The 72,089-nt window shown below is 41.9% G+C and overlaps 1 pseudogene; it reads left to right on the forward strand.

Annotated features, from left to right (window-relative positions):
• The first annotated feature begins 32,192 nt into the window (after window positions 1–32,192).
• LOC126254350 (U2 spliceosomal RNA) lies at window positions 32,193–32,247 on the forward strand (annotated as a pseudogene).
• The last annotated feature ends 39,842 nt before the right edge of the window (window positions 32,248–72,089 follow it).

The raw sequence follows: 72,089 nt of genomic DNA on the forward strand, positions 1-72,089 counted from the left end.
ACCGAGACGTGTTACCAATGGCACCCCATACCATCACGCCAGTATTGCGATGACGAATACACGCTTCCAATGTGCGTTCACCGCGATGTCGCCAAACACGGATGCGACCATCATGATGCTCTAAACAGAGCCTGGATTCATCCGAAAAAATGACGTTTTGCCATTCGTGCACCCAGGTTCGTCGTTGAGTACATCTTCGCAGGCGTTCCTGTCTGTGACGCAGCGTCAATGGTAACCGCAGCCATGTTCTCCGAGCTGATAGTCCATGCTGCTGCAAACGTCGTCGAACTGATCGTGCAAATGGTGGTTGTCTTGCAAACGTCCCCATCTGTTGACTCAGGGATCGAGACGTGGCTGTACGATCCGTAACTGCCATGCGGATAAGATGCCAGTCATCTCGACTGCTAGTGATACAAGTCCGTTGGGATCCAGCACGGCGTTCCATATTACCCTCCTGAACCCACCGATTCCATATTCTGCTAACAGTCATTGGATCTCGACCAACGCGAGCAGCAATGTCGCGATACGATAAACTGCAATCGCGATAGGCTACAATCCGACCTTTATGAAAGTCAGAAACGTGATGGTACGCATTTCTCCTCCTTACACGAGGCATCACAACATCGTTTCACCAGGCAACGCCGGTCAACTGCTGTTTGTGTATGAGAAATGGTTGGAAACTTTCCTCATGTCAGCACGTTGTAGGTGTCGCCACCGGCGCCAACCTTGTGTGAGTGCTCTGAAAAGCTAATAATTTGCATTTCACAGCATCTTCTTCCTGTCGGTTAAATTTTGCGTCTGTAGCACGTCATCTTCGTGGTGTGGCAATTTTAATGACCAGTAGTGTACTTTAAAGAGAACGGTGCGTGATCGCTATCCACCTCCGTCGTCATTACCTGACCCTGCCATTGTTTCGAAGGAAGAGTGTATAAAAAAATGTTCAAATGTGTGTGAAATCTTATGGGACTTAACTGCTAAGGTCATCAGTCCCTAAGCTTACACACTACTTAACCTAAATTATCCTAAGAATGGTATAAGATTCCCTTATATCTATTTATAAATTCGGAGACGACTGTGAAACGTAGGAAGTTATTACGAAATAGCATTCGATGCAGTAAGACACGCAGCCATGTAGCAGGTGGCTTCAGGATGGCTATGTTTCTCCTTCGCCCTGACTCACAGCGCAGCTGACGCTACTAGCCTTGACAACGGTCTCAAGTAACATACAGTCGGTATGCAAATTCATAGTCCCTATTAATCTAAATAAACCATAGTAATTATCATCCGATTTTGTTCAAATTTGGTACGAAATCTTTTGTTATTAAGGAAGGGATCCTGTCAAAATTTCAGATTTTTATCTATTCTAGCTTCAGAGATTGAGAAAATTACTTAAATATCCTAAAACCGACACTTATGTTTCAAATCTCAGTTAGGAACAATAATCAAATGTCTTTTATTGTCATTTGAAGTCATAACAAAGCTCACAGTATATAAAATAACTTAATAGAATTTTTTTTCAATACTTTAATTACTCTACGTTATGTAGTACAAAAAATCGTTGAAATTTATTATTTGCTTATTATTTTTGTTGTGTGAGTGTATGGGGCTGAATCAGACAGTGTACGCTGGACATACGTTAAAACTTAATGTCATTTTAGGTAAAATCTTATAAAACTGAACAATGGGAAAATTGTGTTGCAACCACGATGGTGACGACGCTTTTGTAAGAGAGCAGCCAGAATAAAAATCTGAAGTGGATAAAGTTTCTATTTTAATTTAAAGCATATTTTGCATCTCATTCTATTTTATTAAACAATATATTAGAAATCGAAATTGCAATGACGTAAAGTACTTTCTGATTAGCGGTTGGCTAAGGCGTTTTCCCGCTAGAATGATAGAGGTAGGTGAACTGATCGATGAAAGTGACTGAGAGGGAGAGCAAAGGAGAGGAAAGAACGACCGAATGACACCTCGCCCAACCGCTGCTGGAAGTTGTTTCCAATGTCAACGGATTTCAAGTATCGTATAATGCATGTTAATGAGTTGTTTCCACATTTTTGTCGACCCCCTGTATCCTTTGTAAGAACGTTTGTACGACTCCATCTACGCTTGCGACAGACAGCTTCATTAGAGAAGAGAGCTGTTAATGGTCGGAGAACACACGATGTACGAACGCCTGAGCTTGAACCACGGATTCTTTCTATACCGGATGAAGCTCTATCAACTAGCACAAAAACAGTCTCAGGATGAGGGGGTGTTAATCGCATGACGATTTGGAACACTCTGCATGAAAATCTTCAACAAGTGCAAGGATTAAATGCGGCATGTTAGGTCAATGTGCTGTGCTCCTGCTGTTCTCAGTATATACTTTTCTCACTGATGCTGTTTTAACAATCACTTCTGCGCTTACGAAAACTCTTATGAAGTGCGACAGACGTCAATAGAGGTGTAGCCTAACCAAGTGGAGTCATCATTCATGATCATCTCGTTGGCCCCTACGTCTTTCTGCAAAGTCTTATTGAACAAATGTATCTATAGTCTCTCGAACATGTGCTCACGTCAAATGACTATCAAAACTACACTATGGTTGTTGGATAATGCTAGAAGTAAATTAGCCCTGTGACATGCAGCCCAATGTTGGGAATCTCAACATATGAATAACCTTTTTCAACAAATTTACTCCATTTATGTATCTGACCAAAATACGAGGGCTATCCACAAAGTACATTACGTTTTGGAATTAAAAATAAATAAAGTATTGGAATTTTTTTTTCTTATATACAGATGAAAGCCACACTTCAATACTACTTTTCTACATAGTTGCCATTTAAATTAAGGCACTTATCGTAGCGATGGACGAGCTTGGAAATTCCTTCGTCGTAAAATTCGGCCGCCTGCGCCTTCAACCACGTGGTTACCTCTTCTTGAAGCTGTGCGTCGTCATCAAAACGCTGCATAGCCAACCACATCTTCATTGTTGGGAATAAGAGGAAGGCCCCCCGTGCCAGGTTGGGACTGTACCGAGGATGAGGAAACACCTCCCACTTCAAAGATTCGAGAAGTTCACGAGTGGCATTTGCCGTGTGGGCCCGGGCGTTGACGTGAATCAGCAAGATCTTTGAGCCCAACTTTCCCCTGCGCTTGTTTTGCATTGCTCTTCTGAGGTTGTGTAGAGTTTGGCAATACCTTTGAGAGTTTATTGTAGTGCCTCTTTCCAGGAAATCCTCAAAAATCATATTTCTACCGGGTTACTGATTAACCACGTGGTTGAAGGCGCAGGCGGCCGAATTTTACGACGAAGGAATTTCCAAGCTCGTCCATCGCTACGATAAGTGCCTTAATTTAAATGGCAACTATGTAGAAAAGTAGTATTTAAGTGTGGCTTTCATCTTTATATAATATAAAAATTTTCCAATACTTTATTTATTTTTAATTCCAAAACGTAATGTACTTTGTGGATAGCCCTCGTAATTACATGAAATTCATTCATTAACTGACTCATTTTTAAGAGTCATATTCAGATATAAATGATGAGTGGTCCTCGTAACTTGAAAGAAAGGTAGAATATTTTAAGTTTCCTTTATTTGAACAAACCAAAAAATACACATTGAACATTTCAACAACACTGAGGTTGTGGTGAAGAATATAAACAAGAGTTACTCAACAAAAGCAAAATGAACTTAACTTGTTGAAGAATGGTTTTTAAAGTAAGGAAAAAGGCCTGGGAAACTCTGACAGTTTCCCCGCTGCTTATTCACGAAACAACAATATGCTCTTCCTAATCAACAATGCATCTGCATTATAAAATTAAAGTTGGTATGCAAGTCTATCAACTGAATCATGAGCAGAGCTGAGCAAGGAATAGACATCAAGGATACCCTACACTGGCAGAGCTAAGCTATACTCTATCATATCGAGCGTTTGTGCTGCGTCGTCATGGCTGCATATGCTGGTGTGGTGACTCTGCTCACGTGTTGCGAGACATTTCTATTTGTAAAGACACATCTTGTGGTTGGTTGTGGAAGTATGACTAATCGTATCTCACGCTGAAATAAGTACCGTAAGATCCCTGTTCAAATTTATTTTAATGAGGACGACAGTACGCGCCCGTTCGAATGCAAACTGATCGTTAAACTTCCAACAACCACTTTTTTTTTTTTTTTTTTTTTTTTTTTTTTTTTGTCATCAGTCTACTGACTGGTTTGATGCGGCCCGCCACGAATTCCTTTCCTGTGCTAACCTCTTGATCTCAGAGTAGCACTTGCAACCTAAGTCCTCAATTATTTGCTTGACGTATTCAAATCTCTGTCTTCCTCTACAGTTTTTGCCCTTTACAGCCCCCTCTAGTACCATGGAAGTCATTCCCTCATGTCTTAGCAGATGTCCTATCATCCTGTTCCTTCTCCCTATCAGTGTTTTCCACATATTCCTTTCCTCTCCGATTCTGCATAGAACCTCCTCATTCCTTACCTTATCAGCCCACCTAATTTTCAACATTCGTCTATAGCACTACATCTCAAATGCTTCGATTCTCTTCTGTTCCGGTTTTCCCACAGTCCATGTTTCACTACCAAACAATGCTGTACTCCAGACGTACATCCTCAGAAATGTCTTCCTCAAATTAAGGCTGGTATTTGATATTAGTAGACTTCTCTTGGCGAGAAATGCCTTTTTTGCCATAGCGAGTCTGCTTTTGATGTCCTCCTTGCTCCGTCCGTCATTGGTTATTTTACTGCCTAGGTAGCAGAATTCCTTAACTTCATTGACTTCGTGACCATCAATCCTGATGTTAAGTTTCTCGCTGTTCTCATTTCTACTGCTTCTCATTACCTTCGTCTTTCTCCGATTTACTCTCAAACCATACTGTGTACTCAATAGACTGTTCATTCAGTTCAGCAGATCATTTAATTCTTCTTCACTTTCACTCAGTATAGCAATGTCATCAGCGAATCGTATCATTGATATCCTTTCACCTTGTATTTTAATTCCACTCCTGAACCTTTCTTTTATTTCCATAATTGCTTCCTCGATGTACAGATTGAAGAGTAGGGGCGGAAGGCTACAGCCTTGTCTTACACCCTTCTTAATACGAGCACTTCGTTCTTGATCGTCCACTCTTATTATTCCTTCTTGGTTGTTCTACATATTGTATATGACCCGTCTCTACCTATAGCTTACCCCTACATTTTTCAGAATCTCGAACAGCTTGCACCATTTTATATTGTCGAACGCTTTTTCCAGGTCGACAAATCCTATGAAAGTGTCTTGATTTTTCTTTAGCCTTGCTTCCATTATTAGCCGTAACGTCAGAATTGCCTCTCTCGTCCCTTTACTTTTCCTAAAGCCAAACTGATCGTCACCTAGCGCATTCTCAATTTTCTTCTCCATTCTTCTGTATATTATTCTTGTAAGCAGCTTCGATGCATGAGCTGTTAAGCTGATTGTGCGATAAGTCTCGCACTTGTCAGCTCTTGCCGTCTTCGGAATTGTGTGGATGATGCTTTTCCGAAAGTCAGATGGTATGTCGCCAGACTCATATATTCTACACACCAACGTAAATAGTCGTTTTGTTGCCACTTCCCTCAATGATTTTAGAAATTCTGATGGAATGTTATCTATCCCTTCTGCCTTATTTGACCATAAGTCCTCCAAAGCTTTTTTAAATTCCGATTCTAATACTGGATCCCCTATCTCTTCTAAATCGACTCCTGTTTCTTCTTCTATCACATCAGACAAATGTTTACCCTCATAGAGGCTTTCAATGTATTCTTTCCACCTATCTGCTCTCTCCTCTGCATTTAACAGTGGAATTCCCGTTGCACTCTTAATGTTACCACCGTTGCTTTTAATGTCACCAAAGGTTGTTTTGACTTTCCTTTGACTTTCCTTTCCGACAATCATATCTTTTTCGATGTCTTCACATTTTTCCTGCAGCCATTTCGTCTTAGCTTCTCTGCACTTCCTATTTATTTCATTCCTTAGCGACTTGTATCTCTGTATTCCTGATTTTCCCGGAACATGTTTGTACTTCCTCCTTTTATCAATCAACTGAAGTATTTCTTCTGTTACCCATGGTTTCCTCGGAGCTACCTTCTTTGTACCTATGTTTTCCTTCCCAACTTCTGTGATGGCCCTTTCAACTGTACTGCCTACTGCGCTATTCCTTATTGCTGTATCTATAGCGTTAGAGAACTTCAAACGTATCTCGTCATTCCTTAGTACTTCCGTATCCCACTTCTTTGCGTATTGATTCTTCCTTACTAATGTCTTGACCTTCAGCCTACTCTTCATCACTACTATATTGTCATCTGAGTCTATATCTGCTCCTGGGTACGCCTTACAGTCCAGTATCTGATTTCGGAACTTCTGTCTGACCATGATGTGATCTAATTGAAATCTTCCCGTATCTCCCTGCCTTTTCCAAGTATACCTCCTCCTCTTGTGATTCTTGAACAGGTTATTCGCTATTACTAGCTGAAACTTGTTACAGAACTCAATTAGTCTTTCTCCTCATTCATTCCTTGTCCCAAGCCCATATTCCCCTGTAACCTTTTCTTCTACTCCTTCCCCTACAACTGCATTCCAGTCGCCCATGACTATTAGATTATCGCCCCCCTTTACATACTGCATTACCCTTTCAATATCCTCATACACTTTCTCTATCTTTCATCTTCAGCTTGCGACGTCGGCATGTATACCTGAACTATCGTTGTCGGTGTTGGTCTGCTGTCGATTCTGATTAGAACAACCTGGTCACTGAACTGTTCACAGTAACACACCCTCTGCCCTAACTTCCTATTCATAACGAATCCTACACCTGTTATACCATTTTCTGCTGCTGTTGATATTACCCGATACTCATCTGACCAGAAATCCTTGTCTTCCTTCCACTTCACTTCACTGAGCCCTACTATATCTAGATTGAGCCTTTGCATTTCCCTTTTCCGATTTTCTAGTTTCCCTACCACGTTCAAGCTTCTGACATTCCACGCCCCGACTCGTAGAACGTTATCCTTTCGTTGATTATTCAATCTTTTTCTCATGGTAACCTCCCGCTTGGCAGTCCACTCCCTGAGATCCGAATGGGGGACTATTCCGGAATCTTTTGCCAATGGAGAGATCATCATGACACTTCTTCAATTACAGGCCACATGTCCTGTGGATACACGTTACGTGTCTTTAATGCAGTGGTTTCCATTGCCTTCTTCATCCTCATGTCGTTGATCATTGCTGATTCTTCCGCCTTTAGGGGCAATTTCCCACCCCTAGGACAAGGGAGTGCCCTGAACCTCTATCCGCTCCTCCGCCCTCTTTGACAAGGCAGAATGAGGCTGACTTCTTATGCCGGAAGTCTTCGGCCGCCAATGCTGATTATTTATCAAAATTTAGGCAGTGGCGGGGATCGAACCCGGGACCGAAGACGTTTTGATTATGAATCAAATACGCTACCCCTAGACCATGGGTACAACCACATTAAATGTTAATAAATATTTTGTCTTTGTGAATAAAGTCGGAACGAGCGAATTCACTAAAATATGTGATCCTCAGTGATTCTCTCCTCGAACTGTAATTAGTGTGAAACTCTCCAACGTTGATGGAAAAATGCTAAGTAATCTTCACTTTCAGAAATCTATACCAGGCTTTCGTCAAATCTCGTATCCAAAGACAAAATTTGATCTGAAAAAGCGGGAGATTAAACGTTAATGTGTTTACTTGGCTGAATACTAAGGCGGGAGGTCGTTTGGCAGTTGTGTAGGACCAGAATAACCTTGTCCAGGACCACACTCCAACGAATTTCCCTGCAATTCCCGCAATGCACGCTGCACTGTTATAAAAGATAAACATCTCGCATATTTCAGTGCACAAAAACACCTTTTCTCGCTTTGTCACCATATTGTCCATGCACTGTACTGATATTACCAACTGGTGGACACAACGCATACTCTAGGACTTTATGGTTCTGTTCATTTATCAGTCATCTGTAGAATTAATGCTTTAGAAAAGGTATAACTTTGGAAACAAATAAATATTTATAGTAGATCTTTACTCTGAAGCTTCCTATTATTGCTTTTTTGGTTGCGTGAATTCTCTAGACACATTAGAGATACGTTTTCCCAACGCCAAAATGTCGACCGTGTCGGACGTTGGCCGCATTAGCAAGGCGGCGCGAGAGGTTCTCTGGCTCCACGCGACCGCTAATGGTGTTGTCACGTAAGCCAGCAGATAAGAACACGGCCGCACCTACGCACTTAATGGACTCTGTTCCACCAGCCGGGCTCCGTTCTGCGATCTGCAGCAGGAAGGGCACCTGCTGTGCAAACCACACACACTCCAGGGCAGTAGCAAGGGCTGCGCTACCTGCGCAATAGGGCAGAAGTTTGCACCTGCACCATGCCACTATTCCGTCTCCGATAGGCTGCTTCAGAGAGCAGCATGTCATCGCGGTTAATATTCTAATTTGCCGAGTCTGCTGTCTCTACGTATTTACTGATTATCTGCTGCGGTTTTTGAGGTAGTATATTGCAGAGTTAATTATTCTGCATTCTGCCACCGTAGCGCATATGGCTAGATGTGAACCTGGGTTCAGTTCCCGCTACTACTTGGTGGAACAACTGAAGCAGGACCCACTCAGCTTCGTGCTGCGCCAGAGAAACTGCTTGAATGAGAAGGTAGCACCTGAAAGGTCTGGAAGACCGACAATGATCTGTAGAGCTGTGTGCTGTTACGACGACCCTCCATACCACGTCCTCCTGTCATCGGCATCACATGGTTCTCTGGGCCTAATCGTGGAGCTTAGTTCAGTCTTAGTTTTTTGACGACTTTGGGAGTTTTCATTACAGTCATTGTGATGGCGCAACGACACACTAAATACGAGGCAGTTACAAAACATATTTTCCTTTATTTGCTAGTTTCTTAAATCAACAAGTAGTGCCAGCCTGTTAATGACAAAAGGAAATATTTGTATAACTGATTTTGTTTTCTCTGTGAATAGTTGTAATTTTATTTTTTATTACTTTTGTGATATACTTTCGCAACAGCTTAAAGAATATGCAAAGAGCAGAAAGTTTAGTATAAAGTGATAGATGTAGAAAGCACTATTTGCTGATGGAATAGTCGAACAGTTTGTTGCTGATAGGGAGAGTTAGGATATTTTAAATGTAGTTAGGTGCAGTTGTGTCCTCTGGAGGAAAACATGTGGCTTGATATGTGTGTGGCAGTAATATATTAACATGATGGAGAAAAATACATGAGGACATAGACTGTTAATCATAAAAAGAAAGGGAGTGGAAAGGGGAGAGGGTGAGAGTGGGTTGAGAGTGGAGGTGATAGTGGGTGGTGAGTGAGGGATGTGAGTGGTCGGGTGAGTGGGGGGTAGAGTGGAGACAGAGTGGGGGCAGAGTGGGTGGAATGATGGGATTGGGGGAGTGGGTGAGTGCAGGGAGTATGGAGAAGGGAGAGTGGAGGGCAAGAGAGGGGGCTATGTGGAGCGTGAGAGTGGGGGGAGAGTCAGGTGCAAGTGGAGGGAGAGTGTGGGGGAGAGTGGGGGAGCGAGTGGGGGAGTGGTGAAGAGTTGGGTGAGAGTAAAGGACAAGTGGGGGGAGAACATGGAGCAGAGTGTGGGGATAGTTGGGGGAGTTTGTGAGAGTGAGGGGAGTAGGGGAGTGTTGGGAGAGTGGGGGAGTGGGGAATAGTGAGAGCAGTGGGGAAGAGTGGGGGGAGGGAGAAGAGTGTGGAGGGCAGATTGGGGGGCGGACAGGGGGCAGATTGGAGGGGGGAGAGTTGGGGGATTGGGGTGGGAGTGGAGGGATAGGTGGACAGAGTGGGGGAGTGTGGGGAAGGGGAGAGAGGGCAGAGTGGTGGGAGAGGGGGGAGAGTGTGGTGAGTGGGGAGGGGGGAGGGGGGAGAGGGGGGAGTGGAAGAGAGAGAGGGGGACCCAGTTTGCTACTAAAGTCATAACACATTCTTCAGCATGCCTCTACAAATGTAAGTCAGCCCATAACTGTTTTGTGAAGTGCCAATCTTAATATCTATTTTGAACCTTTTGTGTTTTCTCGGTTAAAAATACTTTTAGAAAAGTTGCCGTCTTTCATAATTTTTCTTGAAAAATCTATCATAATGAAACAATGTTTATAAAAAATATTAGAAAATTTGCGAAACGTAATTATAAATTTACTTTACCAATTTCGTTTGAACTAAATTTCATTTTATTTTGCTTCTTCCTGAGACCATTTCATTTTTGAAAACGATTAGTCACGGCACAGAATCTAACTACCTGCACAATTTTGCAATAATTACAGTGTTTTTTTGTGTGATTAGTAATGTACGAATGTTCGTATGAGTACTTTCCTATTGTTACCTCAAAGTTCTATTACTTAAAGGCAGTGCTGTAGGATACTAAACCACACCAACGTCTCCTTTCCAGTCGACGTATAAATTATATATTTGTCAAACTTCGGTTTCAAAATTGTGCACACAACATAAAGTACTCCTTAAAAATTTTGTGTTGTAACACGGCTTTGGATGTCCAATGTGCTTAAGGTTGTTATTGGGAAGGGTCGTAAATCCCAAAGACCACATTGCAATAGAACGATTAAATACCGCTTGTGCAGGTGAAAAGATAATCTTTTTGTTGCAGTCTCAGTTTTAATGAATGGTCGATATTACATTTTAAACATCCATTTTTTCGATAAAGCGCGTACTAGTCACGAGCAAGTGCAGCCGTTAAATAATGTGGCAGCGGTACAATGATAGCTCCTGACTAGGCAATTCTCTTCCGTCTAGTACATAGCAACATCAGAGCGGCACAATTCATGGAAATAGCTCAGTTTGTTTAATACCTCGTCAATCAAAAAAAGTTTCGTGACTGGATTAATAAGAACTAGAGAAAGGTAAAGATGGTGGTTTTAATGCTTCAAGTGTTCCACGTAGTCGCTCCCCACTTGAGTACAACGCACAGAGTGTTCATACGAACATGTGAAACAGTCATATAAATCCGTCTTTAGGTGTTGTTGAACTTGCGTATCACATTCGCAACGTCTTCATACTTGCCATTCTGCACTTCGTCGTATTGTGGTATGTTCGCATTGATGACACCATCTTTCGTTATCCATTATGATTTTTACCAGAAAATAATTGTCCAAGGTCTCAACTTCTATTTGCGGTACATGGAAATGAGCGTATGGCGTCAGTATCTGGGAGTTCCCAGACGGGAAGTTCGACCACCAAGTGCAAGTCTTATTGAGTGCGACGCCACATTGGGCGACTTGCTCGTCAATAATGTGGATGAAATGATTGTGAGGACAGCACAACACCCAGACCCTGAGGGGAGAAAATTTCCCACCCCAACCGGGAATCGAACGTGGGCCCCATGCGGGGCAATCCAAAGCGCTGACCGTTCAGCTATCGGGGCGGACTGTATTTGCGGTAAACAACCATCGTCGTTTTGTTTGTCGGGGCTTAAAGCTGTATGTGAAAATTTGTACACACTTTTCCCTTCTTAAGAATGTCTTGAACATGTAATGTAGAGAAGCTGAATTCCTTGCTACACCGTGATTTTTGACACAAAAATTTTGACACACTATGGTCGAACGTCCACTACTTAACGCCGTCTGTTCATAACTGAATGGTCGAATGTATATTTGTGTTTATAGTTGCTAGTTCAAGATACGCTGACGTTGCTTACATGTCAGAATAAAATCAGTCACGGAACACTTTGGACGGACTATTTTATTGCTATTTGTAATGTTACAATTATTATTGCTTCTGACGTAAGTACTACAGAAAGAAAGTACTGCGAAATACTGTTCAGATTTAAGGGAGAAAGGCTCTAAATTGATTACGTTAAATAAATAAATAAATAAAAATGTTACTTAGAAAAATAAATATTTTGCAAAAAAGTATGAAAAGCGTTTATCCGTTTTACCGAGAACTGGAAGTGGACTGCAAATGGTGAGAACCGATATGTATATACCAAGAAAAAGACGGAACATTATACTACAAGTTGGCTAGTAGGGTAAACTGTGTAACCTGACTGAAAGTTAGCTGTAGTATTGAAACAGTATTTATATGGCTGAATTAAATCTTGCAGTTGTATCGTGTAACAACTAGAAATGTTACTTTACTTGGGGCATTACGGACTCAATAAATTCAAAGAAGAACTTTGTTTTCACCAGGCTATTAGTTCAACTTACTTGTCTCAACTGCAGACAGTTGAGTATGCGTGGTTTGTGGATAGTTAACCGCAGTCGAGTCCATTATTCATGGTAAGTTAATTTTAGATTGTACATACGGGTATAATGTGTCCACATTCGCTATGTTCTTGTGAATCAGCATAGGCTCAGATCTATCTAGCAATGCTTATTAAAGTATTCATTTATACTCATAGCCAACTGGAAATTTGTTGTTTCTTAAATAAAATCGTCTTGTTAGGACTATCGTCCAGTTCTTCATAGGAATGAGTGATGTCGATATGAGAAACTGGAGTTTTTCGTGAGTCACGTTCTGTCAGATGCTGTTAGAGAATTTTCTTATTTCAATATTCTGTTATACGTTTTGGCTGTACATGTAATGGTAAACACGTTAGATGGCGTGGCTCATAGTAGAGTAACATATCTCAACAGAATCAGTGGCTAACAATATACGTTTCCCAAATATTAACCGTCAGTACGATTCACGCAAATTCACATGAGGTAACACACACCTGACGTTCCAAGTCCAACAACAGTGTTAAGGAAAATACTGTTTAATTTGATTACAGTGGACAACAAAACAAAGTTATTAGCTTGAAACTTTATTACTCCGTGGATTAGCTTAATTACATCTGCATTTACTTAGACGTTTCATCAGTATATTAGACTAGCGTGTGGGTGCAAAAAGTAAAGGTAAATACAGACTACTCTAACATTGTTTCCACGTCATGTCATGCAGCGTGGGACAACGTCAGACATGAATGGATGTACGCATTGGCCTGACGTATAGCAACATGAAAAAAATTACTGCGTGTGCATCGCATTTCCCGACAGTTTGTTTTGAACCTTTAACCACGAATGTACTCCGTGTTTTTGACATGCTAGAAGAAGAAGAAGAAGAAATGGCTACTCTGTGTATTGCATCCATTTGCTCGTCTAGAGAATGTGTGTATCCTATCAACATGGAGCGAGACGAATTAGGGGAGTTCCACAATTGAATGCCTCAACTAATAGAAGATGAAGAACGGTCTGAATGGTATCACAGCATGACAAATACTGAATTCTACCATCTCCTGAGCTAGAGAAACTCTCCATTCAACTCAGGGAAACCATTCCGGCTAAGATACGACTTGCAGTTTGCTTGAGGTAAGTGCTAACACATTATTTTATCATATATCAGGGAGGGAAAAAATTATCACAGTGGCAATTTGGAATTTTTATTGATTTCCTTTTCACAAAGTGCATTTGTTATACATCAGAAAAGTAATTACAAATTAGAAAAGTTTTCTTGCCGTTTTTCTTGCCAAGTCTAGGAGAACGTTGAGTCCGTTGAAAAGTCAAAGGTGTGTTCAGGTGGCGTTGAGAAGGATTTATGGATTGAGGGTGGATTTGTATTAAGAGTATTGTGGTAACCAGGATTCACCTGAAATGAGCTCCCACGTGCAGCTTGCAACGTTGCGCCCAAAACAATGATGCTCACTTCCATCTTTACTCTCATTTGCTCATCAGGACGCAATTTTTCCATATTTTTCGCCATGCTGAGGAAGAAAGTTCGCATTCATAGTTCACTTTGTTACTTGATGCAGCGGTTACACTTTGAAGAAGTGCTTGGGTGTGCAAGCGTTGTTTGTCTTGCATAATTGTAACCATTTCTTGTACGGATGTCAACAAACGTTTTATTCCAACATGAGGCCTTACGGGCTTCGCCGAAGATGAAGTAAAAGTTGTTGGAGAATCTGACACATTGGCCGTGGGATTGTCGATGGCCTCTGCCATTGTAGGCATTGCACTTTTGAATATGTCGTTTCTTGGTGGCTTGGATTGGGAACTTTCTGGTGAGACCACTTGTGAGTCTGTTTCATCAATCGGACATAAGCCAATCTCTTCCCGTGTTGCATCATAATCTTCATTATTGGGGCTGTCTTCCGCATTTCCTCAAGTTTTTCTTGTTACGAGAGTGGGATTCAAGAAAGCCAATTCATCTTCAATTTCCATTTGCTAAAATTCGTTGCTGCCTGACCTGATTTTGTGTCTCTACGGTGTTTAGCCCGGATGTACGCATTCCGTAGTTCATTCCAATTATTTATTAGTTATTCATTTACTCTCCTTTGGCGCCCAAAGACAGTAAAAGGCCGCCTAGTTGCCGAAGGACAACGTAAAGTTTAATACTTCTATAATTGGGCTTTTTTTCAATGTTCACAGGTACTTGGCAACTGGAAATCTTTACCTAACATTGGGTTTTTCTTTTCGGATTGGATTTTCAACTATTGGAGAAATAGTTAGAGAGTGTTGCGGGATAAACTGGAAAACTCTAAAACCGATGTACATGCCAGAACCAAACAAAGACGAATGGAAACACATCGCCAAGGATTAGATGAAAAGTGGAATAATCTAAACTGCATAGGAACTTTGGACGGGAAGCACGTTCAAATCCGATGTCCAGCCGGTGCTGGTTCATTGCACTGTGACGAAAAACGTACATAATCCATTGTTTTATTGGCTTTGGTAGATGCAAATTACAAACTCACGCTTGTTGACGTTGCAGCGTATGGCAAAAGTAGGGATGGAGGAACTTTAGAGCGATCTGAGATGGGGAAAGGATTTGAAAGCAATAAATACCTCGTCCCACAAGACAAAGAGCTACTACCAGCAATGGAGAAGTATCCTTATATATTTGTTGCAGATGAAGCCTTCCCTCTTAAATGTATTTGAGGCGTCCACACAATTAAGAAGACATTAAAAAATGACGAAGAGATGCTATACACCTACCGCCATTCAAGAGCTCGACGGAATGCAGAAAATGCGTTCGGAATTATAGCTGGGCGCTGGAGAATATTCCTAAAGACTATTGAAATAAACCAGAAACTGCCGATATAATAGTTTTAGCTTTCACCTGTCTACACAACATGTATAACAAAACGCACTTTGTGAAAAGAAAAATCAATAAAAATTCCAAAATGCCACTATGATGATTTTTTTCCCTCCCAGATATATAATAAAATAATGTGTTAGCACTTATCTCGACCAATATTTCCCCTTTCGAGGAACAAATCCGAATGGAAAGTGAACACATTCATGGTGTCGCCAACACGAACCCATTCGTAGAAATTTCGTGAGAGAAGCGGCCTTCACGGGAGGTAAATTCAAAAAGTACTTAGTTTCTGATTATGGTTCAGCAAATTGTCCTTGGCAATGGCAGTCCATTCGAATGGGTAGAGTTGCTCCGTGACATGTCCAGTATTATTTATTTAATAGGCTCATTCGTTATAACCGACTGTTTTAAGTTTAGTATAACCTAGTTTCAATTTTCGGTGTTATTTTAGTTATAAATTCATGTAGCCTACCTTACGTAATAAATATCTGTCATATTCATATCTGGTTTTATTTGATATTGATTAATACTTTCTCCTATCAATATCAAATATAATGCCTATTGAACTATTATAAATTGTAAAAAAAAACAAACGAATAGAATATAAGGAAAAAGTAACTGTTTTCACTAACCTGGAATGCCGAGCTTTTCTCCTATTTCGTTCCAAGTCGTCTTTCCTTGAATTCTGGTAACGATATTCCCGTTTTGTTAGGTCATACAGCACCGGATTTTACCGAACGTATTCAATCAACATTTCCTCCATCTTCAAATATGGAAACGGTACAAGAGAAACCACTTGAGTCTTCTGACGCCCTCCCACTACTGACGAAGAATCTAGATCTTTTGATATTCTCCCAGGCGTTATAAGACGTGTTGGTCAGATTGCATCATCCAACGCATTCCCACGTCACCTCAGTTCAATATAAACATATGCGCACAAAACCCTGAATTGCATTTTTATATCACGCGCCCCACGTCACGTTAGAGTAGTCTGTATTCACCTTAAGTCTTTGATGTTTAGGTTTTAAATACTCTGATATTCTTTCTCATATATTTTGATTTAGTTGTGTTACACAATACTGACATTCTATAACATAAATAAAAACACGTTATATTTACAGTTTTGCTTAGATTTTACGTAATGTCTTTGTACATGGCAGAATTAATTTTTGTTTGTGGGTTGTGCATCTATGCTAATGAGGTTTCCATTCAGTTTTTTGAACTAGCATCTCGAATATAGCCTATAGTTATGTGTTGTTCCTTCTTGCTCAAATTGTACTTTACATTGATTCTGATTACTGATTTCGATAACAATTCTTTCTATGCATTTAGGGAATAAAATAACTGCTGGCATTAGATGAGCGTTTTGAAAATATAGGAGATCCGTGGTTGTTTTGGCCAGAATAATTTTATGTAATTCCTTTGCATCGGGTTGCATAATTCACCCAAACGGTGTGTACCGCATCATGAAATTACCCTAGTCGTCATAACAGTCAGCAATGTTCCGGTTACAAACCAAGTAGCTAAAACATAGTACTTGTTTCAAAACTGTGATACTCATTGGTTTGAGTTTGCGACGAATCTTGTCGAAGAAAGCCATTACTTTAGTTTTAATTTTCAAAATATCACAAGTTTTTTGTTTCTTTGCACAACCAAAATTATGAATTCTGATTGGAATTTTATCGTGCTTTACTTGCAGTATTAAAACAATGTCTCTAAAAGAAAATCTGTTTGTTGAAAGAACAGAACTGGCAAACACTTGAAGATAGACAAAAACTATTTTGACAACGTCTACCAACAAAATTTCAAGAACTGGCTCTAAATTGTGACTATAGGAACACACAGCAACTCCCTACATATCGCTCCTACAGGGATCACAAGGATAGATTAGATTAATTACAACTAAGATAGAGACATTTAGATAGTCGTTCTTCCAATTCTCCTTACGTCAATGAACTGACGAAAAATCCTAACAACTGGTAAATGGCATTTACGCTCTGCCATGCCTTTCACAGTGGTTCGAAGAGTACCGATGCAGATGTAGAATTTATGTCATTTTATGCCTTTGTCTACAGAATACTGTTTAGAACAATGCTATTAGTTTTGGTACTGGTAATTGCAAGCTATAGTCGACACTCTTGTGTTTATATTATACTAAAAAGATGTTTGGAATGCATTTATTACCATCTTTAATTTTTTCCAGTTGATATTTTATTGTTCACACCCTGAAGTCCTCTTTTTTTAGGCAATATGAATTCCCAGATGAAGTGTTGCCTATTCTCTAATACTTGTCGTATAACAGACTGCCTGTCCCATAGACTACCTGTCCTATCCTTGTAAGTATAAGTATGTAAATGAGTTATTTTTTAGTTGTTGTTCTTAAATTGTAATACCAAGATATGTCCAATATTTTTGTAAAAGAGATGAAGAGATTAATCAAACTATTACTATTACTAATACTACTACTGCTGCTACTAGTGGTGTTACTGCTACGGCTATTACTGCTAGATATATTTTCCGTAGTTCATATATACTTTCAAAGTATACACTATTCTTCCATAAAGAAAATTTATGAAACTATAACCACGTCTACTATTTGTTACTTTTACTTATAACTTATATATTGAGATGGGAAAACTTATACTGAAGTGACTTTTTTTTTAGATTTCTTATTTGTGTGCAAGCATATATTTGTTCTTTCTATGATTTTCGTGTGTAACATCACGATTCTACATTTCAATAATTCTGCATTTATTTTCACTGTTACAATTTTCATTTCAAACTGTTTTAGGAGTTTAATTTTATTTGATTTCATCAAACGAATTGTCTTCATCTTAGTATCGATCTTCCTGTTCCATAACTGAAATTTTATGTCTATGCATTGTTATATCAGTCTTGTTTATATTTTTTAGCTTTTTGTAGGTTATAATTTCCATACCAAGGATATCACTTTTTATTTGACTTAGGGACTGTATTACTTACTTTATGTAGTTATTTTTTGTTAAATATTTTTCTTTGCTATTGTCTTAATTTTGTTGTAGATATTACACACAGACAATAAGTTTACATTTTACAGCTTTTTTTAAAATTTTTCATATCACATCACCACATCGCAGCTGGTACTTATTTTCTTCTTCTTCTTCCTAAGTACTTCTTGGCATCTGGGAACATTCGATTGTTTCTTTGGAACATTCTGTCATTTCTTCTGTCGTTTTCAGTGGGTGCGCACTATGAATACTACTTACACTATGTACAATTCACTTCAACAGCGATGGAGATCGAAACTGTTACAGTCATTCACCACTTCAGGCAGTCAGAAGGTCAGTTATCAGCTGTAAAGTGTCTGTAGGGATTAAACTGCAGAAACAAGAATATGATAATACAGTGGAAAAACTGATTCCAGACAGGTAGGTGTTTATGAAAGGTATTCGATATAGTTTAGTCTATTTCTGTTTTTGTCCCACATCAACAGACCTGAACAGAGGAACAACAGAGCTGGACATCATAGATACGCAGCATTAAGTAGTATTATTTGCCTGAACTGCAGGCAGATCGCTTATACTCGGCCCTAAAGACTTCAACCACTACCCAATTGATGTTTAAGTGTCTCTCAGTTTCTCTACTGTCACGTATGTGAATATCCTCACACAGTATTGCCAAGTTCAGATTCTGTGTCTCGCCAGACGAATTGTTTGCTAGCAACTCTCACTGGTCTTGTGTACGGCCTCAAATACCTACACTAAAAACACACACACAAACATACATGTCGTAACGGCTTGTTCTAAAAGCTTTTTACAATATTGCTTAGTTTGCCGATATCCAGTATCTCTCGAAATGTGCAAACTTGGTACTGTGTTGAATTACAATTCATCTTGCCCTCAGGTTCGAGTAAGTTTCTTTCCTGCCTCTCCACCTCTGCTGCCTCGCACCCCCTCCCCTATCCCTGCCCCCCCCCCCCCACACACACACATTCATATGCACCACTCACTTACAGACCACTGCACTACTCACTTCTACTTGCAATAACTGTGCCGTTCTGGAGGATTTCCTTGCAAGTTTGGCCCCTATCTGTTCCCCGAGGAATAACTTTGCTGAAATGATTCACATTCTGTACTAACAAGGGAACCTCCCCATCGCACCCCCCTCAGATTTAGTTATAAGTTGGCATAGTGGATAGGCCTTGAAAAACTGAACACAGATCAATCGAGAAAACAGGAAGAAGTTGTGTGGAACTATGAAAAAAATAAGCAAAATACACAAACTGAGTAGTCCATGCGCAACATAAGCAACATCAGGGAGAGTGTGAGCTCAGGAGCGCCGTGGTCCCGTGGTTAGCGTGAGCACCTGCGGAACGAAAGGTCTTCGGTTCAAGTCTTCCCTCCAGTGAACATTTTACTTTCTTTATTTTCGCAAAGTTATGATCTGTCCGTTCGTTCATTGACGTCTCTGTTCACTGTAATAAGTTTAGTGTCTGTGTTTTGTGACCGCACCGCAAAACCGTGCGATTGGTAGACGAAAGGACGTGCCTCTCCAATGGGAACCGAAAACATTTAATCGCAGGTTCATAGGTCAACCGATTCTTCCACAGGAAAACACGTCTGATATATTCTATACGACACTATTGACGGCATGTGCGTCACATGACAGGAATATGGTGTCGCCCCACCTAACTTGTACACTTGGCGAATGGGTAAAACGATTCTTCTACCTTGCCCGATTTAGGTTTTCTTGTGGATGTGATAATCACTCCCAAAAATGTGATGAAAACATAAGAGTTTGTCACATATACTGCAACAAATGAATGCAACAGCTTCACAGTCGCACAGTTTTCCCTGTGTTCTGTCAAAACATACGTTTTTAACGTTTTCAATTTTTTTCCGTGTGTAGACCGTCAAATCCTGCATATGTCCAAGCAAATCTGAACATGTCTTGGAATTTTGGAGAGCGAAGTTGATTATGTGTGAGTGCCTGAACTTTGATAATTGACACACCATCACGTAAACAATACTGCTCTGTGTACCTGTGCAGCTTCGCAAAATCATAGAATCTTTTCACAAAGTATTTCACTTGCCGAAAACCAAACACATCTAACGGTTGCCCAAAAGGTGTACAAGCTGGAGGAATGGTAATCACGTCTACTCCCACACTAAAATTGTACAATACCTGATCCTTATGTCCTGTATAGCTGTCAAGGAGATAATAATTGTCAGAAAATAAAAAAAATATTAAACTTTTCACTCGAGGGAAGACTTCAACCAAGGACCTCTCGTTCCGCAGCTGCTCACGCTAACGACGGGGCCACGGCGGTCCTGAGCTCACAATATCCTTGATGTTGCCTATCTTGCTCATGGACTACTTAGTTTGTATATTTTGCTTATTTTTTCATAGTTCCACACAACTTCTTCCTGTTTTCTCGATTGATCTGTGTTCAGTTTTTCAAGGCCTATCTACTGGGCAACTTGTAACTAAATCTGAGGGGGGTGCGATGGTGAGGTTCCCTTGTAAGGACGTGGGAAACGTAGGGAAAGAGATCTGGAAGCAGTTTCTTGAGGATTAGAACACTATAATGTTTCAAGATATGGGCTTATGTTTTCCTATTTCTCGCACGTGTACCGCAATCAGAGGTGGAGACAATCATCAACGTACGCCGCTAGTGGAAGTTCTATCTACCATTCTGTGGCGGCCCTCGAGATCTCGGAAGGTGTTCGTGGTACTCTGAAGGATGGTGTTATTAAAAAACCGTACTTTGAAAATATCGGTGAGAATAACTTTTGTTCTTTGTGACCCGCAGTGCAAAATAGGTTACATTTTGCACTGCGGGCCCCAAAGAAAAGAAGTTATGGACTTCAGCAGCGTCTTACACCGATATGGGGAACGTTCTCAAATACATAAGGATAAGAAGAAAAATGGTAAAACACATCAAAAGTGTGAAATTCAATAAAGAAAGAGCAGTGTAGCTGGCTGATATTCGTAATAATCATTACTGTAAATTATCAGTAACTGTTTAAACGACACAGCAGGAATTTAATTTTATTTGTTGCAAACTATGTCATGTACTGAAAATGTCAGACCAACTTTCCTATAACAAGAATAGCCTATGATATAGTCTTAATACCATTAAGCTGTCGGCTTAGCCTTGGACTGGTGTTCTCTAGGGAATTTTCGGTAATGATCATAATAAACCGGAATCAAATGTTATATGAAATAATTTGGAATAAGACCCAACGTAGGGATCACGAGACGTTCGGAGGCAACTACAAAAATTTATTGAATATTCAGGCTTTTTAGCGAATCAGCATTGCGGCTGTTGAGTAGTTTGTTTGTTTTTCATCACTGATTCAATCTTCTCTACACCTAACAGGAATCCTCTGTTCCACCCTGTTAATTGGAAGTCCCAGCCGCACGGAATGGCCGCGCGGTTTGAGGCGCTATGTCTCGGATCGCGCGGCCACTCCCACCAGAGATTAGAGTCCTCCCTCGGGCAGGATAGTGTGTGTTGTTCTATCATAAGTTAGTTTAAGTAGTGTGTAAGTCTAGGGAGTGATAACCTCAGAAGTTTGGTCTCTTAGGAATTCACACACATTTGAACATTTTCGAAGTCACATTCGCAGCATAATTTGAAACTTAATGACGAGGAATGTCCCCGAAACGTAATCATGAGAACAGTAGTCATAAAAGGGCTACTAGCCTCATGGAAAATGGAAATGAGGGTTTGGCGTCATTGTCCGGGAGGCCCCTTACGGGACAGGTGCAGCCGCCTTGGTGCAGGTCTCATTACATTCGACGCCACATTGTGCGACCTGCGCCACGGATGGGGATGAAATAACGGTGAATACAACACAACACCCAGTCCCCGAGCAGAGAAAATCCGCGACCCAGCCGGGAATGGAACCCGGGCCCGTAGGACGGCAATCCGTCACGCTTAACTAGCCTCATCATTCCAGGAAAGTGTTCACTGTGCTTTAATGATGTACTCTAATGCAAAAAACGTCAACTAAATTGTGATAAATTAGTGTCTTGTACGAAGGTGCTGGGCTGTATGATCCCCCTCGTCACTGTAAAGTTGCGTTCCGCCTCACCTCTCTCCGATCTGTCGGCCTGTGGTAATTCGATTGTGAAGAGTTTTTATTAAGCAGTTGTTTGTTCTGTTGAGGGCAGCTGTGTCGCGGGAGTTGTAACTGGTCCTTGATAATCTCGATATTGGCTTTACAGTGAAGCTGGCTTACGAACTGATCCCACCCATATTTTGTAGGGGACAGATATGGGGATCTTACAGTCCACGGGAGTACGTCGACATCATGACGACAGCTGATAGAGATAAGTGCCTTGAGGACGAGCACTGTGAGATCCCCTGCTATTCCCGCAGGACAGGACACATAGTTTAATTTGTATAAAGGGGCTAAAATGAGTGGCTGTCAGTTGCACTCGGACATACTACTTTATTCGTTTGACAAACATTACAAGAGTAAAGAAAACATAAAAAACAGAGCAAGCCAAACATTAATTTTAGAACTTAATTCCCGGCTAAAAGCGCCATTCCATCTCACGCCTGAGGCTCAAAACAACTTTACTTTAAAACCGGCTGAAGGCCAATCACTTAAGACACAAAAACAAGAATTTCAATTTTAGAAGGGAGATGGCCTCATGTTATACATTTCTCTAAATTAGGCTGAATGCCCAAACAATCTCACGCCTTAAGCGCTAAACAACTTTAATTTACAATCGGCTAGAAGCCATACATAAACAAACAACAAAGACAAATAAGAAAAGGCAGCACATCAAACGCCGCTCAGAAGTTTCCAAGGGTCAGCCTGGAATTCAAACAGTAACGCTCGCTTAGGTGAGACAGGCAGTCGGCACAACAGTTCTAAATCCAACGGCAACCCGACTGACAGACAGTCAATGGACCAAGCGACACGATAACATCCGCTCCACCCGACCAGCACACAACAGGGAGTTCAATGGAACAACGCAGAAGGTATCGGCGCCCACAAAGAATCACACATTCAGATGTCAAACTACACGCCGTGCTGGACAGCAACAACATGACGAGGAAAATACACTGCCTGAATTTACGTCAACGGCCAGGGCAGGTAACCGGAACGTTAACGGTCACAACGCAGAAGATTCCGCTGGTGCACTTCAATTCAAAAATAATCAACTTAAGTTAAACTCCACAGGAGGATGGCTAGAATTTCGCCAACTTGAAAACACACATTATTGCTCGTGGGAATGTCCCAACAGCCCACAAAGAAATTCAAACGACGCAGTGTGAACAGTTGGAGCTGGCTGGTAGATCAAGTAAAGACTCAACTTTTGTGTCCAGGATCGGTGAGCCACGGACCTCGTAGCTATGGGAACAGCCCCTCATATTGCAACTGCACGTGGACGCCACTAGGGGCCCCGGCCAGACACGCGCCATGGAGACTTCTTTGCTACTCCACGCCAACCGATAAACTACCCGCACAGGGAACAGCCGGAAACTATAAGCGCGAGGCCAAAGATAGTACAAGGGTGCGAATATCGATACACGCGGCTGCTGCGACTCTCGGAGAGAGAAGATAACAGCACAATCGCGATAACCGCGGGAGGCGAGTCACAGAATAGCATCATCATCATCATCATCATCATCATCATCATTTAAGACTGATTATGCCTTTCAGTGTTCAGTCTGGAGCATAGTTCCCCTTATAAAATTCCTCCATGATCCCCTATTCAGTGCTAACATTTGTGCCTCTTCTGATGTTAAGCGTATTACTTCCAAATCATTCTTAACCGAATCCAGGTACCTTCTCCTTGGTCTACCCCGACTCCTCCTACCCTCAACTATTGAACCCATGAGTCTCTTGGGTAACCTTGCTTCTCCCATGCGTGTAACATGACCCCACCATCTAAGCCTGTTCGCCCTGACTGCTACATCTATAGAGTTCATTCCCAGTTTTTCTTTGATTTCCTCATTGTGCACACCCTCCTGCCATTGTTCCCATCTACTAGTACCTGCAATCATCCTAGCTACTTTCATATCCGTAACCTCAACCTTGTTGATATTGCAGAAGAGAGTAGATCGTAGCTGAGCGCTCACTGCATTAGCTTTGCTACGCCTCGCTTCCAGTTCTTTCACTATGTTGCCATCCTGTGAGAATATGCATCCTAAGTACTTGAAACTGTCCACCTGTTCTAACTTTGTTCCCCCTATTTGGCACTCAATCCGTTTATATCTCTTTCCAACTGACATTACTTTTGTTTTGGAGATGCTAATCTTCATACCATAGTCCTTACATTTCTGATCTAGCTCTGAAATATTACTTTGCAAACTTTCAATAGAATCTGCCATCACAACTAAGTCATCCGCATATGCGAGACTGCTTATTTTGTGTTCACCTATCTTAATCTCACCCAGCCAGTCTATTGTTTTCAACATATGATCCATAAATAATATGAACAACAGTGGAGACAGGTTGCAGCCTTGTCTTACCCCTGAAACTACTCTGAACCATGGAATCAATTTACCGCCAACTCTAACTACTGGCTGACTATCTATGTAAAGACCTTTAATTGCTTGCAAAAGTTAACCTCCTAATCCATAATCACGTAGAACAGATAATAACTTCCTCCTAGGAACCCGGTCATATGCCTTTTCTAGATCTATAAAACATAGATACAATTCCCTATTCCACTCGTAACACTTCTCCATTATTTGTCGTAGGCTAAAGATCTGGTCCTGACAACCCCTAAGAGGCCTAAACCCACACTGATTTTCATCCAATTTGTCCTCAACTACTATTCGCACTTTCATTTCAACAATACCTGTGAAGATTTTACCCACAACGTTGATCAAAGAGATACCTCTGTAGTTGTTACAATCTTTTCTGTTTCCATGTTTAAAGATTGGTGTGAATAGCAACCAAGGTTTAATTCAAAGCATAACACGAGCCAGCGACAGCTCACACTGTCCTGCAGGAAAACTGTACTGTCACAAGACAGTAACATGTAGTGGTAACACCCGTGATTGAGTGTTCCCGTTGACATACCACTGTCCCCTGAGAGTTCCTCAACCAATACCAACCATACCCTGAAGGTATACCCCAAGGCTCCCCATGCCATGACACGAGAGTAACACCACTGGGCCTCCGCAAAACACTGAAAGAATGGGGTGTCTATGGAACTCACCGAAATACTCGTTGACGAAGGTCATCCGGGGTAGGGCAGAATCTCGATTTTATGCTGAACAAAATGCGGTGCCACTCATCAGCAGATCATGCTTCTCGGTCACGACAACACACCAAAAGCAGCAGTCTGTGTTGTGGTGTTAATGGCAGTCCATGCATGGGATGGTAACACACTACTCCGGCTGCTGTTAGTCTCCAACCAATAGTGAAGGATTGAGCACAATGTTGCAGGTCATTCGCTCTTGGATAGCAGGTGCAGATGTGTGGTTACGAAGTGCTCGGTGCACAATACGATGATCCTCCCTCGTGATGGTCAGACGTGGCCGACCGGAACTTTGACTTTGACGATGGGTATTCCTACCTTGTTCAATGTCGGGCTACTGGCACAGCCGAACGTATCAAAAATATGAATCTTTCGCGATTCGACCAGCCAGCCAATGGAGACCCACAATGGGCACCCTTTAAAACTATGTCAGGCGCCGTTAACGCTGTCTCTCACGATTAAGCGGCATCTGTGTCCTTCACAGTCATCAATCAACACGTGGCACTGTTTACGCTCCTCATATGCGCTGCCAGGCTTGGTAACAACATCAAAGACGAACACCACTAATACACTCTTGTAAATTAGAGATTGCAGCAATCAGTAGTCCTTTTTAAATTTTATTATGCAAATCTAGATTTCAGCTAGAATCTAGTCCCTGTTGACCGGGCTTCACCCACAGTATTCAATGAACTGTGGGTGAAGCCCGCTCAACAGGGACTTACATGCTATGAGCGAAAATAATAATGCACTGAGAATGACTATCTTCTTGCCGAAATCTAGATATGCATAATAAAATTTAAAAAGGACGACTATCTGCGATCTATAATTTACAAGTCAATATAACAGTCGCTGAGTGCAACCGCTTTCCGTATGGAAGGTAACCTGTTGGCAGTTCCGTCTATTGCAGAAAATTGCAGCTGTAACCATTTAGATATCCGCCGATGATGTGTACGTGTACAAGGTCACATTTACTTCCTTCCATGTCTCCTGGTTGCTTCACTTTTTTGTCAGACAGTGCATATTTTAGAACATAATAGCCTCATAAAGTTAATTCAATGAAAACTTCGTTGAAGCTGTTAAACCTTTGGCTAATGAGCAGTAGACCCTTGTGGCAAATTGAAACAGCAATAAAGGAAAAAAAGTTTTTCAGTCATTCTTTGATAGTACTGCTTACGGTTGGAATGACGTAGGTTCACTGCATACACCAAACAAGTCATCCACTTTGTTACACAGGTAAACAAGTAAGCTTAGACACCCACAAAGCTCTCATATTTTTCTGTGGTACATGTCGTTCCAGATTAAAAATATTTCCCGTCCTTAGAGTCCTTTTTGTTGCAAGCCAAATTCGCAGCCGGAAATCACAGACAATTCCAATAGGGACTCCTCATCTGCCTCTCTACCAGCTCGTCTGGTTTTAGTTTTGGCAGAAAAGAACTTCAATCTACGGGGAACGTTCCGAAAGTAAGTTTCGCCCTCGATTGTCACTTCATTGTCAAAGAGAAATACGCCATGACGTTATGAACTATACACCCTACACTTTTCTTCGACATAGTCGCCACCGACATTGAGACATTTGTCGTAGCGTCCAATAAATTTGAAGAAACTACTCTGGTAAAACTTGGTGCACCATGATGCAAGGAATTGTCGCAGAGCCTGCTCCACCTGAGCATTGGTTTGGAAGTGACGTATCGAGAGTGCGTCTTTCAGTGCAGGGAACAGGTCCGATGAGACCAGATCGGGGCTGCAGGCTGGGTGATCGAGTCTCTCCCATCCGAAACGACGAATCTGATACTTTGGCAGCCGTGCTGTCCGTGGTTTTGCCGTTCAAGTGAACAACACCTTCACCCTACAGCCCTGGTTTCTTTCACTGAATGTCAGACCTGAGCTTAGCGAGGGTGTCGCAGTAGCGTCCTACATGGATGGTCCATTTTTGGAGTAAATCAAGGAAGCTCACACATTTCACGCCTCTGAACACTGTAACCATAACATTTCCTCCACAGTGTGACACTTTGAATTTCTTCATGACTGGTGAAAAAGACGTGAGGTGGCATTAGTTTCTGGGGTAATGCACCAATCTCTCGTCGCCTGTAATGATTCTAAAATGGAGTCGTTTCCCTCTCGCAAGTGCAGCATCACCTGATCGGGGCTGATTCTCATTCTCGCGCTTTTGTAATCTGGGGTCTGATTCTTGGCACCCATCTCGCAGACACTTTGGGTAGCACACCGTCAAGCATGGGGTGGGCCTGAACAAGGGCAATACGCATTGTGGACGCTATGTCTGACACCGTATTCCACCTAGTCGCTTACAAAATATCCTGTACTCTGACAATGTTGTTTACATTCGTCTGGATGTGAATGGTCGCCCACTACGACCTTCACCCTACAGACTATGCCTTCCTACTCTGAACACGCAACACAGAGACCGACCATTTGACGAAACATGACCTCTTCGCCATACACAGTCTGTAGACGATCGTAGATCACGGACGTACCGGATAACGGCACGCGCTCCAGTTTGGCGACTACGTTGTCAGTACACATGTTGCGTAATCGAACTGACCGAACAATGGTCTGCTGCTACTACCTGCGCATGTGTCATTCCTCTTCCGCTGACGCCCCTTCGGTCGTTGAACCAGCAGTGGGTGTGAATTCATATGATGTTTGTTTGTGTCACCTGGTATACCCTCTTCTCTTTCAAAAACAATGACAAAAATTTCGGAACGTCCCTCGTGCAGTGGCTCCGATCTCAAACAGCTCGCTCTGCCTGGGGTGGACTATACGAAGTCACCGCGATGAGGCCTATAGGATCAAGCGACGCCGACTAGCTGCCGCCTCATCCTACGCCACATTGCACCTTGCGGATGTGGTGTGGAACTGCATAGATAAATGACCGCGCGTTATATTTAGCCATACATTTTCCCCTGAAAGCCGGACTATCTGCTTTAAACGAAAATACAGATGGCAAACGGTAACTGTTTACAACGTACCAAAATGGTGTGGGTGAAGTCGAGACGAAGGACTTGATACATATATGGTCTATGATGGCAAGATACAACCTCAAACTGGCTTACAGTGTATGCGCGTCACCCGATATCTTCAACATCGTCTCGCTCTGTTGCGTCAACAGCTCAATCGACAATTTCGTTAACATTATTAAAGAAAGAAAAAAGAGCGACATGAGAAACCTGATTACGTTTACAATTAGATCTAATCCTAACCCTTAAAAGCGCAACAGTTTCGTTGTACGAAGGCCAAACAAACAAAAAGAATTAATTCTTAACTTTGTTGAAATTGACGATTTTTTGGGGGTAACATTTACGGAAACGACAATTCTACGTTTTATAAGCGGAAGAACAAGTGGTTTTAAATATCCAAGGGCGATTTTAGCCAAAAGCTCGTATGGCGTAGAAAAGCTGCGCTTAGGTGGCTGTTGTAGGCCAGTGTGAGGCTTCTTCTCAGCTTGGTGTCCTTTATCAATTTTTTGCTTCTCGACTTCACCAACAACACTGTCAACTGTTATCGTTTACACCCGATAGAGTCTGTTCAGCATTTTCAACCGTATATCAATAATGAATTACTCTCTGGTTTTTGCTGTATCAACTTCAAGTGCACTTACAAAAAGTCAGTAAACATGCTTATCATTTAGCAATTATGATAGCAGCTACAAGATCACTTTTCTTAAGTGTTCAGCATTTTTATGACACAATAAACCAAATGTTTTCCATTGATCAAAATAAACAACTGTCTCTTGTTATGCGATGGGAAACGAAAAGATAGTCAGTAACCTAGTTATTTCAATTATTCTTGGACAGAAATAACAGTAATCTGTAATTAAATGTGTGTGGAATTTTTGTGGTGTCTCTTCTTTCGCACACACAGACACAGACACACACACACACACACACACACACACACACACACACACACACACACACACACACATTACATAAAAATGCGAGGATCTCTTCAGTGTGGAGGGGCACCAGGCACGAACTCTTTCAGGAAGCCGGCCGTTGTGGCCGAAGGTTCTAGGCGCTTCGGTCTGGAACCGCGCGACCGCTACGGTTGCAGGTTCGAATCCTGCCTCGTGCATGGATGTGTGTGATGTCCTTAGGTTAGTTAAGTTTAAGTACTTCTAAATTCTAGGGGACTGATGTTAAGCCCCATAGTGCTAAGAGCCATTTGAACCATTTCTCTTACAAGAATTGGCGAAACGTCACGAGTAATGAGACTAATGGGCAGCGGCAATACATTACTGTGTTGGAATATGTTGAGAAATTGGCTCTTATGAGAGACTTGCTAGGGTAGTCCGTGTAGTTTCCCTGAACTCTGTGCCCGGAAGGCTTACTGATCACAGCATCTGCCAAGTAAGCAAGAGACCCGCTTTCGAATACCAGTTCGGCAAAAATTTTCAGCTTCCTCATCGATTTAAATCAATGTCCACTCTCAGCCAGTGTCTGTAAGTCCTATGTGTCTTAATCTGGAATTAAGTATTAATATTTCTCTTTTGGAACCACTTTATCAATAACGTTACTTCTCTTGCGAATCATTTCGAGGGGCCCTTGACAGGATAATTTTAAATTACACAACAACATGATCTGTGTGATTGAGTCGGTTTGTAAATTTATTGCGTTTCCTTGTCCACTGAGCGTTTATGCAAGAGAACTTTCTTTCAACGTTACATTATGCGCTGGAACTGCAGAGTAATATTCTGTCAATTTCAATAATTCAGATTAAAATTCTTCGTAATGTTGTTATCTGATAGTAAGCAGTCCACTTTTCATGTTCCGTTCTCTACTCCATCGCCAAAAAGTCTAACGGGGGCCGGATACCTTGAACTGCTGTCCGCATGGTTTCAGCCAACGACTTCCCCGGGCGCTGGCACTTTCCAAACCTTTGAGCCGCTACTTCTCATCCAAGGAACTGTCCGCCCCCGGTTCAATTCCTGGGTCGGAGATTTTCTCCACTCAGGAACTGGGTGTTGTGTTGTCTTAATCATCATCATTTCATCCCCATCGACGCGCAAGTCGCCGAAGTGGCGTCAAATCGAAAGACTTGCACCTGACGAACGGTCTACCCGATGGGAGGCCCTAGTCACACGACATTTACATCCAAGTAACTCCTCAGTGGGCATCAGAGGATTAGGACACATAAAGGCGGCGCTGTTACAGTCTTCCCGCCAAGGAGAAATCAATGGCAGTATCTAGAATTGAATCCTGGGCCACAAGTCAGGCAGCTGCGCTGATCACTCAGTTACTGAAGCTGGACAAAAGTTACAGTGCAAACAATAACACAAAATGAAACAACACTGGGGAAGACCAGCGTTGACTACCATGTCATTGGAAACCACAATTATGTTCACAAAGAACAGTACACCTTAAAGGACTACGGATATGACGTTCATACTCACAGGTCATGTACACTAATATGCTCTGCAGAAATGCTTAGCATTTCAGTCACATCGGTTCACGATGTGTATGTCGCCAAGTAGGCAAAGATCCGTCATTGGCCCTGATAACTTGTTTCAGCGTGCTGGCATCGACGCGTATAAGGCTCGAACGGCGTCCTGTGGTATAGCCATTCACACTGCATTCACCTGGTTCCAAAGTTTGTCTTTGGTGTTTGGCATTGGATCACAATGCTACACCTGTCGTATCACCATATGCCACACATTTTCAACTAGCGACAAGTCTAGTGATCTAATGGGCCAAGGCAAAAGGTTGACAGTCTGTGACAACCAGAAGGCAGGTGTTCGTGCAGCAACATGTGGTCGTACACTGTGTTGCTGAAACTGGGGTGCTGTGAAGGGAAGGTATGGCTACGGTGGCAAAATGTCGTTCACGTAGGTCATACTGGCCACAGCGTCCTGAACATGCACAGACTGTGATTTGTGGCTGCATCCAATGGCACCCCACACCACTAGACCTTGAGTTGGCACTGTATTACTTGTGTGAATGCAGTCATTGTGATGCCGCTCCACCTCTCTGAGACTAACTAAGAACACCGTCTCTTATGCCCTCACGTCACAGAAGTGTGGGACCTTGCACGTGTGCTATTAGCGCTGATCGGTGGGACGACACCAGACAATGTGTCAATCGACTGGTTCCTTATCCCTGATATCCAGACCAACCCCCGAACGCGACGTAACGCAATGGTGTGGCTCTTGGGCCACACCATTTTCACGATCTATGACCTTTCCCTCACCGATGCTGTCTCTTTCATGGACTACCTGTGGAGCCCGCATCGCCTGGCGGAATCTGACCGGAAATATACCACTACCTTTGCAAGATTTCTGAAAGTTGCAATGGTTCATGGTTACCAAAAGGTGTTCCGGGTTGACTAAGGCACCTCGTCCAGGAATTGCCTGAGTTTACCCCTGGAGCTATGTCACTCGGACTTTCAAACTGCCCTTGACTTGCCTATACCCTAGATTTGACATTGGCCTTCTGGGCATCACTAGAGTAGACTATTCTATGATACTAATGATATGACAATTGGTAACATGGGAATTGTGTGAACTTTGTATGGAAAATTATTGGGGAATTAGAAAACACGTAATATATCTTAGAGGATTATTACTTCGTTAATTCTATGGGCGATGGGATTATCTCGCCAGTTTCGTTTTCATTTGTGTGTGCTGCCGTCCCTGTTTTTAATTTGCCTTCATTTCTGTCTTTATTTATTTCTTCCTTTTTAGTTTCTAAACTCATCACTTGCTTCACACCTGCAGAGAGATGTGTATTTATGAGTAGTGTGTCGTCGCCCCCTGAGGCATAGCAGACAGACTATGCCTCCGCTTTTATTTTCGGTTTCTGGCAATAAGCACCTTGCTTTACGTGCTGCGTCGACACTAGAGGATGGCAGCATTTTTGGAGAGGAAAAGGTAGGGCTATAGGGGAGGAAGGAGGCCCATTAAAAAAAAGTGTAGTATCTGTTCTTATCAGCTTAATATCTGATAGTCCTGCATCGCAGGACCAGAATTTTTTTTAAAAAAACACAAAAAAACAAAAACAAAAAAAAACTAAAATGCGGCCATCATTTTCAAATGAACATAACCTGGTTTCGTCCGAAATCGATATCTGATGCCATTCCTGTCCCCAGTAACGTCAATCCGTATAGCATTTCCCCCTCTAGCAAGTTTTTGTTTATTAGTTAAAGGTAGGCGCAGATGTGGAGTAATGAATGGCATCGGTCTGTCACCCCTAACAGTATACGATGTGTTACACTGTTCCACTGTTGCACAAGAGCCGAGAAGGACGCAGATCTGCCTGCAATAGCGATCGATGAGTATCGATCTTCTCGGAGGTTAGTCTGGGTGGTTCGTCCTTACCCAGGTCGTCGTGTCCCACGACCTTCCGTGAACCACTTAGCACACACCCGCTGCAGTGCCGAAACACGAGCAGCAATTTCCTGGAAGGATGCTTCACATCCTCTAATGCCAATAATGCGCCCTCTTTCAAACTCACTGATTTGACGGTACGGTTCGCGCATACGTCTGCCAGGCATCCTCCAAGTCTGCTCAAGTCACACTGATCCATTACCTTTGGTGTATAGCGACAGCGAGAGCCACATGCACATTTTACCAGTAGTGATGTTGCGCCGCAGTATCGATGTTGACCTTGAACCCGAAGGCCGAGAAGGTTCAAATGCTCAGTTTTTGTAGAACATACTAATGTACATGTCCTGTGAATATGAACGTCATATCTGGAGTCGTTTAAGGTAATGTGCTTTTTTTTTCAGAATATGAATGTATGCTCACCAACGCATCCTGCACTACGACGTTTGCTACATATCTGGACTTAAAATGCTTTCGTGATACAGCTAGTGCTGCAACCAACATTCTTGGACGACTTGAAAAATCTTGACTATATGAACTGCTTGTTACACTCATGATTACTTTGCTAGTAATAAATCTCTTAATCAATTCTAACCACCTATTCTTCCGAGGAAAAGCAGTTCATGATATATATGATAATTTGGGAAGACCCACTGTAGCTACAGGACATGAGAAATCTATTTCTCTGTGGATGTTAGTGATAACACAACAAAAAAAGTATTATTCAGCGCACACAAGCAACATTGCAACGTGAAATGTGCATACAGTGGCATGTTCTTACGTAGATATATCAAGTACGTAGCTTTATTTTTACAATAATATTTCAGTTTTTTCTTCGACCTGCAGTCTGAGATAAATTGGTATAAATATGACTGGTCTAAATTGTTAAGGCATGTAAAGAATTATTTTTTGTGTTAGGAATGTTCTCGTAACCAATAAATAGAATTTTATTCCCAAAAAGTGTCATGATTGCTTCTCAATTTCCATTCGTCTGTTAGTTTTAGAAAAGTAATGAGAACTATCTAGATGCACTAGACTCCGTCTTGTGGCAGTTCGACGGGACGGCACCCTGTTTGCAGCAAAGTTAATTTCCTTGCGAAATTTATTTTTCGCTGTGCAGACGCTTTTCAATTACAGAGTCTGAAATAAATTACTCCTGTTTCAGAGGGAACAGACCCGCCTCAGGAAAGACAGAGCTATTATCTTTCAAACGTTCCCCTTACCACTCAGCGTAATTACAACCAGTTCGCACAAAGTGCACTGATGAGCTAGTGAATATCTTCTTTCTTTTTCCATATTCGTTTTATATTTTGAAAATAAATCTAAGTGCCGCTGTATAAACGTTTAACACATTTAATCCTTCTCCCGCAAATGAGTGTCACACCACGTTTATTTGGTTACGTAATCTTAACGCTATTAAATTCTGTGTGAGAGAGAACATAGCTTAGTTGGTGTTTGAAATATGACACATAATGGTCCATGCCAGTGTGATTAACTAGTTTCCATAGTGGCTTGTATAAGACAAAGAAGAATCCCCTTCGACAACAATAGAACTGAAGTAGAATGTAACAGAGACAGAACTTTCCAGAGAGTGTATTTTCAGCAAGTGACGCTTCCACATTTTCTTTGTTGGTTACGAGAGAAAAAGTAAGGTTAATACTGAATTTTTAAACCGTTTCTTCTAAAGTTTAAATAAAACGTAAGAATCATTTCGCGTTAACTTCACAAGTTGCAGCATAGTCACAGTAAAATTCAAAGTGATCCAGGAAAAGTTTTTTCTGTATTTATTCAAGTCACGGACAACAATATTTTACGCTAGGGCAGGTAGTTAGTTTTGGTCCATAATGACTGTCTTCGAGACACGAGTAAAAACAGTTTCTCAATCACATTCAGACAACATATGTAAATATGGTACACTCGGAAAGTAATATATGAAAAAGCTTCTTTTTATGTAAATAAGTACTACATACAAAAATACTCGAACATGCATGGCGACTCTACGCAATATCTGATCAGACTGAAGTGCAGCGATCTGATACCAACTTCGCTTGCTAGAAGCACCATACAGAAGCTGAAGACAAAATAAAATGACGAACATTTGCAGATGTATACAAAAAAAGATTTGTTCATGAGACAGATCAAAAGCAAAACTGAATAATGTGACTGTTTACTACATGGTTGTGTAGTGATTGTTGTCCATTAGATTTCACTTTCCAATTGTTCTGGATCTGGGCATCTTCGCTGCATTTCACGTAGTTACATATATCATATGTCAAAATATTGTGCAGAATAATGTGATCGTTAGTCATCTAGTAAATATGGAAATATCTCGTACTTCAAACATTTAAGGTCAAAACTACACATACGTTATTCTGAGATAAGGAACCAATGAAAGGAAATCAATATTAAGTGCAGTACGAGGTCTTGTATAGTACTATAAGACTTCACAGCCTGACGCTCTGGACCAAAACGGTTCCGATTAAGCTGTGTACTGTTATCGTGACACTTTCACGAAAGCCACAGAAGACGAACACCCACGGTTTAGAAGTGCTGGGCTACGCAATGAAAGGCACGTCCCGTTCAACATTTGACTGAAATCTGAAGGACGTGGCCAAGTTCCTGAGGACTTCCGACACTTGAACCTTAGGCTTAAAGACCTTCGCGTTACAAACGAACAAGGCTGTTGCTAAACTACAGCTTCCATGGTGACTCAGAAATCAGATACATACTTGGAGACATTCAGAGCGAATTTACACTCTCCAGCGGATTGTGGATTGACTTGAAACTTTCTGGAAGATTAGAAGTGTGTGCTGGACGTAGATTCGAACCTGGGACTTTCGCCTTGGGCGAGAAAGTGCTCCGCCGACTTCTCTTTCCACATACGACTCACGACCTTGCCTCACAGCCCTGCTTCCACCAGTACCCCATCTTCTACCTTCCATACTTCACAGAAGTTCTCCTACATACCTTGCTGGACTAGCTCTCCTGGAAGAAAGGATATTACGTTGACATAGCCTCGGGGATTGTTTCCACAATTAATACTCGCCCTACAACGGATGCGTGCCGATTTCAACCTTCCTGGAAGCTGAACACAGTCTTCGGATCGGGTCTCGAACTTGGGACCTTTGCTTTCCACGGCAAAGTGTTCTATGGACTGAGCTATCCATGACCCATCACCAATCCTCAATACCCTATTTCCGCAGGCAAAGCTCCCACGTTCGAGTCACGGTCTAGCAAACAGTTTTAGTCTGTCAGGAAATTTCACCTAGAGACTTTCTGAGCAGTTTTCTGTAGAAAATGCGTCAAGTAAGCCGCTATGTAACTGGTCACAAACAGTAGCAGAATGGAATAAAGCGTGAGACTGCTGCCTTCATTCCGGCGCTCCGTACCGACCACAATCCAAGCACTTTTACGAGCAAGATCGAAAATATTCACACCTGTTGACGAACAATGATAGGTGGAATTATCCAGCATCGATTGTTCACTGGGTGACAGTGCAAATTAAGCCCACCAACGACAGCACAATACCACTGGAAACTCAGCAGTTTGAAGGGCAAGTCTGAGGGTGCACCCAATAGATCATTCTGATTGTCAGTTCATGCTGAGCTTTGCGGAGTTATTCTGTAATAATTCTGAGAGTCAGACTGGAGGTCCTTTCGGACGATTTTCGTGCAAGGTCATGCTAAGTGATCCGCAAGATGTATCGCATAGAGCGTCCTGATAATGGATCCTGGAAGCAGAGCAACCTGTTTTCTACTTACTTTTTGAGCTATGGGTCTGATACCTGCGTTCCTTCTGCTGTCCTTTTGTTACTTTGCGACAGTCGCCATTCCCATTCCGTGTCGGAATGACTGTATAAGCATTCGATCTCCTTCTATCTGATACATAGCTCGAAATGTGACCTGGACACCATCTCTGCACTGTACTTATTTCAAATACTAGGCGCCGCATGTACATTAGTAGCTGGCGAGTGGCTGCTTGGTTCAAGACAATAGAGCTGCATTGACTGCTAGTTAATGGTTTCACCTGGAGAGCGGTTCGATAGGAAGTGACGAACAAGAGACAGATTAAGCTGTTTTGAGCACCTCCCACATAGCTTCAGAGATAAGGAGATAAAACCTACTGGCTGCAATAAATGATAACGCAGCACCAAGTTTGATGCCTAGAGAGCGACACATTGCGCTGAGATCAAGCAAGCTACCCAAGCCTGTTGACATAACATTGCGTCCTAGGATGAGATAAAGGCGATAATCCATCCAGCATGCCTAATTACAGAGCCGTGTCTACGCTCAGTAACATAGGTCCGCTGAGTTTTGTAATAAACAGAGTAATATTCACGATTTCCCTACGTTGCTCAGCTGACGACAGTGTATACAGTAAGGTCATCTGGCCACAAAGTGAAAAGAAATTTACTAAATCATTAGGGAGCGCCCCTCGAACGACAGGATGAATGCTTTGAAACGGAGGGCTATTACAACTAAGAACAACTTAATACGACATAATCCACAAAGCAGACTCGCTCCCGTAGCTGATCTTGCTCGCCTTTGGTAGCTGTGGGGCGAGGATGTCTTGTTTGCGTCCCGTCTTTCGTGCAGTACGTGTGTGAGCGTTTCCTGTTTACCTTCTCGCTGCAGCAAGTGTAAAGCACCCGTCTTTCAAGAGCGCCATCGCACACTCGTACTGCTAGGTCACCATCAAGATCTCTTTTCAGGCTTGCCACGTAATACCTCGAGCACAAGAAATTGGACTTTTTATCCAGGATGATATTTATATTACACCTCAAGCGATCACTGGGATCTAGTTATCATTTTCTAGCAGCGACACCTATATCAAGATGATGAATGAGATGTGCAGACACAATCGTGATCTCAAATTTCGCGATTCTGACGGCCATATATGGGCTGTCGCGATAGACCAAGTAGGATTTGGCCTTCGAGCTCCCTTTTGAAGTCCCGCCAGATGTTGTGATGACAGCGTTCACACCTTACAGAAACTTCGTAAGCCACTTGGCTGAAAAGTGGCAAACTTTGTGACGTATTAATATTGATGAAGTACGTGCCAGCCTACTTACAGGGTGTTTCAAAAATGACCGGTATATTTGAAACGGTAAGAAACTAAACGAGCAGCGATAGAAATACACCGTTTGTTGCAATATGCTTGGGACAACAGTACATTTTCAGGCAGACAAACTTTCGAAATTACAGTAGTTACAATTGTCAACAACAGATGGCGCTGCGGTCTGGGAAACTCTATAGTACGATATTTTCCACATATCCACCATACGTAGCAATAATATGGCGTAGTCTCTGAATGAAATTACCCGAAACCTTTGACAACGTGTCTGGCGGAATGGCTTCACATGCAGATGAGATGTACTGCTTCAGCTGTTCAATTGTTTCTGGATTCTGGCGGTACACCTGGTCTTTCAAGTGTCCTCACAGAAAGAAGTCACAGGGGTTCATGTCTGGCGAATAGGGAGGCCAATCCACGCCGCCTCCTGTATGTTTCGGATAGCCCATAGCAATCACACGATCATCGAAATATTCATTCAGGAAATTAAAGACGTCGGCCGTGCGATGTGGCCGGGCACCATCTTGCATAAACCACGAGGTGTTCGCAGTGTCGTTCAAAATGGCTCTGAGCACTATGGGACTCAACTGCTGAGGTCATTAGTCCCCTAGAACTTAGAACTAGTTAAACCTAACTAACCTAAGGACATCACAAACATCCATGCCCGAGGCAGGATTCGAACCTGCGACCGTAGCGGTCTTGCGGTTCCAGACTGCAGCGCCTTTAACCGCACGGCCACTTCGGCCGGCGCAGTGTCGTCTAAGGCAGTTTGTACCGCCACAAATTCACGAAGAATGTCCAGATAGCGTGATGCAGTAATCGTTTCGGATCTGAAAAATGGGCCAATGATTCCTTTGGAAGAAATGGCGGCCCAGACGAGTACTTTTTGAGGATGCAGGGACGATGGGACTGCAACATGGGGCTTTTCGGTTCCCCATATGCGCCAGTTCTGTTTATTGACGAAGCCGTCCAGGTAAAAATAAGCTTCGTCAGTAAACCAAATGCTGCCCACATGCATATCGCCGTCATCAATCCTGTGCACTATATCGTTCGCGAATGTCTCTCGTGCAGCAATGGTAGCCGCGCTGAGGGGTTGCCGCGTTTGAATTTTGTATGGATAGAGGTGTAAACTCTGGCGCATGAGACGATACGTGGACATTGGCGTCATTTGGACCGCAGCTGCAACACGGCGAACGGAAACCCGAGGCCGCTGTTGGATCACCTGTTGCACTAGCTGCGCGTTGCCCTCTGTGGTTGCCGTACGCGGTCGCCCTACCTTTCCAGCACGTTCATCCGTCACGTTCCCAGTCCGTTGAAATTTTTCAAACAGATCCTTTATTGTATCGCTTTTCGGTCCTTTGGTTACATTAAACCTCCGTTGAAAACTTCGTCTTGTTGCAACAACACTGTGTTCTAGGCGGTGGAATTCCAACACCAGAAAAATCCTCTGTTCTAAGGAATAAACCATGTTGTCCACAGCACACTTGCACGTTGTGAACAGCACACGCTTACAGCAGAAAGACGACGTACAGAATGGCGCACCCACAGACTGCGTTGTCTTCTATATCTTTCATATCACTTGCAGCGCCATCTGTTGTTGAAAATTGTAACTACTGTAATTTCGAAAGTTTGTCCGCCTGAAAATGTACTGGTCTCCCAAGCATATTGCAACAAACGGTGTATTTCTATCGCTGCTCGTTTAGTTTTTATTGCCGTTTCAAATATACCGGTCATTTTTTAAACACCCTGTAGTTACCAGGGGCTGCAGCGCCATCGACATGGATGACGGACAGCCGCGAACTTGCCCAGTTGTGGCCAGGAAGCCCACGTCCGATCGGCATGTACCCAATTAAGACTGCTTCAGAAACCAGTCGGCGATGTTGCGACGACTATTGCACTCCCCCTCAACTACACGGCAACTACGAAAACGGCAGATGTTGTTCCCGAGACCGACACGTCCTGCCGCAGCTGATGGTCGACGACTCTACAGCAGACCACACTTCTCCTTCCAGGAGATCACCGGCTGAATTGCCCAAGTGAAACGACCGGTCACACCAACAGGCGACCATCTTGATATGACGGATGTCGCTGCAGGAACAACGGTTTCTGGCTGCCTCCCGACGGGGGGCAGTTTTGGATAACTTCTGCCCGCATTCCGACATGGAACAACATACCAGCAAATATCGGTACCGTGAAAACACAAGAAGCGCTGTTGATTGCTTTCTTTGGATGCATGAACACGACGAGGACCTACCACTGGATGACGCAAAGATCTTCACCAACCAGGCGTCGGATGGAATTATCCCCCTCCCTGCTGACATAGACTGTGTGTCCCGTGAGGATGTCGCTGCGACATCATACTCTCGGTAGGAAGATGTCGAGGAAGAAGCAGAGCGCAACTATAGGTGCCGAGGGCATGGGTGCCTCCTTGGCTGTGATGATGATGTCTGGTTTGTGGGGCGCTCAACTGCGCGGTTATCAGCACCCTTACAAATCCCCAACCTTTACTCAGTCCAATCTCGCCACTGTCTTGAATGATGATGAAATGGTGAGGACAACACAAATACCCAGTCATCTCGAGGCAGGCGAAAATCCCTGACCCCGCCGGTAATCTAACCCGAGATCCCGTGCTCGGGAAGAGAGAACGCGAGACCACGAGCTGCACGCTCCTTGGCTGTGTCCAACACCGTCCTGTCACAGTGACTGCGGCTACTTTGGCAGCTTTTATGAGGCTGCCACTGGCGGCCTAGCAGATATTAATCTCAATAAGATGCTTGCAGGACATAAACTCCCATGCTCCAGGACATGTTCAACGCGTCGGAAATTGACATTTCCTTGCTTCAAGAGATGCGTGACAAAGATTTCACAGGACCACCTCACCTGACGACGTGTGTCTCTCATGCTTCTGCCATTGGTAGCAGAGTGGCGGTCCTCCTGTACGAATGTATATTTTCCGAAGACATCGAGTATCTCCCTGACGCCAGAAGCACGGCTCTTACTGTCCGAGGAATCAGCAACATCTATGCACCGAATCGCTGCACACGGATCAATTACTGCGTCACCCTCCGTGCGCAGAACTTGGCACAGTTGTCTATAACCTCCAGCTCGTGGACTCGTGGGAAAACATTCATGGCGATCAGTCTGGTTTTAGGCGCTATGCTAGCCATTCATCCACCTACATCAATCGGGTTTACAACTCTCGCTCAATTGTCAGGAGGGACGGGAGCTGCTGAAGCGTGGCCTCCAGCGTTTCCTGACCATGCAGCGGTGATCCTAGGAAATTGAAGTGGCCCTCCTTGCTTCTCCGGAATTCAAGCGGTTCATGGAGGCACGCGGGAATCCTGTATACGCCAATGCGGCGTCTACAAGTGTGTCCTTTCGTGATGGTTGCTCTGCACAAGCCTGCCCTCTGGAATACTTTATTGGTTATGGTACAAACATGGCGGCATGGAGACGATATTCCATGGACTACTATTTTGGCGTTCTATGGGAATGATCAACACTGCCGCACTCGCCTGCACCTCAGACGACGGTGAATCGCGCCAAGGCCCAGATCACCGATCTCACAAGTCGCCACCATGACGGGCCAATCGTCAGGGCATGTACACAAGATTGAGCGAGCGTACATGTATCATATCCCCGCCAAACGACGACGCTGGCGAAGGACCCTGAGCCACATTGTCACAACGGATGTTGAACGACACTTTGACAGTGTGATACAGGGCATGCAGTTCACGTCCAATATATTAGGCTGTAGGGTCTCAGCTCACTTTTGGCATTATACCCCTGGTTGTGGCAAACTATGTGATGGAAGATGTGTTGGAGCAGGAGACGCTTGAACCGATGAAATTTATCGTAGATCTCTTGAGCTGCGAAAGGTGCCTAACGACTGGCAAAAAGCGCTGGTCATTCGTGTTTTTAAGATTCATACAATAATACACCTACACCGTTGACGCCATATGTTGGAATTATGGAACATGTTTAATGTTCAAGAATTAAGACGTTTGTGGAAAATGAACATATTTTCTATAAAAATCAACATGGATTCCGCAAACAGAGATCCTGCGAAACTCACCTCTCTCTGTTCCTCCATGAGATCCACAGCGCAGTGGACAACGGCGCTCAGGTTCATGCCGTGTTCATTGATTTCAGTAAGGCATTTGACACCGTTTAATGAAAAAAGAAATACGAGCTTACGGAGTATCGGAGCAGACTTGCAATTGGATTCAAGACGTTCTTGACCGAGCGAGATGGCGTAGTGGTTAGCACACTGGACTCGCATTCGGGAGGACGACGGTTCAATCCTGTCTCCGGCCATCCTGATTTAGGTTTTCCGTGATTTCCCTAAATCGTTTCAGGCAAATGCCGGGATGTTTCCTTTGAAAGGGCAGGGCCGATTTTCCTTCCCAATCCTTCCCTAACCCGAGCTTGCGCTCCGTCTCTAATGACCTCGTTGTCGACGGGACGTTAAACACTAACCACCACCACCAAGACGTTCTTGCAGACAGAACACAATATGTCGCTCTTAACGGAACAAAATTGACAGAAGTAAAGGTAATATCTGGAGTACCACATGGAAGTGTTATAGGACCGTTGCTGTTTACAATATATATAAATAATCTAGTAGAAAGCGTCGGATGCTCTTTAAGGCTATTCGGAGATGATGCATTGGTCTATACCAAAGTAACAACTCCAGACGTGTAACCAATGGCACCCCATACCATCACGCCGGGTGATACCGCAGTATGGTGATGACCAATACACGCTTCCAATGTGCGTTCACTGCGATGTCGCCAAACAAGGATGCGACCATCATGATGCTGTAAACAGAATGTGGATTCATCTGAAAAAATGACGTTTTGCCATTCGTGCACCCAGGTTCGTCGTTGAGTACACCATCGCGGGCGCTCCTGTCTGTGATGCACCGTCAAGGGTAACCGCAGCCGTGGTCTCCGAGCTGATAGGCCATGTTGCTGCACACGTCGTCGAACTGTTCGTGCAGATGGTTGTTGTCTTGCAAACGTCCCCATCTGTTGACTCAGGGATCGAGACGTGGCTGCACGATCCGTTAGAGCCATGCGGATAAGATGCCTGTCATCTCGACTGCTAGTGATACGAGGCCGTTGGGATCCAGCACGGCATTCCGTATTACCGTCCTGAACCCACCGATTCCATATTCTGCTAACAGTCATTGGATCTCGACCAACGCGAGCAGCAATGTCGCGATAAGATAAACAGCAATCGCGATAGGCTACAATCCGAACTTTATCAAAGTCGGAAAGGTGATGGTACGCATTTCTCCTCCTTACACGAGGTATCACAGCTACGTTTCACCAGGCAACGCCGGTCAACTGCTGTTTGTGTATGAGAAATCGGTTGGAAACTTTCCTCATGTCAGCACGTTGTAGGTGTCGCCAACGGCGCCATCCTTGTGTGAATGCTCTGAAAACCTAATCATTTGCATATCACAGCATCTTCTTCCTTTCGGTTAAATTTCGCGTCTGTAGCACGTCATCTTCGTGGCGTAGAAATTTTAATGGTCAGTAGTGTATTTAATTTGCTTTAGTAGAGAAATAAGCTTATCGTTTTCTTTTTCCTTTTTCGAACATCAATCTCCTCTGATGCTTTCGAAGCTTAGGCCACAAGTGACATGTGGATTACGACTGTCGCCGGGGCTCAGATAGAACCGTAACAACAGAGATCTCTCTGAAATGTATCAGCTTTAATTTCTGAATCACTTAAGCACCGGGGCTCAGGTAGAGCCGTAACAACAGAGATCTCTCTGAAATGTATCAGCTTTAGTTTCTGAATCACTTAAAAGAAAACAGAATGCAGATTTTTGTTACACTTTACACCTCTACGCTTTTTACATTTTCTCGTCAACAATTTGCGTGCGGGATCACTGTTCGCTCAGATACTGTTAAAGGATGAAAGCTACATTCGCAATTATGAGTGATAATAACCACTCGATGTCAGTTACATCTTATCCAACAAACTGGTGAAACGTTAATGGAAACAGTATAGTGTTATGCAATAGGTTTTGATTTGGAGGCCTCTTAAAGTTTCTAATAATCGATTGTAAAACCATAGAGTGTGTACTGGAGGCGTCCGTAACGTGGAGAGCGAAAAACAAAAATTGTCCCCGATCTTTGATTTTTTATGCTGGGCTAGTCAATTCTGGAGAGTTTATTCTACTTTAACAGAGAAGGCGTAGTGAGCATTGTTTTCCGTTCACTAAGACGAATTTTTAAACTACCAAAGCCTCCTTACAAAAATATTAGCGTCAAGATAAGCGCTACCAAACTCTCTTAGTGACCCTGAATGTCATCGATGTATGAAATCCACCTACATACGCCACTGAAAAGAAAAGCAAAATCAATACTTTAACTCTGAAAGGAACAGCAGATTCTTGCCACGCACTTCATGTGACAATTCTCCCAATACAAAGACGTTGCGGTGGACAATGCTGCCTTGATTGCTGCAACGAATCTCTAAATCCTATGTATAAGACAATCGGCTCTTAACGGCAAATAATAGGCTAACGATTATTCATTCTGTTAAGCACGTGCGAATAATAAGCATCTGATTGGCGAGAATCCTTTTGTAAAACACCGTTTTAACCAAAAGCATGTTATAATGTTCACGGGATTAAACAAAAAATAAGTGAATCTCGGCACCGTAGAAGTCCTGTTAAATGTATTTTCTTTTATTTCGTGGTAAAATATTAATCTGAAATATAAGTAGAGACAATATCGATTTCAAATTTGTGCTGATGGGGAAAGGTGACAAGTAGGGACAAATCCTTTTTCTTAATGACTATCTTAGCATCCGCTGCTTCGCTCGCGTAGACTATATGGTCTGCACAGATCGCTTTTGTTTTTCTTTAAGCGAATTTTATGTTCACAAACTGCAATACCTTCTAAAACCTTCTAGCTAATTAAAGTGTCTTTCCCGAATGCATTTCTGGTTGCTGCATTACAAGGTTGCGTTCTTGTCATATTTCCACATGAACTTCCGTCACCTAACACAAATATTTTTATATCCAACCGGGAAGAGAAATACTTGTTTCCACAGATTTAGATTCAAACATTTTTATATATAACGAAATACACTGCATAATATCGCGTAGGGCCCCCAGCGAGCACGCAAAACTGCTGCAACACTACGCGGCATAGACTCGACTAATGTCTGAAGTATGCTGGAGGTAATTGACACCATTAATCCTGCAGGGGTCCACAAATCCGTAAGAGTACGAGAAGGTGGAGATCTCTTCTCAACAGCACGTAGGAAGGCTACGATATGCTCAATAATGTTCATGTCTGGGGAGTTTGGTAACCAACGGAAGTGTTTAAACTCAAAAGAGCGTTCCTGGACTCACACTGTAGCAATTCTGGACGAATGGAGTGTATGGTGTGTCATACCGTTCTGTTGGAATTGCTCTAGTCCGTCGGAATAAACAATGGACATGAATGGATCAGGTGATCAAACAGGATACTTACGTACGTGTCCCCAGTCAGAGTAGTATATAGACGTATGTCGGGTCCCTTATTATTCCTACCTCACACGCCCAACACCATTACAGAGCCTCCACCAGCTTGAACAGACCCCTGCTGACATGTAGGATCCATGGATTAATGAGGTTGTCTCCATACCCGTACACGTCCATCAGCTCGATACAATTTGAAACGAGACTCATCCGACCAAGCAACGTGTTTCCAGTCATCAACAGTCCAATGTCGGTGGTGACGGGCCCAGCCGTGGCGTAAAGCTTTGTGTCGTGCAGTCATCTAGGGCACACGAGTGGTCCTTCAGCTCCGAAAGCCCATATCGACGATGTTTCGTTGAATGGTTCGCAGGCTGGCACCTGTTGATGGCCCAGCACTGAAATTTGCAGCAATTTGCTCAAGGGTTGCAATTCTGTCACACTGAACTATTCTCTTCACTCGTTGTTGGTCCCGTCTTTACAGAATCTTTTTCCGGTCGCAGCGATGTCGGAGATTTGATGTTTCACCGGATTCCTGATATTCACGGTACCGTCGTGAAATGGTCGTACGGGAAAATCCTCACTTCATCGTTACCTTGGAGATGCTGTGTCCCATCTCTCGTGCTTCGGCTAAAACGCCCGTTCAAACTCACTTAGCTCTTCATAACGTGCCATTGTAGCAACAGTAACCGATCTAACAACTGCGCCAGACACTTGTTGTCTTATATAGGCGTTGCCAACCGCAGCGCCGTATTCTGCCTGTTTACGTATCTCTGTATTTAATACGGATGGCTATACCAGTTTCTTTGGTGATTCAGTGTATTTTCTTAAAATATACAGCCTCTGTATCACCCACTTAGGGAGTGAATTTCCAAAAGCAGTAAACACGTATTTTTTATTTCTACTGGAAAAGCCAAATACTTAAGTTTTCATGATTTAGCTTCACAAATGTTTTCATAATGAAATAATCTCATAAAATTATCCCATATTTTACTACCTTACGAAGATGGATTTTCAAAAATACTGGAACACGTATTTTTTTCAAATTCCGAACCGAGAAGTCAAATACCAGTTTTTATAGCCGTAGCTTTAAACTCATTCTTTAGTAGGTCTTTAATAATTATCTGTTTTCAAAAAATCTTTCACCCACTATTTTACACCGTTAGTGATTTGGTTTCCAGAAATACTGAAACAAGTATTTCTCTTTAGTTGTGATACAGAAACCAAATATAAATTTTCGTAAGTCAAGTTTCAAACTTGCCTTAACAGCGACACATTTTCAGAAAAACTTTTCATTCTCTATTTCGCTCCCTTAGGAGTGGAGTTTCGAAGAATCTCTCTTTAAAAGGCGTCCTTGCACAAGATTATGAATACTAAATTCATTATTAAAATTGGTGTAGAATCGTCAGGAAGTTGTTATTACGATGATGCGCTGTTGCTGTATTTTTTTGATGTAACATTTGTTGTTAATCCAGTGATCAGTCACTTTCCTTACAAACCTAAGTGAAATGAAACTATTCTAATTTTGTTTGAAGTGACTGAACGTAATGTGTCCATCTTTTGTTAATTGCTGTGTGGAATTGAGACGGCCGCCCGAAGTGGTGGAACATCGTTAATTGCAGTCAGAGGGGTGCCTCAGGGCTCCAATCTGTGGTTCACCGCAGACAAACTATAATTAAAGCTCGTGTTACAAACATTCTCTCTCTCTCTGTCTGTCTCTCTCTCTCTCTCTTTCTTTTTAAGGGGCCGCCACTGTACAGACAATTCAGATTTTGTACACGAACTGAAGCTCCATCTTCTATCTTCTCTGCTATTGGGTTTCACCTTGTGTAGAAGTGAGGCAGTTCAAGAAGGGACTATTTGTAAACGATAAATGCCAACAGAACATCAAGAACCAAACACCAGACAAGCATCTGTCACGCGGCTGGAAGCTGTGAAAATCTAACTTCAGGAAGCGTATGAGAAAGAAAGATCCTGCAGAACACCCGTGTTGGCATGAACCTGGAATTTTTTCAAAACTATCAAGAGCCCATATGCGGAGTAGTGAGTAGGAGAAAAGGGGAAAGTATGCGTTTACAAGCACTGGCAGGCTCACACAACGCTACGCTCATATAGCGACTGCTTCTCGAAGAGCTTCAAACACAAAGTCCGCCCCAAGTGTCCGTCCCATCACCGCTTCTTTAAGGGGAAAGTATGCGTTTACGAGCACTGGCAGGCTCACACAACGCTACGCTCATATAGCGACTGCTTCTCGAAGAGCTTCAAACACAAAGTCCGCCCCAAGTGTCCGTCCCATCACCGCTTCTTTATCTCCTATATGCAGGCGACATCCCAAACCCATTCTCTCCCCCATCCCAGTGTATCTACTCCAATATGCTGACCAACCTTCCTTACTTCCATTCTAACCTTCCATTCGTCCCAAAGACCCTCCAGTTCCATCTCGACATCGACTCGTGGGGTAGCAGTGCTTTCTTTTCCATGAAAGTTTTATGAATCCAGACAATAATAATAGGAAAAGAACGCAGACTCATTCCGTCAAATAAATGTTTTCCTGACAATACTCAGTTGTACAACACCTAAATGAAGCACTAAAATAACTTGTACTAATTATCGATCGAAAACCGCTCTCGAAACCTCATGTAATAATAATCCAAAACAAAGCCCACTATATACGAACTGCTGACTGCGGCAAATATGTGAATTAAATCTCACGACCATTAACCATATCCATAAAACCCTCATCCCAAAACCCTGATCTTCACCAACGCTCTCGTTACAAGGGCTTGCAACCCTCCAAAGTCTTATCACTCCCTCCTAATTCTGACGCTTGTACAGCTCCCTACTTTCTGTGCCTGACTGTCTTCCCTGGCTCATTTCCTATACCATTCTATTAAGTTCTCACACTTCCTCAAATACCTGTAACATCTTCACCTCTCCTGCGACTTCTGTAAACGTGACTCCCAACATGTTATTGTCTTCCCCATCCCTGATAACTCTGCTGCCGCACTTCTAGCAACACATCCCTCCTTACCTTCATATCCAAACATTCCATTTCCTTTCCGAAGGTGACTTCGATCGCTTTCTCCTCCCGTATCATGAACACAGTCCTGAGAGATGTCCTTTTTTCCAGCAATAACTTACCTATCCATCCAGTCCTATCTATTCTCAAACCTACCCTTTTACAGTTAAAGCATTTAATGATCGGCACTCGTTAATACAACTTAAATCGACAGATCCTGTATCCAAAGGATTGATGTCCATAGGAAAATAAATGGCCGTTATAGTACTGGGCGTTCAGGTTCTATCACTAGATGTAATGATGGACAATTTACAATAACAGGACCAAGGTTCTTTAGTCTTCCAGGCGACCTCAGTGACGACACCACAGATATCTAGTGGAAATATTCCTGGCTTGTATAATCGAACGCTGCTGACATCTTGCATATTACTAAACCGTTCCAGCTGTATTGTAGCATTTATTTATAGATCACTGCCTGTTTCATGGCACGAGGAGCCAAATCTTCAGGTGAACATGTTACTAAAATATTAGAGCTATAATGATCGGAAGCTGGTACCCAGTATTCGCTGTCCGTCAAAATAAGATACCTCTAACAGGCGTTAAGTTCCGAGATTTTTAGTATTGATGTTTTAGTTATATGTCCACATAAATATGTAGCTCCTAGAGCTATGAAACCGGTAGTGACCTAAAAATAAGGGACTAAACACAGTTGAAGAGATTTATGAATACCCAGCATGATTACTCTAGTCAAAAGGAAGTCATGCAAGTTTAAACCTTAGTCCGGAAAATGCTAATATGAGGTTGTATAGAAATATGAAACAATTTCACATAAAAGAACCAGTGCTCGGCTTGTGGACATCCTGTGGCAGTTACGTGAAACTATAAAAACAATAACTCCTGAGGGAGAATTGTACTGAAGTAACCTGCTCCGAATGTTCGAAATATTACAATTAATGTGTACATTTAAGTACGAAATACTAGAGAACATTCAATAATAGATAGAATACAGGAAACGTATAGCATTCAATTCGATAGCTGTGTATGCGCAACGGATTATCAGGCAGTCATGTTGAAGAAAATGAAATGCTGAAATTACATATGCAAAGCGAGAGCAATATGAGCCAAAAGCGGGAAGCCGAACCAGAAACAGAAGTATCACCCAATTATGAACCAAGGAAAATTAGTAACTCACTGTGTCTAAGCCAGATGAAGACCATATTAATTAATAAAAATCTGTTGTCTACCTTAGATCACCTATTACTAATGACCTTGAAATACATTAATAGAAAGTAATCAGTAATAGTATGACATTGATAAGATATATAAATTTATTATAACCAGACGGGTGTCCTACCGAGAGGGTACCAAGACATAAATATCTGTGCCTGTTCATGTACATAAGAATATCGGAAACCAAAACAGAAAAGGAATAAGGTTCAAATGGCTCTGAGCACTATGGGACTCAACTGCTGAGGTTATTAGTCCCCGAGAACTTAGAACTAGTTAAACCTAACTAACCTAAGGACATCACAAACATCCATGCCCGAGGCAGGATTCGAACCTGCGACCGTAGCGGTCTTGCGGTTCCAGACTGCAGCGCCTTTAACCGCACGGCCACTTCGGCCGGCAAGGAATAAGGGGCTGGGATAAATTAACCTGTACGTACTTCAACTATAATCAGGCTAACGACAAAGTTTGTGCTATCACATTTGTGTAGCAACACCGTGTAGAGAATGGGGAACCAGGATTGACGTGGGACTTGATATTCCTACTAATGAGATACTGGGAAGTATCGTGTGAAGAAAACCTTAACATGCTGTAGTCTCACTATAAGTGGATCATATAAACATATACACCATTTGACTATGTCATTGTAAAATAACGCCATGACGCAAAATTGTTCGAAATAATCCAAGAATGACACCACAAATCAACAAACAAACACAAAAAAATTATGTATGTCCCGCAGATTGCAATAGCAAATGGAAGTCAATGTGGGGGCCACATATACTTCATAGTGAAAAGGCAACGTCAATTTTATCACCTAAACTAAGTATGCACAGCTCGGCTATAAATTACCTGTGGTAGTTCACTTGCCCGCGAAAGGCAAAGATCCCGAGTTTGAGTCTCGGCCCGGCACACAGATTTAATCTGCCAGGAAGTTTCATACCTGCTGTAAAATCGACAGAAATATTGGCTTCAACATCCAAAAAATCCTTACCACTGTTAGCGTTGACGAGGAACTGTACATTTATAACTATTTAAGTCTAGGCAACAGGGTAAAGTAACACAGTATTGTTAAATTTACAAAAGCAACATAAGATAAATGACGTTGAATATACCTCAACATAGTATGGATTGAAATACTTACAAAACGTAACTGATGCGAAATAACGTGGGATGTACCTTTTACTAACGAACTGTAAAAGGCGAAATACATGAAACTACACTAGGCAGAAAACCAAACCAATCATCATACGGTAGGACATTCATTAGGTTACAGTTAACAAACGGTAGATCAAAAAGGTAGAGTGCATGAATGACAAGTACCACTCATGCACGTGTAAGACAAGGCACGAATAATCGTATCTGGTTCCGCAGATACCAGAACCAAAAAAAGAAGTCAAAATGAGTAACAAAATAAAAGGAAAATGTGTCACAAAAAAGGTATAGCAGACACGTACCATCATAAGCATGTGTGCTCTTGACACGTGACTGCAAATGTTAAACGAAAAGGAAAAGATGACAACACACGTTGCTCCTTGTAAGATAGAAGAAGCCACCTGGGAGAGGTTGACGTATCGCAGTGCAATGAACGGCAAAAAGTTGTTGAAATCAAGCAATTCACCGTTAAGACAAATGAAAAATATAAGAGAAACGTAACACAGAAGTAAGGGTCTCAACGGATGATTAAATAACACAATCGTAGGGGACAGCATCGTCGACGTACAAAAATGAGTACAAAAAATCGCGGAAAGTTTGTAGGATAATATTTAATTCCCATTAATATTAATGTGTAACGGAGGTGGTCAGAAGTAAAACATACATTACATTATTATACCTTAAGTGATTGATAAAACGTAGGAAGCCCCTGAATGTCTGAAAGAAATACTTGTTTTTAGAATCTATTTGTTCATTTAAAAGATCCCAACGTTCTTTCCCCAAATGGATAAAAATCTCAAACTCTTCCATTAAATTCACCGTTCCCCCTTCATGAACCAAGTGTAAAATTTCTAAAGTAACGTCAGTATTTGTTACAAGATTCTTAATGGTCTTCAGGTATTCTTTAACTGTAGAATGTTTTGTTGTACGGAAAGACGTGTGTTTGTGGAAAGGTTCCTGAAATGGTTTACCAGTACGGTCAATATAAAACACATTACATTTGCTACATCTAATTTTATAAATACCATATTTCAGAAGGGGTAGGTGTGTTCAGTCGAATCTGTAGGTACATTACCTAAAGCGTTTTGTTACTGAAACTTACATTAACTTTAATGCTCTTAAAGACACCTGTGATCTTATTACAATAGATACTGGGACATTTTATTCGATATTTGTATATATTTTACAAACTGGGCTGCGTCGCCTAAGAGTAATCACATTTAATAGATTAGAAATCTTCAACAATATTTTAGTATGAATGTAATCAACAGTATCAGGTGACTAGCCGAGTATATTTTTTCTCTTGTAATTTCTTCGTTGTCAAGGAAGCCTACTAAGGAGGCTTTAGTAAAATGACAATTTTGCATAATTTAAAGTGTGCTGAGTTAAACGGAATAAGAGCATTTAACTCTGAGTATTTTCTATATGTTGAAAATGTATGCATTCCATTACTATTTATGAAAAAGAGATCGAAAAAATTTATTTTATAATACACCCGTTACTTCAGTACAGAAACACCACAACCAAACGGTTGCAAGTAACTGTTTAATACATTTATCTAGGTTTCGACACCTCTGTGGGTGTCTTTATCAGAGGTGTCGATTGTTTTCAACCACTTGGCTGCATTATTTCTCCATTGAAACTTTTGTACGTTTCCTGAAAGACAGCCATGTTCAAAAGCACCTCTTGTTCATAAGCGAGCGTAATTTTCTGAAGTAAGCTGTTAAACATCCCTAATATCTTACCAAAGCCATCATTTTGTTCGTTGTTTCATCTGAATACCAGTACTCTGTCAACTCTGGGTTCTGTACGAACACGGTAGTTCAGAAAGATGATAATCACAGTTCCTGATAAGCTACACCTGATAGTCAACCCATCTTGTTGTCTATATATAGTATTATTGAATCTGAATTAGTTATCAGAAAGGACAAGTGCGAAGAACTGTATGAATACACTTTCTTCACCTATACAGAATCTTTTGAGTTTGATGAAAATAGTCTTTGCGGTATTAAGAGTTTCAATAACATGTACATTGATTCATTACGTCTAAAGACACACATTTATACCTTACAGGTATTTCAATGTCTTTAATATTAGCATTCAGTTCATAGGTGTCCTTTACTGGAAACTGGTAAACCATCACACAATTGTCATTAAGGATTGTATTTAATCTACTGCACAAGTTACATGCAGGGCTTCCAAAGTATAGAAACATGTAATTTCTGCACATTAGGTTGTACACTAGGGCATGTGGCATGGAGGTTCGTTATTTCCAAAGCTTGATGGTCCTTTCATCAAAAAGGTAAGAAGTCTTTTCAAAAGAACCTTTTGTCTACTTAGCAAAATGGATAGTTGCGTCACATCCTTAACTTGAAATGTCATTTTTTTTTTCGAAGATAGCGTCTGCTGTCTTGCTACTAACGATAATTTGTTGTGATCTATCAATTTTACTGTCATTATCAATTATTTTAAGTAAAAAATTGTGGACTTAACGTCCTTAGGCTGTAATTTCTTATTTACGGCACATTTGTTTCCATTCGGTAATAAACTAGCTTCATCTTTGTTAAAATTAACGTTCAAATTATTTACGCGTCATCACTAAATTTACATTCATAATTGTTTTTTCATTTATTGATGATGTTTGAATCTGTAAAACGTCTTGTCATGGAACTATTCCTTTGCTTTCAACTACAACATCTACATAATACAATATTCTAAGCTATCCTGGTACTGAGCATTTAAGAGTTTACCCAAGTGAAGGTGTTCTAAGTACAAACCCTTAAGGGTATGGTCGTATTTCCTATACATATTTCTAATTTCAACTTATTCACATCGTCTCACAATTACATTTAACTTTCAGACCTACATTGTTCTGGTGTCTTATTGTAATCTGAGCAGATTGTGGTATTACACCTGCCGACTTGCACAGTCTATTGAAGTGTACTGCTGCTGTTGTCCTTATGAGTTGGATCTTACTGTTCAGAAATCTATTGGTTCGATCCATTACCTAGTAAGGTCTGTTCAGATGTTCAGTAAAAGTAGCTCCCTCTAGGATACAAACGAGTGGGACAGCAGCTGGCCAATGAAACATGTACCAACAGCCATTATTTTGATTGTTTCAGTAGGCAACCAGTTTCGTCGCTGCAGTCACGTCATACACAATAAGTTACAGGACAGCAGATAAACACGTAATAGGATATGACACATACTGTTACATAAACGATACAAGTTTCCCTTTCGTTTTTCATCTGTCTTGATGGTGAAACGGCTGATTTCAGCTTCTTTTTGCCGTTAACTCCACTGCGATATTTCGACTCATCCCAGGTGGGAAACTACAAGAACGATCTTGCGTTGCCATCTTTGACTGTTGGTTTGACAACTGCTGTCACGTGTGTGAAGAGCACGCACGGTCATGAAGGAACGTATCTGCCATACCTTTTCTGTGGCCTATTTTCCGTTTTTTTTGTGACTTATTTTGACTTTTCTCTTTAGTTCGGGTATCTACAGAACTAGATACGATTACTGGTGTCACGTCTTGAACATGTGAGTATTGTACTTGGTGTCATTCATACGGCATGTGAGTGCACTCTAACTTGTTGATTTACCGATTTTTGATTAACTATAACCCAGTGAATGTGCTGTCATATAATCATTGGTTTGGTTTTCTGCCTAGTCTTGTCCCATGTGTTTCGCCTTACACATTTCTTTGGTGAAAGGTAAATCTCGCGTTACTTCGTTTACTTTTTGTAAATATTTAAGTCCATACTACGTTACGTTACCCTGTTGCGTAGGCCTGAACAGTTATAAATGTCCAGTTCCTCATCAACGTAAGCAGGTGTACCGACGTTTTGGACGTTGAAGTCAATCTTACTGTCGATTTCACCGCGGTTAGTTCATAGAACAATTATGCATACATTTTCTGGATGATAAAATTGTGGCTATTTTCAACTATGTCAGTAATTCGTTTGCTTGTGCACTCTGCGAGACGTACTTGTTTTTAATTTGTGATTTGTGGTCTCACCTCTGGTTTCTATAGAATAGTTAGCGGCGATGGTTTCGTGGATCACTATTCCACACAGTCTTCACAATGACCTACTTAAATCGTTTATATTTTTACGGCCTTCTTTTACGAGACTACTGCTGGTTATGATTTCCCACATTCGATACTCCCAAGAGTTTTGTTATTAGAAATATTTTGTGGAATCGATGTTGGTTCCAAATCTTCTAAATAGTGTCGTTACACTGAGGTGATAGTACAACCACTTTCTTAGAACTGATGGTTGGGGTTGAGACACACACAACCTATCTTGCTACATTCACATTTTTTTTATTTTTTCTTTATTATCAGTCTGCTGACAGGTTTGATGCGGCCCGCCACGAATTCCTGTCCTGTGCTAACTCTTCATCTCAGAGTAGCACTTCCAACCTAAGTCCTCAATTATTTGCTTGACGTATTCCAATCTCTGTCTTCCTATACAGTTTTTGCCCTCTACAGCTCCCTCTACAATGCTGTACTCCAGACGTACATCCTCAGAAATTTCTTCCTCAAATTAAGGCCGGCATTTGATATTAGTAGACTTCTCTTGGCCAGAAATGACTTTTTTTCCATAGCGAGTCTGCTTTAGATGTCCTCCTGGCTCCGTCCGTCATTGGTTATTTTACTGCCTAGGTAGCAGAATTCCTTAACTTCATTGACTTCGTGACCACCAATCCTGATGTTAAGTTTCTCGCTGTTCTCATTTCCACTACTTCTCATTACCTTTCTCCGATTTACTCTCAAACCATACTGTGTACTCATTAGACTGTTCATTCCGTTCAGCAGATCATTTAATTCTTCTTCACTTTCACTCAGGATAGCAATGTCATCAGCGAATCGTATCATTGATATCCTTTCACCTTGTATTTTAATTCCACTCCTGAACCTTTCTTTTATTTCCATCATTGCTTCCTCGATGTACAGATTGAAGAGTAGGGGCGAAAGGCTACAGCCTTGTCTTACACCCTTCTTAATACGAGCACTTCGTTCTTGATCGTCCACTCTTATTATTCCCTCTTGGTTGTTGTACATATTGTATATGAGCCGTCTCTTCCTATAGCTTACCCCAACATTTTCAGAATCTCGTTCAGTTTGCACCATTTTATATTGTCGAATGCTTTTTCCAGGTCGACAGATCCTATGAAAGTGTCTTGATTTTTCTTTAGCCTTGCTTCCATTATTAGCCGTAACGTCAGAATTGCCTCTCTCGTCCCTTTACTTTTCCTAAAGCCAAACTGATCGTCACCTAGCGCATTCTCAATTTTCTTTTCCATTCTTCTGTATATTATTCTTGTAAGCAGCTTCGATGCATGAGCTGTTAAGCTGATTGTGCGATAGTTCTCGCACTTGTCAGCTCTTGCCGTCTTCGGAATTGTGTGGATGATGCTTTTACGAAAGTCAGATGGTATGTCGCCAGACTCATATATTCTACACACCAACGTGAATAGTCGTTTTGTTGCCACTTCCCTCAATGATTTTAGAAATTCTGATGGAATGTTATCTATCCCTTCTGCCTTATTTGACCGTAAGTCCTCCAAAGCTCTTTTAAATTCCGATTCTAATACTGGATCCCCTATCTCTTCTAAATCGACTCCTGTTTCTTCTTCTATCACATCAGACAAATCTTCACCCTCATAGAGGCTTTCAGTGTATTCTTTCCACCTATCTGCTCTCTCCTCTGCATTTAACAGTGGAATTTCCGTTGCACTCTTAATGTTACCACCGTTGCTTTTAATGTCACCAAAGGTTGTTTTGACTTTTCTGTACGCTGAGTCTGTCCTTCCGACAATCATATCTTTTTCGATATCTTCACATTTTTCCTGCAGCCATTTCGTCTTAGCTTCCCTGCACTTCCTATTTATTTCATTCCTCAGCGACTTGTATTTCTGTATTCCTGATTTTTCCCGGAACATGTTTGTACTTCCTCCTTTCATCAATCAACTGAAGTATTTCTTCTGTTACCCATGGTTTCTTCGCAGCTACCTTCTTTGTACTTATGTTTTCCTTCCCAACTTTTGTGATGGCCCTTTTTAGAGATGTCCATTCCTCTTCAACTGTACTGCCTACTGCGCTATTCCTTATTGCTGTATCTATAGCGTTAGAGAACTTCAAACGTATCTCGTCATTCCTTAGTACTTCCGTATTCCACTTCTTTGCGTATTGATTCTTCCTGACTAATGTCTTGAACTTCAACCTACTCTACATCACTACTATATTGTGATCTGAGTCTATATCTGCTCCTGGGTACGCCTTACAGTCCAGTATCTGATTTCGGAATCTCTGTCTGACCATGATGTAATCTAATTGAAATTTTCCCGTATCTCCCGGCCTTTTCCAAGTATACCTTCTCCTCTTGTGATTCTTGAACAGGGTATTCGCTATTACTAGTTGAAACTTGTTACAGAACTCAATTAGTCTTTCTCCTCTTTCATTCCTCGTCCCAAGCCCATATTCTCCCGTAACCTTTTCTTCTACTCCTTCCCCTACAACTGCAATCCAGTCGCCCATGACTATTAGATTTTCGTCCCCCTTTACATACTGCATTACCCTTTCAATACCCTCATACACTTTCTCTATCTGTTCATCTTCAGCTTGCGACGTCGGCATGTATACCTGAACTGTCGTTGCCGGTGTTGATCTGCTGTCGATTCTGATTAGAACAACCCGGTCACTGAACTGTTCACAGTAACACACCCTCTGCCCTACCTTCCTATTCATAACGAATCCTACACCTGTTATACCATTTTCTGCTGCTGTTGATATTACCCGATACTCATCTGACCAGAAATCCTTGTCTTCCTTCCACTTCACTTCACTGACCCCTACTATATCTAGATTGAGCCTTTGCATTTCCCTTTTCCGATTTTCTAGTTTCCCTACCACGTTCAAGCTTCTGACATTCCACGCCCCGACTCGTAGAACGTTATCCTTTCGTTCATTATTCAATCTTTTTCTCATGGTAACCTCCCACTTGGCAGTCCCCTCCCGGACATCCGAATGGGGGACTATTCCGGAATCTTTTGCCAATGGAGAGATCATCATGACACTTCTTCAATTACAGGCCACATGTCCTGTGGATACACGTTACGTGTCTTTAATGCAGTGGTTTCCATTGCCTTCTGCATCCACATGTCGTTGATCATTGCTCACATATACGAGTACATATATTGGTTTCTTGGTTTCCAGTAGTCTTATTACGTGAGTAGACACAGATATTCACAGCTTCGTTCTTTCTCTCGGTAGGACCAGTTTGCATAAATTTATCACACACACTGGATACTTAAACAATTTACGCATCTTATGCTGTGATTATGTTCTTACGGTGTATTTGGTGATAATCGTGTGATCCTTGATAAGAAAAAGATTTCTATTAATTAAGAAGGTGTTCATCATGCTTTGACACTGTTATTCCCCACTTTACGCTGGCCTATGTTGCAATAATCCACTGCTACGATGGTTGATTTGTTACTTCAACCGATGGTTCCCTGTGGCCCTTCAGTTTATTTTCTTGCTCTTATAGTTGTATATTAGTTGTATTTTAACGGCGAAAGCTCCACAGTCGACTGACCATTTCATGTGATGTGACTTATCATCGATATCTGCCATTTTTAACGTAATTGTTCTACTGCAGCGCGTACGACAATTTGAGATTTTGACTTGCTAGGGACGCATAACTGTTTTATTCAGTAGTTGTTAATTCCAGATTTCGTGCCTATTTACTGTTTCTTTTGTATGTTCATCGTTGGGCATCACAATAATAGATTGATTTTTATTCCGGTTTCCATTTGTTTTAGTTACTTGCTTGACGAATACCTGGTAAAGGGCAAATTTTTCGACATTGCGCTTTAGAGAATTTTCACAAATATTTCAGTCTTTAATGGTTTTAGTTTCCGTGTAATCTGTGCATGAACTGTTACATTTATACAGTATCATACTTCATCAACACGAGCAGGTGTACCGATTGTTTGGAGGTTGGTGTTAATCGAACTGTTACTGATTGATTGCTTTTAATGTATTTGAAGGTGATTACAGATAGGTGATATAAGATACATAACATATTTTTATTAATTAATGTGGTCTTCATCTGACTAAGGCATTGGAAGTTACTAATTTTCGTTCGTTTATTTTACCGTAGATCGTTGCAATAGTGGTTATTTTTATTTCTTCTTCTAGTTCTCTGTGGTCCTTCAGCTATCATCACAATCTGGTATTTACATGTTAGTTGCACTTTAACGGCGATATCTTTGCAGTCGACAGACCGTTTGATCTCATGATGTATTTTATCATGGATATCTGGCATATTTACTTAATTATTATATTACAGAGCGTACGTTAGTTTGATTTCAACTGCTTGCTTGCTGGTTGGTACAGTAGTGGTAGTACTACTTGGCGAAACACCATAGCTGAGCACTGTTTTATTCCATATTTAACGGTTCTAGGTCGTGAGCCTAGAGTTTTACTCACTCTATATTACGTTGGTTTCATTTATACCTTCATCCTCAGGCTTAACAATAATGGATGGATTTTTATCTCATTTTTCATCTCTTTTACACAGTTGACGGAAGATACTTCTGTTTTTGGTTCGGCTCCTCACGTTTGCTGCATATTGCTCTCACTTTGCGCGTGGCATTCAGGATTTAGTTTTCTTTAACTAGACTGCCTGATAATTCATCGCGCTTTCACGATTATTGAGTGGAATGATGTACTTTTCCTACATACTATCTGTTATTGGATGTACTCTGATAAGTCGTATTTTACCTATTCACCTTTACTGCAATCTTAAGAAAATTCTCAGCAGGTTAATGTTTTTAGCTTGCTTAGTGAAGTTCTCCCCCGGGATTTGTTATTATAGTTTCACTTAATTGCCACAGGATGTCCACAAGCCCAGCATTGGTTATTTTAAGTGAATTTCTTTCACGTTTCTATACTACCTCATTTTAACGTTACTGTGTTAATTTCTCTTTACAGGCATTTATCTGGTGGCGACTGAGTACGGCTATTATTTGCGACATTAATGCTATATTCATTCTTACTTTGACCTCAGATGTTAAGTCCCATAGTGCTCAGAGCCATTTGAACCATTTTTGAAGATGTGAACAAAAAAAAAAGTATCTTACGTGAAGGAGAATCAGCATATTGTATACAGCGAAGAGTGGCATCATAAAGATGTTTTAAGAATATTTCTTAAAGGAGATTACCGCTACTTATGATGCCACTCTTCGCTGTATACAATATGCTGATTCTCCTTCACGTAAGATACTTCTTTTTTTGTTCACATCTTCAAAAATGGTTCAAATGGCTCTGAGCACTATGGGACTTAACATCTGAGGTCATCAGTACCCTAGAACGTAGAACTACTTAAACCTAACTAACCTAATGACATCACACACATCCATGCCCGAGGCAGGATTCGAACCTTCGACCGTAGTGGTCGCGCGGTTCCAGACTGAAAGGCCTAGAACCGTCCGGCCATCACGGCCGGCGTTCACATCTTCACTTAACTTGACAACCTACAGAGTTAGGTTTCTAACCTTAACGCAGATTCATTTGTGTGGTGTACTTACTTTATGCAAAGTTGCGACTTAAATGTTTCCTATAGGTAACTATTTCCTGTTTTCATCTGTTGATTGCCCTTTTTACTGATATTCGGCTATTAAAGAATGACTATGGATATCTCGCTGATGCTGTTTCAGGTTTCCACTATTACTTTTAGGTTTGTGTGACGCATTGAATTCTTGAGTTACTTCATATCTGTGGATTCACGTACAAGATGTGTACACATATAATATCTGACATGCTTCCATTTTAATTGTAGTTGATTCACAGTTCTACACTTCCTTGCTCTGATTCTATTTTGATGGTTTATGGCACTTATGGCTATTTGATTGAATTATTCACGTTATGTAGTACTGACAGCTTTGCTGTAAGATCTTTGTCTGTTATTAGCCATTATGGTTATATTTCAGTGTTATTATTAGTCTGTCGCGTTATTTCTAGACGCTTATCGTTTCTTATGATTTTACTTTACATATCTGACGCAGTTACTCATGTTTGTTGTACGTATAATCTTTGCCACTTATTTCCTCACACTTTTGTAGACAATCATTTGTAGGACTTACATTTGCATTACATTGACTCTATTTTTTTATTATTATTTTTGTTAAGTGACTGATGTGCTTGTTTTAAGGATGCGAATCGTGTTGTACGTTCATTGTGTATCTTTCATTACAACTTGAATAGTTTACTTCACTACTGGTTTGTTTTAGTTATATACACTATATGTATCACTTGCTCTGCTTATTTATTACTATGTATGACATCCTATATATATATATATATATATATATATATATATATATATATATATATATATATATATATGCTGTCACGTAACTTTACTGTATTGGCCTGGAGGCAACGTGATTGGAAAGTCGAATATCGACTATTGGTACAGTATTATTACATTAGACAGGGTTGTCCTCTGTCTCTGACTTTTTAATATTCATATCGACGATCTAACAAGAACTTGGGTCAGAGAATAAATTTTTAAAATTAACAATGTAGATGTTAGAACACTTCTTTTTGCTGACGACCATGTAACTGTTAGTCGAATAAAATTAGTTGCAAGAAGCAGAGAATACAATCGGAACGTCTCTATAACAGACTAAATCAATGATATTTCAAGACATCAGCCTATAAAAACTAAGCCCGAAACCGATAAGCAGATCATAGAGCGAATTAATACATTTAGATACTTAGGATCACTAACATATACAGGGCAGACAATGTAACACAAAATAAGTTAGACGAGTTTAACTATTAATGTGGAAGTTTAAGCACAATGTTTGGTAAGTAGGTCCACTGAGATAGTCTCAGGTACTTTAAGGCTATGGTTATACATGCATTGTTCTATGGGTGAGAAATCTGTTTCTTCAGAAGAGAGACAAAAAAAGAATATTCATGCGATATGAATTTCCTTAGACGCGTGGCTGGATATACTTTGATGAATGAAAAGAGAAATGATGGCCTCTGAGCTGAGCTGAGTATGTAAAACGTAACTTACGTAATAATAAAACAATATCAGTACAGCTGGAGAGAACATATAGACTGTATTCTAGATGCAAGAATTACCAAAGCCATAAAAGAGTATGCATAGTGTACCAAAAAAAAAAAAAAATCATCCGATTTCGCACGTCTATATTTCTGAAACTAATAAGCACATTTTCTTTTTTGATGAACGGGAAACTCAAAACAATTTTGTTTTCATACCTTTTCATAGATGCCCTATATGTTCCCTTTTAGATGCACGACGTATGTCAATGTGGTACATAGATTGTTCCGACACTGCAGCGATGTCTCAGTTCATTCATTGTTATTGGTAAAGGAGGCACATTAACAGAGCCTTTTTTAAACCCTCACAAGAAATAATCATATACAGTCAAGTCCTCGTGAGATTTGAGACCAGTAATGTATGGCTGAATCATTTGGTCCCGTGCGACTAATGTCTTTCAGTAAATCTTTGATTTAAAAAATCACCTTCACGAAGAGCTTGCCGTAGGTGAATTTTGCGTGGTTTCATGTGTGAATGTCGACGCAAGACACTACAGACGGTCATTGAGGACATGTTGAGCTATCGAGCTGCATGGTAAACGGATTTCTACGGGTTCCATGTGAAACTATGGTGGATGCTTTCGACGTCTTTCAGACGCGGTGCGGCGATTTGCCTCTACACAAACCACCTGTTTCTCGGAATTGTTCATTCCACCGTCAGGCTGTGTGCTGCACGAGGATCCACACCATACCTAGTACGAAAGTCACACTGAACAGTTATTACTGACACTCACTGCGCAAAAAACGAATAACACAAAACACATTGTTGTGCCGACACCATTCTTACTAGAACTGAAGTGAACACACACTGCTGAAGCCTATCGGGAACCGTGTAAAACGCCAGTGTCTGCTCGTTCCAGCAGTAAGTTGTTCACACGCATATCTCAGATAACAAATTTATGATTTTTGTACATCGGATGATTTTTTATGATACACTCTCTACAGGAAGTGGCAAAAGGTCATTGGGTTGACCAATGAAGAGGTGGCATGACCAATTTTAAAAGAAACAGAACGGACAAAAGGCCCAGTCCTTCATGTAGACAATGACGATGACTAATCATAGCTGTGGTTTATCCTGTCTACAAGAATCCAAAGTGCTGCAATAGTTGAGCATGTCGAGATGGTAGAACCCAACGCAGCGGAGAGACGTCTTGAGACCAGCGACAGTGACGGTGAGCAGTAGGTGGCTAGTTATGGTCTGCATGAACTGCCTGTCCAGATAACTGGCTTCCTCAGCCAGTCGTGTGTCAAATTTGTAGTTTCTCGGGTGTGTGCACGCAGTTATCGCTAAATCAACGATGACAGTAATCTCTTTTATCGACATGTCTTCGTCCATCGATGCAAAAGATATCGAAGGATTTAAAAAGGTATGTCTGTGGATCTACTGGCCTGACTGCAACTGCAACCTGAGTGTGACTTTTCTTTGCCGCGGCACCAGAAGCGGCTCATCGGCGAGATACTTTTAAACACGTTTTACCTCCAGGAAAGTTACGCAGCACTCGCTGTACAACAGGCTGAGTGGACCTAAGACCGTCTCGGAACGACTAGAGAGAGGAAAATTCCTCCGCCCTATCCAGGACCGAACCCGAGACTTTCATGACCAGAGTTCAGTGTTCTACCTACGAGAACAGCACAGGCACCGGAAAAAAACCGTAAGAATCATAAATGGAGGCTACAACGCACCGTTTCCTTGCGCACCTAACATCCCACTGATCTTGTGTTATCTACGTCTCACCTATCGGTTTTTTCCCATATTGGCGTCCCACATCTTCTTCCATATAAGATATTTTCGTATGTAACGTCCTCCCCATATCCCAATACTCACATATTGTTACATGAGCTACCGTGGTATAATCCTCATGGTGAATGAACATCAAACCCCACCACGTTGTCATAGACATAACAATCTATTTTAGCTTCAAAAATTTGTCTCTACACTCATGGATTTACTTCTCGTTTGAGAGGCCTGGCCTGATGGCGCACCTGCATCAATACATTCTACACTCCTGGAAATTGAAATAAGAACACCGTGAATTCATTGTCCCAGGAAGAGGAAACTTTATTGACACATTCCTGGGGTCAGATACATCACATGATCACACTGACAGAACCACAGGCACATAGACACAGGCAACAGAGCATGCACAATGTCGGCACTAGTACAGTGTATATCCACCTTTCGCAGCAATGCAGGCTGCTATTCTCCTATGGAGACGATCGTAGAGATGCTGGATGTAGTCCTGTGGAACGGCTTGCCATGCCATTTCCACCTGGCGCCTCAGTTGGACCAGCGTTCGTGCTGGACGTGCAGACCGCGTGAGACGACGCTTCATCCAGTCCCAAACATGCTCAATGGGGGACAGATCCGGAGATCTTGCTGGCCAGGGTAGTTGACTTACACCTTCTAGAGCACGTTGGGTGGCACGGGATACATGCGGACGTGCATTGTCCTGTTGGAACAGCAAGTTTCCTTGCCGGTCTAGGAATGGTAGAACGATGGGTTCGATGACGGTTTGGATGTACCGTGCACTATTCAGTGTCCCCTCGACGATCACCAGTGGTGTACGGCCAGTGTAGGAGATCGCTCCCCACACCATGATGCCGGGTGTTGGCCCTGTGTGCCTCGGTCGTATGCAGTCCTGATTGTGGCGCTCACCTGCACGGCGCCAAACACGCATACGACCATCATTGGCACCAAGGCAGAAGCGACTCTCATCGCTGAAGACGACACGTCTCCATTCGTCCCTCCATTCACGCCTGTCGCGACACCACTGGAGGCGGGCTGCACGATGTTGGGGCGTGAGCGGAAGACGGCCTAACGGTGTGCGGGACCGTAGCCCAGCTTCATGGAGACGGTTGCGAATGGTCCTCGCCGATACCCCAGGAGCAACAGTGTCCCTAATTTGCTGGGAAGTGGCGGTGCGGTCCCCTACGGCACTGCGTAGGATCCTACGGTCTTGGCGTGCATCCGTGCGTCGCTGCGGTCCGGCCCAGGTCGACGGGCACGTGCACCTTCCGCCGACCACTGGCGACAACATCGATGTACTGTGGAGACCTCACGCCCCACGTGTTGAACAATTCGGCGGTACGTCCACCCGGCCTCCCGCATGCCCACTATACGCCCTCGCTCAAAGTCCGTCAACTGCACATACGGTTCACGTCCACGCTGTCGCGGCATGCTACCAGTGTTAAAGACTGCGATGGAGCTCCGTATGCCACAGCAAACTGGCTGACACTGACGGCGGCGATGCACAAATGCTGCGCAGCTAGCGCCATTCGACGGCCAACACCGCGGTTCCTGGTGTGTCCGCTGTGCCGTGCGTGTGATCATTGCTTGTACAGCCCTCTCGCAGTGTCCGGAGCAAGTATGGTGGGTCTGACACACCGGTGTCAATGTGTTCTTTTTTCCATTTCCAGGAGTGTACATTCCCTTCATCTCCCAAATCTTCATGTTCTTTCCCAGCGCAATTTCAATCGCCTTCCCCTAACATAGCAAGAAGAAATCACTGAAACTCATCCTCCCTTGCAAGCATACTATAACTTACACTATACATTCCAACAGATCTCAAGTGAAGGATTCATCACACCGTTTTCTTACACGCCTGGTATGTCCTAAATCCACATCCCATCTATCAGTTTCTTCCAACACCCTTTTCGATGTAATATCCTCTGAAACACTTCCCACATTGGAGTCCTACCCCCAGTTACCAGAAACCCCTACATACCGTGCTCAAATACAGCAAATCATTAACTTGCCTTGATTATAAAATTTCGTAAATGATAAAAAGTAATATTTTGCGATGCTACTGCATGGAATGGTATTTTGGCCTCCGACAGCTTTTCCCCAGTTCGCCAGTAGGAGGGATATCAATAAAAAAAATTATTGCTGTTTAGAATAGTAAGCAGCATTCAGGTATGCCAAGGGCAGGCAAAGACAGAAACTCACAACATTCCGTCGAACAGAGACCATAGGATTTTATCATTTCCATAGTATCTTACGCGTGAAATTTTGCAAGAGTGGAGATTCCGAGAGTCGGATAGTGGTTTACTGGCAGTATGGGATCCTTGTGATTCACAGAATTTTGTACTGAAACTCCCAGGAGATAAATACTCTGTGCCGGACTGGGATTGAAGTCTGAGATCTTTTCCACAAGCTATGCAGGAGAACTTCTGTGAATTTTGAAAGGTCGGAGATGAGTTACTGGTGGAAGTAAAGGTGTGAGGGTGGGACTCACTTGGATAGCTCAGTCTATAGAGCACTTGCTCACCAAGGCAGGGGTCCTGGTTGAGCACTGCTTTTAATCTGCCAGGAAGTTTCAAATGAGCGCACAGTACGCTCGAACGTGAAAATTCACTCCGTAGCTAGTGCTTAGAACACCTCGTTGAAGTGACGTGCCTCGGTATCTGGTTGTAATAGATTGCAGTAACCGCAACGGTTGTCGTCTGGGATGTACTACAGAAGGTACATCTGGCCGTTTATCTGTAGTTCCCGTACCTGGCGTCTTCTAAAAATGTGTCTGTCTCGCTGAAGATGATGACTCTCCGTCGTGACTTCGTTGACAGTGTGATGATGTAACTGCGAGTATCGTAGGAAACTCTGGCGGTGCCTTCCAGTATAGAGAACTTGAGCTTTGTTCAAACCGCGATGATACTCATGTCGAACTGTGCTTCGTAATGCGGTACTGTTTGCTTCAGATACGAGATATTACACAATATGCAGTACATAACACTCGTCAGTAATAATATTAGACATTAAACAATATTTCTCACTCTTATTAGTCACAGTCGACTACAGCATTCAGCTTCGGTCAGAGTATGAGTTTCTAACTGATGAAAAATGAAACAGTTAAGGTGGGTAGGACGTGAGACAGGCTGACTTGGAGCAGGAGAGGCATCACAGGACATTTTAATTTCCACTGTCTATACTTTTACAAATAAATTCATAAAACGATGTCAGCATGACCAGGAAGGATTCAGAATTCACACTCATAGCAGTGGAAGTTTGAAAACATAACGAAGTAATTTTTTTTTTACATGTGAAATTTCATCATTTTTTTTCACTCGCTAATGGCAGCACTTGTTGCTATAGGTACACTTTTCTTCATAAGTAAGAGAGATTATTCGATGAATTTTGCACAGTATAGAAACCATGCTTAAAGGTGTACGAAACTCTAGAATTTTCCAAATCTATTAAAAACTGTGGTAAAAATTGAGGTAATGAACTATAAAATTTGTGTTTTTTGTAAACATGAAGTTTAAAATATAACAGCTCATTCGGTTTTTTCATAATTTAAATAAATTCTAGAGTTTCATACACCTGTAAGTATGGTATGTATGCTGTGCAAAATTTATCGAAGAATCTCTTAAACATATGAAGAAAAGTGTACCTATAGCAACAAATGCAGCGATTAGTAAGTGAAAAAACGATGAAATTTCACACGTAAAAAAATTATTTTGTTATGTTTTAGAACTTCCACTGCAATGAGTGTAATCCTGAATCCTTCCTGGTGATGCTGACAAAGTTATATGAATTTATTTGTAAAAGTATAGACACTGGAAACTAAAATGTCCTGTAACGCCTCTCCTGCTCCAAGTCGGCCCGTTTGACGTCCTACTCCCCTTAACGCATTTAGCAAACTTCTCTACAGTGATGTAGCGTGGACGACCGCCCACTGTGGCCACCAGCCAACGGCCACCTCCAGTAACTACATAGGAGTTTCTGCGTCAAATCTTCCAGCCAGTCAGGGGCCAGGAGATTACCTGCTCCATAATAAAAGGTCTGCTTTGTCATAAAAAAGTGAGTGTGCTGTGAAGCAGCGGCTCTCCCTCGTTGCACTCACCGGCGGGCCCGTACGAGTCGCAGTTGTCGGCGGCGTCGCTGCCGGAGCGCTGGCCGCGGCTGTGGTTGCTGCCGCGCCGCTCGCCTGGAGGCTCCAGCAGGCCGGACAGGAAGGACAGCTTGTCCGGCTCGCACGGCGACGGCGACAGCGACGACCCGCACGCCAGGCCGCGCCCGCTGCCGCTCGAAGGGCCTGCACACGTCACACGGGACAGGTCACTGCACCAGCCGCTCTGGCTCTCATCCAGAGCAGACGGTGGTACATACACAGCTGGCTAAGTACGAGGGTCACTCCAAAAGAAATGCACACTATTTTTGTAAAAATACAGTTTTCATTCTGCATGTGTGAAAGTCTTACAGTGTGTAGATACATCCTTCCCGCTTGTTTTCAATCTTAGATCAACCTATTCCTTAGAGTGGCGCCGTCACAGCATGTCTTCAAGATAGCTGCTACACTTGACGTTCGTCAGAAGCAGCGTGCTGTCATAGAATTCCTGTGCTGTGAAAACGAGACAGTGGGGATCATCCACAAGAGGTTGAAAAAGGTGTATGGAGATGCTGCTGTCGATCGCAGTACAGTTAATCGGTCGGCAAGCAGGTTACGTGATGGAAGCGGGCACGGCAGTATTGAGGATTGTCCTCGCAGCGGCAGGCCTCGTACTGCACACACTCCAGACAATGTCCAGAGAGTTAACGAATTTGTGAGTGCTGACAGACGCATCACAGTGAATTAATTGTCACGCTACGTTGGGATAGGGGAAGGAAGTGTTTTCAGAATACTGAAAGTGTTGGCGTTAAAAAAGGTTTGTGCCACGTGGGTTCCCAGGATGTTGACAATGGTCCACAAAAAAAAAAAAACAAGAAAAACGGTATGCAGCCAGATTTTGCAACAGTACAAGAATGGTGGGGATGAATTTATTGGAAGAACTGTGACAGGTGATTAAAAATGGCTCCATCATTTTTCACCAGAGACGAAGAGGCAGTCAATGGAGTGGCATCCTGCAAATACACCCAAGAAAAAAATTCAAAACCACACCTTCTGCTGGAAAAGTTATGACTATGCTGTTTTTCGATTCCGAAGGACTCTTGCTTGTGGACATCATGCCAAGTGGAACCACCATAAATTCTGGTACATATGTGACGACACCGAAGAAACTTCAAGCTCGACTGAGTCGTGTTCCACCACATCCACAAAAGCAGGATGTTTTGCTCTTGCACGACAATGCACCGCCACATCTCAGTCAAAAAACCATGGAAGCGAAATCAGAACTCGGATGGACAACACTGAAACACCCGCCTTACAGTCCTGACCAGTCTCCATGTGATTATCATCTCTCTGGGAAACTGAAAGACTCTCTTCGTCGAACAAGGTTTGAAGATGATGATTCCCTTGTGTACGCTGCTAAACAGTGGTTGCAACAGGTTGGTCCAGAATTTTACCGTGCGGGTGTACAGGAGCTGATTCCAAGATGGCGTAAGGCAGTTGAGAGGGATGGAAATTATGAGGATAAATGAAAATATTGTTCCTAAAGGATTTATCTACACACTGTAAAACTTTCAAACATGTAGAATAAAAGATGGATTTTTAAGAAAATAGTGTGCATTTCTTTTGGAGTGACCCTCGTATGAGAGCAGATAACGAAGATCTACCTAATGTGTATATATTGGGTGATTCACGAAGATATGCAAGTATTTTAATATGTTATTCTATAAGTAAAACTAAAGAAAAAGTTCGTATAAGCAAAGGTCCGCAAATGTTTTGTTACGGATCTACGGCTAATAAAAGATTTTGCCTGAAATTTAGCAACTTCGCCAATATGAAGCCGTCGCGAAACTGTACGGGTTTAAAGCAAAGCACGATTTCCATTTATTTTGTTATTACTGGTCTGGTGAATCTAATAAAACGTGTCCCAGACGTGTATCTGCAGCAGTTTTCCAGAACATCCAGAGAATTATTATACAAGTAAATTTGTTTACTTTCCTTTAAGAATGTAGAAACCTTTACGTCATTGTTGGCAGCCTTTAGTGAGTTCTTTCAGTCGTTTCCTAACCTTGAAACGAGTTAGCTTTCTGTATTTTCCAGTAAAAGAACGTAATAGCAGTGTATTTCACTGAAAACACATAGTAACTGTTGTAGTTTGTAAATTATTTATGAAATAGGGAGGTCTTTCAAATTTACGACAGAAGAATACGTCAATATGGTGTTCATTTACGGCAAATGTGAAGGTAATGCTACGGCTGCAGTTAACGAATATCGCGTACGTTATCCAACAAAGTCAGTACACGTGAGGCATTACTTGTTCGCATTAAGAATGCAATAGACGAAATTAAGAACAACCCTGTGAAAGTGAAACGAGCAACAAAATCGGTTCACACACGTGCAGCTAAATGCATTGAACTCGGTGGAGACATTTTTGAACATTTATTGTGAATGTATTGTGAACTTGTATGCACAGTTTACAACTTCCTCAGCGATGATCTTTGTTTTTACCAGTTTAACGTGAATTAATCTGTGCTATTATATTAATAAAAGCACATTATCTGACATTTTCATACAGTTTCACTTAACGTTATTACCATCATTTTTCCAAAATTAAATTCTCTACAACTTCTGTTGAAAACTTTTTGCAATTGCCTGGAATTTAAGAAACAAATTGGGCCAAGTAGTTAATAAATCACAGATTTTACGAAATTACGTCTTTGCTTCTCTGGATGTTCTGGAAAACTACTCTAAATACACATCTGCTACATGTTTTATTAGATTCACCAGACCAATAACAACAAAATAAGTGGAAATGGTGCTTTACTTTAACATCGTACAGTTTTGCGATCGCTTTATATTAGCGAAGTTGCTAAATCTCAGGCAAAATCTTTTATTAGCCGTAACTCAATAACTAAACATTTGCGGACCTATGTTTGTACGACCTTTTCTCTTAAGTTTTACTTGTAGAATAACATACTAAAATATTTGCATATCTCCATGATTCACTTTGTAGAGTACTCTACAAGTGTGCGCATACTCTCAGGGAACGAAAAAAACATAGTGGAGTAAGGTGTTTCTCTTTCAAAAAAATGGATTAAAAGTCGGTATTCCCCAGATTTTTAACAGGGTCGGAAACGGAACTTTTTTATGACTTCTTACAAGTCGTCATTCGTCTTCCAAACTATTAAAAATACTCCATATCCCCAGATCTATACACGCCCCCCCCCCCCCCTACAGACTGCCGTATGAGCGCCCTTGTTACAGTAAGAAGAATACATGATTAAATTTACTGATAATTTGCGGATATAATCTCTTCAGTCCCGAGGTATCGTATATGATATCTAGCTTTAAGTTTTTTCTGGCAGCTGAACTTTTTGTAGCTGTAGTCTCATGTACAGACAGACATCGCGCTTGCGTCTGCTCACTTGCTCGTCCTTCTGCCGAGCCTCGTGGTGTGGCAGCACTGATGGGGAACTTCGGATTTTACGACTGCATAGCATGTCTCGGCGAAATAAAGGTAAAGACATAACTTTTTCTATTTACAAGTGATTTTACAAGCTGTAATATCGTATAGAAGCTGTACACACAGTCCTTAGTTAGCAGCGAACTATCAATTAATCTTATTACGGATTTAAAAGCTTTAAGCTTTTGGGTATCACATATGTTACTTCGGGACTCAATGCCGACTTTGTTTATGTCAGTTGCAATGTGGTTATATATTTCTCCACTTGATTCCCAGACTTGATTGATGAAGGTATCATTCACCTGGTCAACAGAATTAATCCAGATTAGTCTGACATAGAGACTAATGAATCTGATTCTGAAGATGACGCTTCGATTCATTGCATCAGAAGAAGAGGCTGTCCTTCTTACTCAAATTCGAAGAGGAAAAGTCTTCTGAAAACGTAAGAATGAGTAGGAATAAGTGTGGTATTAAAATAATTACAGTTTTCCTTTACACAGTTTTCTTATAAAATTTTTCCTTACATATTTAGAATTTTTTTACTTACAGCTGTCGAATTATTTTTTTAACAAAGTTTGCAGTTTGATCTATCATGAAATATACAGAAAATGGGAACAATATGTCTAATATTTGAGTTTTTTTATTAAAGTAACATAAAATTGCATAGTTGCCAGTCTAATCGTCCTGCTTAAGTCCCAAGGTATCATACATGATACCATCTACAGAAAGTTCACTTTGGCTTCAAAACGTTTTGAAGGGTCGTTCACAGTTAAGTGGCGTTAACAAAAAGCAATTACCACAAATATAGCTCATTTGCACTTTTAATGTGTGCTACCGACTGAAGAGGATAAATTGAGCGAAATCTAGTACACTGATCTGCCACTAATGACACCAACGACGGCTCCGACCAGGCTTCGCACCCAGTCGCGGTGAGCTTGGACGGCAGAACGGGTAATTCATATTATTAAAACGCTATCCCGGAAACCGGTCCCAGTCACGGCTTACCTCTCTAACGACTTCGAGAGGCAACAAAAATTCGACTTTTGATGTTTCTTTTAATTACTGACGAAATTTAAAATCTAGTGGTTCATGGTGT

This window comes from Schistocerca nitens, chromosome 4 (assembly GCF_023898315.1).
Source record: "Schistocerca nitens isolate TAMUIC-IGC-003100 chromosome 4, iqSchNite1.1, whole genome shotgun sequence".
In the NCBI taxonomy this organism is placed as follows: Eukaryota; Metazoa; Arthropoda; class Insecta; order Orthoptera; family Acrididae; genus Schistocerca; species Schistocerca nitens.